The following is a 72089-nucleotide window of genomic DNA, read 5'->3' as shown; positions in this document are numbered from 1 at the left end:
TCTTCAACAGCAGCAATGGAATGGAATCACTGGCACAGGACATTTAAAAATTTCATTGAAGTGACAGAAGCAAATGAATCTGAGAAATTGAAACTTCTAATCAACTACGTGGTGCCTTCAGTATATACTTATATCAGTGAATGTTTGAATTTTAAAGATGCAATTGGTAATCTTCAAAATCTATATTGTAAGCCAGTGAACGAAGTATTTGCTCGCCATAAGTTATCTACTCGTCAGCAACAACCAGGAGAATCAGTTGACCAATATCTAGAAGCTTTAAAGATACTCAGCAAAGAATGCAATTTTAAAGCTACCGTAAGACGGGGTGACTTGATACCACTTTTGAAGTTTACACCATTGTATGTTTGTAACTAAGCACATTAGAACTAATTTAGCAAAGCAATAGAACTTATTTTTATATACTTATTACAGTCTTAGCTTATACTAACTATTTACAAAGTAACATTTTTTTACCATGGTTACAAGTAATAGAAAAAAAATAATAAATATTGCCGGTTCAAGTCACCCCTGCAAGTGGGGTCACTTGATACCAGCCTATATGATTACATGTGATTTCAATGTAATATAATATTAGGCTTAGTTAAGGCGTGATTTGAGTCCATCTTTTTGTTCTGAATCTTTTGATATTTTTTACATATTTTTAGCATAATTATTACTGAAGTTATTAACAAAATTATAAACCAAAGTGTGGAGTTTGTTGGTAAAATTAAAAAATCTGTAAAAAGAAATTTTGGACCAAAAACAGTATAGCTTACCTTAACATAAACTAGAAGAGTGGTGTGTTCAAACAAAACGATAACCAAAATTTTAATTACTTATTATTAATTTTTTTCTTCTTGGTAAAATGTCACAATTTTCATGTTGTCGCAGTTATACTTGAAAAAGTGGTCTAAATTTAAAAAATGTTTATTTTTCAAAAATTATAAGACCCGTCAGCTTAACTAAATTGTTCATTATATACACTATTTACAGGGCTTCTTAAACACTTTATTCGTTAATTTTGTCCTTCAGCCTCCATTTTTTTTTATCTCGGGGACTGTGAACGTTCCCCTCGCGTTAATGGGCAATGGAGGTGTAATTTGTTCTTTGATATCACATTTGTTATACCAGCATACATCTGGATTGGTTGGCCATTTAAAATGGTTTGGGCCACTCATTGACATTGCAGTTATTTTGTAGTCCTCCCCAGAAACTTCTTCTATCTGCCCTGGAAAGTACTCCCCTTCATACTGAAAAATTAAGAACGAACCAACAGTGAACTTTCCGGTATTCTTAATATGCCTTCCACGTACAAGCTGTTTTCCATTTCCAGAACTTTTTGACTTTGCCACTTCTTCAGCTGATTCTTTTTGTTCACAAGAGTTTGTGGTAAGTTCATCATGTTCGATCGTTTTAGGGTCATCAGGATCAGACTCAAGGTCACTGAATGTTTCTCCTTCAAATTCACTATAGAGGGAAATTTCACTCTCACTTTCTTCATCTGAGTCAATTACTTTTTTAGATCTTTTATTTCCTCTTGTACTGCTGCTTTTCTTTACTGGCTTTTCTGTTGTTAAACGTCCACAACTATCTCCTGTTTCTGCTTGCACGAAGTAATCTGCCATTACACTTCTCCCCGGTGCAACATTTACCTTCTTCCTCCTTTTCTTCTCATTGACACCTTCTCCATACCTCTTGCTTTGCAGAAAGTGAAGCACGGAGTCACTTAGTCTGACAGCTACATCATCAACATACTTGGCTCTTTCACTGTGTTCTGTTGGTAATCTTGCTAAAACCTCTTTTCTGTCGAGAGGATATATGCCTGCTTTCCGAAACTCATTCTGAATACATTTCAATGTTGTTTGTTCCAACTGACACATTAGTTTCTTCAACAATTTAGGGAATTCAGTTTTTGGTACGATTAAGCAGTTTGTTTGTAATTTGAACTCTAAAAGAATATCACGCCAACATCCTTTCATAGGTCTAAAGTAAGCAAGGTCAAGTGGCTGAGTGAGGTGGCTGGAGTTAGGGGGAAGACATATAAACTTTATACTATTTGCTTGGCTTTTTTTATGATGTCTTCATTTAAGTGGCTTGATAGATTGTCCCCTATTAAAACCTTAGTACCCTCTAATTTGTTGAGTTTAGGTAATACAGTACCAGAGAATTAAACCAATCATCAAATGAGCTTCCGTCGAACCACCCTGACAGAGTTCTATTGTACCTGCATCCTGGGGGCCCTCCAATAGTCCATGTATTCCATAGCACTTTTGATTTATAGACTACGTAAGGCGGTAGTACGTAGCCAGCAGCACTTACACACATCATAATAGACACAGATGACTTTGAGGAATTTAAAACCCTCTCTGGATACTTTACGCCCCTCTTTGTGATAACTTTCTTCTGGCCATCGGTCAAATTTGTCTCGTCGTAATTACAAATCCTTTCTGGTGGTACATCCTTAACCTCTTCGGCCAACAAATCAAAATACTCATTTATTATTTCTGGAGACACTTTGTTTTTTTTATATTTGAAGCCAAACGCTCTGTTAAGTCTGGGTGTCTAGACATAAAGCCCTTAAACCAATCGGAACCTGGTAGGTTATTTTTAAATTAGGAATCAATCCCATGTCGGTCTAGATGTCCTTTTACAAGAGACCTGATGTCGAAACTGTCTAGGGGAAAACCAAAAGAAGAAGAAGTCTTAACATACTCGGCAAGTACATGTTCTGTCACAGTGTCCAAAATTGGCTGTCCTAACTTTTTGGAATGTAGTCCTTTCAATTTTCGAATTAGAGTTGCACGAGGTATTTTATACTTTTCAGCAGCTTGTCTTTAAGTTATTTTGCCACTCTTAATGTCCTTTAGTGCTATATTTAATGTCTCTTCAGAATAGTCTGCGTAGGAACGAGCACCAGGTGTTCTTGAATACTTCCGTGGCATTTTAACTTAAATTACACAGTCACTAACAACTTTTATGGTAGATATTTCTATGCATCAACAGACCAATGCCTGAAACAAACACAATTAACAGATAAATGCATTAAGGCCTGAGGACACAAAAAAAGATAAAAATTATTGTAAGAAGGGCATCTATCATGTACAGCCACTGTGGTATCAAGTAACCCCAACGACAGGAAAATTATGTTGAGTTTTTATAAGACGAGGTTTATGACAATCCTATCATAGATAAGAGATAAAACTATGCTGATAATCTAATTTAAGAAGTTAAAAAAAAGAGAAAAGAATGCCCCAGGTTTCACAGGGTCATTGTTCTAAAAAAAGTATAATATTATTCAAGTTAAAATTTTTGGGAAAATTTTATACTTTAAAATTTTATTTTTTTTACATTCAATTTTGATTCAATTGAAGATATTATTATACGATATTGATGCTAAGGTATTAGGCTTCAAAAAAAGTTTAAGTGTACAAGTAATTTATTACAGTTAAAAAATTAAAAAAGTTTAAAACTTTTTTTAGCTTTTGGTTTCAAGTCACCCCGTTTTACGGTACTTCTGCAGAAGAAAATAGAGATGACTGCATTAGAGATGCATTTGTAAATGGTCTGATTGCTCCACACATTCGCCAGAGACTGCTAGAGAACTTTAAGCTGCCTCTTCAAGATGCTTGTGAACAGGCCCGTTGTTTGGAAAGTGCACAACAACAAGCCCTCCTATATCAACCCAGCTCAAACCTCAATTCAGTTTTAAAACAAGAAAACTCAATCGTTCAAGACGATGACACAAATAATCCAACCATAGCCGCTACATCTGGGAGTAATAATAGATGTTTCTTCTGTGGATTTAATAGACATCCAAGAAATGACTGTCAGGCAAGAAATTCTTACTGTAAAGGTTGTGGTAAAAAGGGTCACTTTGTTAAGGTATGTAAGTCTTCCTCTCAAATAGATAAATCAAGTTTTGGTCAAAACTCAAAAATTAATCATACAACTTCATTAGTCAAAAGCCACATAAGTTGTTCTTCAAGTTATCCCCTAGGTCTTTCAAAAGCTGTTGTCCCAGTTAATGTAAATGGTAAAGCAGCTCAAGCCCTAATTGACACTGGTAGTACCACTAGTTTCCTGAGTAGTGACTTAGTAAATCAGAGAATAAGAAGAATAAGAATAAGAATCTTTATTACCCTTTAAACATTTTACAGTGCAATAGGGTTCGTCATTTGCTACATAACATTAAAATATAATTAAATATTTCACATGAAATAGTAACAAAGATAATTTTATCAAATAAGTTAAGACAAGCTGGCCTAATTCTAATCTAAAATCTAGTCTACTAATGGCATGGTGAAACACAATGCAAAAAATATGAGCAAAATACAAGTCAAAATAGAACGAGTACATAGAAACAATACTAACATGGCAAGATGATAAAAATTGATTTTGAAACAAATTGTCAAAGGTAAATAAAAATATGACTATATCAAAATGGTTAACATCAGAAACAAGTTACTTAAATAATATGACTAGAATGACACAAAGAATTAAACAAGTTGGGGACATTGCGGTTGCTTTTCAAATATCAATTTTGAAATATCGCTTTTAAAAAACTCATCTAGTTTGTAAAAAGGGTGGCTAGTTAACCATCTGTACAAAGTAGTCTTAAACACATTATAACTAACATGGTGAGAGGTGTAATTTAGTTTGTTGAAAAGTGTTATACCTATGACTTCAAAAGAATTTTTTACCTTACTTAGTCTAGCAAAAGGAACATGAATCAAGTGAGAGCCTCTAGTGTTGTATGAGTGAACATTTTCATTTAAAACTAAACTACTGAATTTCCTTTTAACATGCAACAAACATAGTAAGATATACATATTTAAAACAGTCATTATTTTACTATCAACAAAAAGAGGCCTACAGTGAGCTAGATAGGGTGCATTATTTACAATTCTAACAGCTCTCTTTTGCAAAATCAAAACATCATAGATATTACTGCCATTACCCCAGATAAGAAGGCCATAGGTCATGACACTCTGGAATAGAGCGAAGTATACCATTTTAAGGTAACTAATTTCAACAGAATATTTTAATTTCCTCAAGAGGCAGATGACCCTACTGAGTTTTTTGCAGACATTATTGATTTGGTGGTTCCAAGACAGTCTAGAATCAAGAGTGATACCTAGAAGGCTAACAACCTTATCCTTATTGTTCTCAGAGCTCTTTAAAGAAAATACAATTTTTTGTGTTTTATCTAAATTTAGTAACAATATATTTGATTTGTACCATTCATTAGCTTCATCAATCATGTGACTTAATTTAAAATCAGTTTCATTAGCATTTGAACTTGGACAAAAAAAAGTTACATCGTCTGCAAACATTACAGAACTATAGCTAACATTGTATTCCAGATCATTGATCATAATTAAAAACAAGAGAGGCCCAAGAACCGACCCCTGTGGTACACCGAAGTTAACCTCAGATAGTTGGGAAAATTTACCATTTGCAAAAACTTTTTGTTGCCGATTGCTGAGGTACGATTTAAAAAGAGAATTTTGAACACCAATTATGCCATTAAATTCAAGTTTTTTCAAGAGGATGTCACGATCGACGCAGTCGAAGGCCTTGGACAGATCACACAGAACTGCGCAAGTGTCTGTGCCAGAATCAAAACCAGATAGGACACCTGAAACCAAGCCCCCGACCGCATCAGCCGTAGACATCCCCTTTCTAAAACCAAACTGACTACTAGAAAATAACTTGTTTATTTCAAAGTAAGAATTTACCTGATCTTTCAGCTGAAAATAAAAACCTATCCTTCTAAAATCAGTCAAGTATCAATGGCGGCTTCTGAGTTAACTTCTAAAACTAAAGGTGAATGCAAAGTTAATTTGAAGATTCTTGGTAACTCATACAATAATGTGATTTTGTGCATTTTACCCAACCTCTGTTGTGATTTGATAATAGGTCATGATTTACTCAGTCGTCATTCTAAATTAGAACTCGCATTAGGCAGACCCGAATCTCCTCTTGCTATAGTATCTGTAGCTGCTGCAAATGTACCACAAGCTTCACTATTTGAGCATATTTTTACATGATTGTCACCCTATTTCTCGCCGTCATACAGTAACAGATTATCAGTTTATTTCAGAAGAAATTTGCTCACTATTGCAGAACCAAGTATATCTCCATGGAGAGCTCAAGCTTTTGTTACCAGCTCCGAAAACCATAAGAAACATATGGTAAAAGACTACTCTAACACTATAAACAGAATTACAAGTCTCGATGCTTATCCAATCCCAAATCTTGAAGAAATTGTCAATAAAGTTGCTAACTATGAAGTGTTTGGTGCCATTGATTTAAAAAGCGCTTACCATCAAATACCGATCAAGGCTGAAGATAAGCCTTTTACAGCTTTTGAAGCATGTGGTCAGCTGTATCAATTTACCAGAATTCCTTTTGGGGTGACAAATGGAGTTGCTGCATTCCAGAGAGTTATTGATGGCATAATCAGGACAGAACATCTTAATGACACCTTTGCTTATTTAGATGACATAACAGTAAGTGGTAAAACACAAGAGGAGCATGATAGGAACCTAAACAGGCTGATGAACACTGCTAGCAAGTATAACTTGACTATTAATGAAAATAAATGTTCTTTTTCAATGAAATCTATTAGTCTCCTTGCAATACAATAAGCAACAAAACCATTAAGCCAGATTCTGATCGGCTTTTACGTCCAAAGAACTTCCCCTTGCCCACAAACGCATCATCCCTAAGAAGGGCAGTAGGAATGTTTTCCCATTTCTCAAGATATGTCCCACGATTTTCTGAAAAGATTAAAGTTCTGACAACCAGCTCTTTCCCTTTGTCCGCAACAGCTATAAATGCATTTAATGAAATGAAACAAGAGATTGAAAATGCCTCAATGAGTCCCATAAATCATGATCTACCCTTCACTGTTGAGACTGATGCATCTGACACTGTAATAGCAGCAACACTGACACAGGAAGGAAAACCTGTAGCTTTTTTCTCAAGAGCTCTGACTCATCGTGAACTAAAGCACAGTTCGGTTGAAAAGGAAGCATATGCAATGGAGACACTATTTGCTAGGCAGACATTTCAAACTAATGACAGACCTTTCATGTTCAACTCTTAAGATATCGGGGAAAATTAAGAATGACAAAATCATGAGGTGGAGACTAGATCTATCGAGCTATAGTTATGATATGGTTTATAGACCTGGTAAACTGAATGTTGCTGCTGACTCTCAATCACGAGTGTGCTCGATGAGCGACAAAATGAACAGACTTCATCAATATCATGAAAGAATGTGTCATCCTGGTGAAACTCGTATGTATCATTGGATAAGAAGCAAAAGTTTACCATACTCCCATGATGAGGTAAGAAGAATGACTGCTTCCTATAAGGTATGTTCTGAAGTAAAACCAAGATTCTTCAAACATGATGGAAAATTAATAAAAGCAACATCACCGTTCGAACGTCTTAGCCTGGATTTTAAGGGTCCTCTTCCCTCTTCTACAAGAAATCGGTATATGCTAACAATCATTGATGAGTACTCACGATTTCCATTTGCGTACCCCTGTCCTGATATGTCCTCTTCATATTGAGACTTTGGCAGTCTCTTTGGTGGAGTCATTGCGTACGGTGCTTTTAGTGTTCCATTGTGTGAGTTTTTTACGTTAAACCTTTTATAGATTATAGTGTTTTGTGATTTGTTATTAATTGCATGTTGTATCATGACTTGACTGCTATACAGTGCATACTTTTTGACTACTACCCCTCTGTGGTCTATTCCAACTTAGGTTGGGCGTTTGTGTATTGTTAGTTGTAATGTGTTAGTTAAGTTTTTTTCACCTGAAGACGGGATCAGATTCCAGATCCCGAAACGTTGTGTATTGTTTTTTACATTTGTGATGGAAAATGTCTGCAATAAACCTTTGAACCAATGTATTACTAAAAAGTGATCATTTTATAGATTAGGTGGTTTCCCAAATGTTGTAGGTGCCATCGATTGTACTCATATTAGAATACTGTGCCCTCCAGGAAACAACAATGAACTTTTTAGAAATAGAAAAGGGTTTTTTTCTTTAAATGTTCAAGTAATATGTGATGCTGATATGAAAATAATGAATGTTGTTAGCCGATGGCCAGGTTCAACACATGACGCTAGGATTTGGGATAACAGCACAGTCGCTGCAAGATTTGAAGCTGGCGAGTATGACGGTTTACTTGTTGGTGACAGTGGCTATGCGTTGTCACCTAACCTAATGACTCCAGTGCAGCAACCTACAACCCAAGGGGAAAGACGATACAATTGTGCACATATTGTGACTCGTAATATTGTGGAACGAACTTTTGGAGTACTAAAAAAAAGGTTTCAAATTCTGGAGAAAGGAATGAGATTTGATCCAACCAAGTGTGGAAACGCAATAGTAACTTTGGTATTGAAGTAGGTGATGTTTTTCAAGTGGATGAGGTGGATGTAGAAAATGAACCTTATAACGTGGAAGTAGCTGAAGAACGGGGAAATGCAGTTTGAAGAGCCATAATTCTAAATTACTTTTCACATTAGCATAACTTTTTGTGTGTCTTAATTATAAACTGAAAAGTATACTTCTCATGGTGTAAATCTTACACAGGAACCTGTATAATAAGTTTGTAATAAGTTTTAAAAGGTTTTATTGTTATTATTTCTCAACAGATATAATAATTATTACACAAAGAAATTGTCAAAGCACGTGATAAAGCACATGATTGTAAGTAATGCTGTATTTACATAGGCAATAAGTTATCTTTGCAAATCAATAAATCTCCCATCGATGACAAATTTTGTAAGTAGACATTTCCACCTGTGTTTTCAACCAGTTGCTCATAAATGGGTTCACTTGAAGAACTGGCAGTGGGGACATTATCATGTATCTTGCGCAATATATTCATGCGAAAATTGTGTTCGATTTCAGCGAATTCTCTTTGTTTATCAATCAACATCATTCTAGCATTATGCTCTTCACGAAGTAGCTTTAGTTTCAATGAATGAAAATCTGTAACTTTTTCTACAATTTCACTGCTTGGGCATTGGCGTTTTGGAGGTTTTTTCTGCCATGGATCTGCCTTGCCTAAAATGTACAAGAACCATTAACAACTTGTCTTTGGCAGTAAAGAAAATTTATACTAATGTAATAAATTTTATTCCAAACAAAATTTATTTTATTGAAAAACTGAAAACACCTATACCCCCATAAATTTAATATTTTAATAACAGCTTGGAAAACAGATCTAGAATATAACAAATACGTAGGCTAGTAGCCTACTGATTCATTGTATATAAATTAAACTAGTGGGCCTATTCCTATATTATGCAAAACCCGCCCTTGTCAGTACAATCTAACTCACTTACTTTTGTTTGATGTGTTGCTAATAATCTCTTTTGATGTGGACATCTCTTCTGTAGATCCGCTTTCTTGTGGTGCAGGATCATCTTCCTTCTCCGAATTCTCTTCTTCGTGACTTATCACATCTTGTTCTTCCTTGCCATCTTCTATTTCTGACACACTCTCAAAACATTGGGGAATCATATCAACAATGTATGGGAAGATATGGGGGTTTAGTGAGTGGGAGAAAATTTCGCGCCGTTCCGGCCAAACCTCGCATGCGGGGTTGGTTCGGCAGATTGGCCACAACCTAAACCCCAACTCTCACTTGTTAGCTGCGGAGAGCTACCTTCTGCCACTGGGTGTTGGTCCACCTACAGAACCAAGTGAGGGGGGCCCTAGACTAAGGTGTAATGCGATCCGTGCCAAGAGTCTTGTGGCACTGGGGGCCTAATATTCAGTGTCTTAACGGAGCCTTCTGGGAACCAGGGGTAACCCAGTCGTACACACCCCTTACCTCTCTAATCGGGTCACTGGGGAGGTGGACTTAAATACCTGGTATTCGTGAGAACAATGTAGACAGTCTGACCCAAATGGAGGAGGAAGGTCTACTGAAATCTGACGATGACGACAAGCTCGCAGAAACCGGAAAGGAACGAAAAACGACTTTCCAGGGGCGAGTTGCAAAGATGGAGGATAGCGGATGCTTTAGCCAAAGGCGAAAAGGTGCTATCCAGAAGTGAGAGGAGGCTGGTGTGGGCTGCCAAGCACCCTAACTCTGCTGCCTGCAAAGCCAGTTCCTCCGGGAACTAGGATGCTGGGAAAAAGCAGAGCAAGGGTGGTACCCCCAAAGCTGACTCTAATGAAGCCTCCAGGAAGAAAGGTGGAGGCTGTGCTGACGCAGCCACAAAGGATTGGCTGGTCAAGCAAGTTCAGGAGCTGAGACCTTTCAGGGAAATCTCGCTACGGCTTGCCCCAGCCAGAGACCTTGTGAAAGCTGTGAAGGTATATTTATGTGCCCAGCCCTACAAGGTCTGCGTATGAGATCCCTCGTACGAAAATCGACTTTCCAGGGGTGAGTTGCAAAGACGGAGGATAGCGGATGCTTTAGCCAAAGGCGAAAAGGTGCTATCCAGAAGTGAGAGGAGGCTGGTGTGGGCTGCCAAGCACCCTAACTCTGCTGCCTGTAAAGCCAGTTCCTCCGGGAACTAGGATGCTGGGAAAAAGCAGGTCAAGGGTGGTACCCCCAAAGCTGACTCTAATGAGGCCTCCAGGAAGAAAGGTGGAGGCTGTGCTGACGCAGCCACAAAGGATTGGCTGGTCAAGCAAGTTCAGGAGCTGAGTCCTTTCAGGGAAATCTCGCTACGGCTTGCCCCAGCCAGAGACCTTGTGAAAGCTGTGAAGGTATATTTAGGTGCCCAGCCCTACAAGGTCTGCGTATGAGATCCCTTGGCCTATTGATGGGAGACCAAAGGGAAGAACAGGTCACCATAGTCAAGAGGCTCTCACGGTTCACCAAGGACCTGGGATTTGACGGAGAATGAGGACCTGTGAACGAGGGTGCACAATAAGCTGTTCTAGCTGCGATGCAATCCCATGGTAACTTGTAAGCCTGGCCCTCTATTAAAAAAAAAAAAAAAAAAAATATCAACAATGTTTTTTGTGGTAGAATCCAGTTCATACTCTTTATTTCCACCACCAGTTTTGATTCTTTCCCTGTTGTCCCTAGACATTGTTTTTTTTTGCTTTAGCTTTGCAGTCTTTCCATAATACCTTCAACTGGCTAAGTGTTCTTGGAACTGTAGCCTCAGCATTGAAATCGGCGTGTATATCATCCCAAGCTTTTCTCTTCTTTTGTATAGTAAGGTTGTCATGTTTTTTTGATTCTATTACACTCACATAACCTTTCATCACTTCAATAAACATAGCCTTATCGGCATCTGAGATATGTTTTGCTTTCTTTTTTTTACTTCAAGAGCCATGTTGAAATAAAGTCCGTCTACCACCGTCTAAAGACCGTCTACAAATTAACTATTTGAACACGGAGGTTCTAACAAAACACAGTTTTCAACACAAAACACTGAAGCTTCATACTAATTTGCACAAAACACAAATAAATATTGCAGTATTCCTATATTTTGAGGTTATGTTCTGCACGTGACTGCACAACTAAAAGAGTATTCACAGACTACAGAAGTATCAACTAAAGAAGTATCCTGTACTTGAACTCTCCAAACAAATCTCCAGAAGTAAAATACTTCTGTAGTTGAATACTTCTTGTGTTTTAACACAGAAGTTTCACTTACTAATGAAGTATATTTTACTAAATTTGGTGCTCGTCACCATTGGTCTGCAATTCATTTCCTCAACTCTCATCGTTCTTTCAATCTGGCTGGGGAATCCCAGTTTTCAAAGAATTTTCTCGCTTATAAACAGGCAATTGTTGCTTTCACTTAAGTAGGAAACAAACTATTGAGATATGGCATTATTCTATGGGGTCAAGCTACTGGTATAAAATCTATATTCAGGTTACAAAAACATATTATTCGCATTATCACTAACTCTCATCCTCGCAGTTCTTGGAAGAAAGATTTTCAAAATTTTAAAATTCTGACATTAACGGGGTTGTATATTCTAGAATTATTAAATTACATACATTCAGTTGAAAATGAGCAACCAGATACCACAGATATGAAACTCAAAATTAGAATATATTTAGACTACCCAGACACCGTTTGATCCTATATAAAAAATCTCCATTGTATGCTGGGCTGAGATTGTGCAATGTGCTTCCGCCATGTTATCAAGTCATTAGAAATATGTAAAGAGACAATAGATAATTTACTTATTGACAAGGCTATTAATCAATTAAATTTTTTTACAGAACTTAAATTTTGATTTTTTTTCGTTTTAAGTTTTTAATTTTAAGTTAAATTTAATTGTTAAATATTTTATGTATGGATTTAATTTTGATAATGCACCTATTCTAAATGTGACATATGAAATGTTTTGTTCAAATAAAGTATGTCTATGTCTATGGTAACAAATTTAATTTACTGATTTTATAATTGCATTGTTTAATTTAAGCGTAAAAAAGTTTGAGTTTAAAAATTCCATAAAAAAATAATTCTTTAGTTTTGAAAATGTGTTATGAATTGAGTGTTTATGCCACTAATTTACGTTAAATACCAAATAAAGTAAGACATTTATAAATATATAGGTGTGCTTGAGCAAATATTTACTTACTGAACAGAAGAAGTTTCAAGCGTTGGTGTTGAACTGGGGCAATTTGTGGTGGCTCCATCTGTTCGACGTCCAAGTCAATGTCGGAGTCGTCAGATTGGTCCATGTCGTCTGGGTTGTCGACTTCCACGTCTTCATGTCCACTTCCTTCTGTAGACATAGACACGTCAACGTTTCTCTCTTGGTCCTCTTCACCATCACCATCATGTTGTTCAAGACGTTTCATGAACAAATCAAATAGCTTTTCTAGGTTGACTGTGTCATTTTTGTATCCGTAATGAGCCTTCATAAAACTTTGCAGTTCTTTAATATGATCATTTGGTTTCACCTGCTTCAATTTTGGCGGACAAGTCAACTGCTGGATGATGCAAAGTGTCAAAGGACCATCTGGAACAAAACCAGTGGGACTGTTAACTAGGGCTGTTAGTGGGACTATCTTTATGCAATCGTTGCGAAAACAACTACTATATAATAGGTGTTAGACACCATGAACTAAGGGAGACTGAGCATCAATCTTTGAGACTTTTTGAATTAAACCACAAATACCTGTAAACGTGAATCACCATGAATTGGTCCAGATCAGACGCAGTGAGGATGACGTCATCGTCTCTTTCACAGTTAGCCGACTCCGATGGTTTCATGAGTGTAACTTGAATTCTGTGATGCAGATTTTGACGAAATTTGCATAGCAGATGGTTTTTTTAAAACCACACCTTTGCCTTGCAATGCCGAACTCATTCTCCAAGGCGTCTTGTGTTAAACGATTCTTCAGCAGAAACTTTGTGTCCTCTTCCTTGATATCATTCCAAAGTTGAAGGAATGACAAAACGGTTTGGTACACCCTGACAAACAAGGTGGTCGGCTGGATGATCTGCTTGTCTTTATATCACACTGCCAGGTCTGTATCCATGGTATTGCATTTTTCAAGGATTTTTTTCTACAAGGCTAGTGTCGGTTGAGGAGACTGCGCATTTCAGTGGATTAGGGTCAAACTGCACTTTGCTATTCAAGCAATCAAATATGTCATTAAGTCTACCGATAAAGGTTGCCGTGTTAACTGCATCAGCTGGTAGTTGGCCAGTGCCTACAGCGGTGTGCATGGCGGCAGTGACAGAATGGCTGAGTATCTGTGTTGCCAATTTCACTGTCTGTCAAATGTGTTTGGCTCTATATGTTTTTCTGTGATTTTGCATAAGGATCTGGCTTTATCAGGTTTGTTGTCTATGTTGTTCAATGTAACCAAGTGTTCTCATTTAACCCAAACTCCATCACCATGTTTGATGTTCGTTTTTAGAAGAGCATTTAAGATTGACTTTAAGTGGAGCTTCAAAATTAAAAAAGGGACCAATGTTGCTCAGTGACGTGATACAGTCTTTCAATACAGTGGCAATCATGTCTCCTGACATTGTATGGCTCGTGACGAAATAGGCTACTGGCATCTTCCATTTATACGCCAGGCCTCTGATCAAAAACATTAAATTGTGGTCTCCTACTCTTGGTGTTCTTTCATAAGCGCCAAAGTCTTCAAAACCTTCGATGACATCTCTTTTTTCATTGAACTGTGAACTTTTTTTATAGCCATTTCGTCGAACATCAATGTCACTTGTTTTTCCAGAGGAGACATGTTATTTACATTAATCTTCAATAAGTTAACTACTTCTTCATGGGAGAAATGTGTCAGAATGCTGATACTGTTAATTTACTTTTCAATTAATGGCGTGGGAAGCACGCCGTCGCTCTCTAGATTATTGCTTTTTATTTTCTACGACCATTGACGTTTCCCGTTAGCCGGATACTCATTGCCATCTTATATCTGCAAGCCCTTAGGGTCTTTAAATGTTATTAGTACAAGGGTAAAAAAGGGAAAATATACTTCTAACAATATGCGTAGATTTTCACTGTGATGTACACGAAAAAGGATTTTAAAGAAGATGATCTGGGTTGTCTCTTTTGGTAGCATTGCATCTAGAAAATTCACCCTGGTTTTTTTTGCGAGGGCATTGTATAAAATTTCTTACAGACTGTTATAAAATTTCATTTTTGAAAACAAATAGTACCAAACAGGAAGTCACTAATAACGTGAACTAACTTAAAAGAGCTAATAAATAAATAATATCGTTCACCTATATCACAGTTAACGTATTCACAGAATAAAGACTGTTCTCAATGCCACTTCTCAAAATACTGACTAGTTCGGAGGGAGAACTTAGGGTAATAAAAGATGCACACAGACAACCCATTTTATAACACAAAAACCATCCAAGAGGGGGTGTAAAGTTGTCAAGTAGTGCCACACTGCCTACGACCTGTGACGATTAGGAGAAAGTGTAAATTAAGTATTAAGTATGTATCAAAAATCGTCTAGCAGGTGGCTGTACTGGAGGCTCCTCATCTGAAGGCTGCTGCAGGGTAGGTCGCTGCTGAGCAGGTTGCTGTGGGGCAGGTCGCTGCTGGGCAGGTCGCTGCGGGGCAGGTCGCTGTGAAGCTTTCGGTACAGTTATCTTCCTTCTCCTGGCTTGGGGCAATTCCAGTGTCAGAGGAGTCATTGGCCTAGGGGCCGGGTTGTCCGGGTCATCTGAATCATCTTTCCCTAACTCTTCCCTAGGTCCTGGAAAAATATACGGAGGGATGTCCCCTCGTTCGGTTGTTTCTAGCTCTTCAAGATCAGGAATATAGTCATCTGAGCTGCCGGATGAAAAATCAAACAGCTCTTCTTGGTCATCAACATCTACGTCTGACTACAAGTCAACTGCTGGATGATGCAAAGTGTCAAAGTATCATCTGGAACAAAACCAGTGGGACTGTTAACTACAGGGTGCGGCAAAACAAATTCCGCAGTTTTGAGGATTAATAAATAAAAAACGTGGATACTTAGAAACATAATATTTTAATCTTATAAGTACATAGAACATCCCATTTTTAATTTACTTAGTTTTGAAGATGATGTCGTTAAGGTGGCGGCCATTGGCTTCAATACACATTTGTAGTCGTTCTCTGAATTCCGTGCAGCTCTTGAGCACATTTCACGGGGTACGGCATTCACTTCTTCGATGACCGCTGTTTCAGCTCTTGCAGATTATGAGGCCGACAAGTATTAAGTATGTATCAAAAATCGTCTAGCAGGTGGCTGTACTGGAGGCTCCCCATCTGAAGGCTGCTGCAGGGTAGGTCGCTGCTGAGCAGGTTGCTGTGGGGCAGGTCGCTGCTGGGCAGGTCGCTGCGGGGCAGGTCGCTGTGAAGCTTTCGGGCAGAGTTATCTTCCTTCTCTTGGCTTGGGGCAATTCCAGTGTCAGAAGAGTCATTGGCCTAGGGGCCGGGTTGTCCGGGTCATCTTAATCTTCCCCTAACTCTTCCCGAGGTCCTGGGAAAATATGCGGAGGGATGTCCCCTCGTTCGCTTGTTTCTAGCTCCTTAAGATCAGGAATATAGTCATCTGAGCTGCCGAATGAAAAATCAAACCGCTCTTCTTGGTCATTAACATCTACGTCTGACTTGTTTTCAATTTTACTGTCTAGAATTAGCATTAGCCTATGGCGAGTTTTAAAACGTGTTGGCCTACCGCTGGTCTGGAAAGCCTGGCTGGAGTGTGGCAGGGGGAGTACAATATTGTGCACTAGTACCTGGTTGATCCAGTATCTGAGCAGAAGGGGGGGCTGTCAGCAGGAAAAGGTTGTTCTGGAATGTCCTTATCTTTAACTTCCATGCTAGGCCTAATTTTTGTAGGGCGAGTTGGTGGAGGTGGAGGAGGAACATGTCTAGGCGTTGTATTTGGGTCTTCTTCGGGTACTCCAGGGTCATCCGGGTCCTCTTCATCGCTAAATATAACCGCATCAGGGCATTGCAAAGCGTCCAATATAAACTTTTCTTCCTGAGGATTCATTTATAACTACACTAAAAACACGTTTCTGTTCAATAAACACATCTGTGATAATGCACAAAAAACACATCAAAGTCACGTCACAATCAACGATAAACTAATACTAATAAAATAAACTCAAGAAAAGTTCGACAACTTCCTACGAAACACTACTATGCCTTTTTCAAAAATCGCACTCCTTCACCTTCAAAAAACACCCTAATTTCGAAATTTTGTAAATTTCTTTCAAAATTTTAACGGTTTTTGCTATTTTTTCCAACCTAAGTAAATTAGTTTTGCAGATATTATTAATGCTTTGTATTTTCCTTACTGTACTTAAAATTTAAATAATTTTATGTTTTTTCGTAACTATACTCCTTGACCCCCAAAACTTAGGTTTAATGTCAAAATTTGGAAGTTTTTACGATCCCCATGTTATTCTTATGGAGAATAACATTGAAATTTAATGACTTGGTATGGTCATCAGAATCGTTTAGAAACATGCTATAGACTTGAAATTTGGTAGTATTGTAGTATGGGATCCTTAGTTAATGGGTAAATTTGCAAAAATCCCATTTTCAAATTTTAACCCCCAAAAAATCCAAAATGGCGGAAAACTAAAAACGACAAAACACATTTCTTTTAAACGGCTATAACTCAGCAACGATAAGAGCTAGCAAACCACGATTTGAAAAAAAATTCATGTTCAGGAATTACACTTTCTACAAACCACTCTTAAGTGTTCCGAAAACTTCACCCCTTTACCCCTAAAAACTCCATACTTTACATAATGGGTAAAATTCTTTTAAACTGTTTATGGTTTTTACAACTTTTTCCTACCTTAGCAATTTGTTTTTGAACATTTTAATTATTTTTTGTGTGTTCCTTAGTTTATCTTACATTCTACTCTCTACATGTTTTTTTCGTAACTTTACTCCTTAACTCCTAAAACTTAAATTTAATGTCAAAATTTGAAATATATTACTACTTTTACAAGGTTTTAAAATACTCTTTACATATTCCATAGGTGCAAGGGTATTGAAACTATACATAGTTTACTGTATTAGAACTTACACCGAAATATAAATAAAAAGGAAAATGTAACCCCCCCCCCCCGGAAACGATTTCTCCCCTAATGTCTTTCCTAGAGCCACCACAGGTGCATCGATCTTAATCGTGTTTACCTACTTATAGATTAGCTGGAGATTGAAATTGGACTCGATTGCAGGTCTTGTGCCCTTTTTAAAAAGTAACATCTAACAAAATCAAGTTTATCCATTTCTAGATTAGCTGAAGATCTGAAATTTGGTAGGATTGTTGGTTGCAGATAGTCGCTGCTAATGACGACTAACAGCCAGAGCAGCGAGCCAAAGGCGAGTGAAGACGTATACAGTCACATAAATGAAATTGTTTCAAGTGTTATTGCTGGAGCTGGCCAACTGTGTCATATTTACTATTATGGTAAAGCAACCAAGAACAAACTAGCTTTCAAATGGAGAAAAAACAGACTCCTTGCAACGTGGATGGTCATCATGTTGGGTATGATGCATGGAAGAAATCATAATAACAGTTTTTTTTTGCTTTGGCACATATGACATAAGAGTGAGGTCATCGGTGAATACTTAAATAGATTATGTTACAACCCGCTCAGCATTCGGCTCCAACTCCTCAGAGATTTCCATCTTATTTTTCTTCATCGTCCCTACATAGGTCAAATCTCTCTTCTTCAACTCGTTAGCAAGTTCGATGAAACGTTTCTGCTTGATCCTTAAATAAGTTTCACTAGTCTCAGGACCGACTGTGTTGGGTTGCCAAGTTTTCTATCAGAAACAGATAGTCCTTTGCAATAAAAATTTTTTCCACTGTAGACATAAGCATTGTACAAGAATTGAGTGCGGCCATAATTTTTATGCCATACTGCTGGCTTGTTCAGCATGTACATGCGGAAGCAACATCTACCACGAAAGGCACAATTAGCATTTCATCCACACCTGACATTGGACACTGGAAACCTGACACTGGAAAACCGGAGATCATCTAAGTTTACAACCATACAAAGGGAGGAGTTAATGGCCTGGATTTCAAATGTGCAAATTATTCGCCTAACAGAACGAAGAGATGGCCAAAAGACACTTCACAAGAAAATCACAAGAATGGACTTCATGAAAGAATTGGCAGCATCCTTGGTCCAGCCTCATATGCGCAGGAGACTCCACAAAGGACGTCTAGACAAGGACCTGGTATTCTCCATCAGAAGAATTCTTGGAATTCGTGATGAACTTGAACCTGGACACCATCCCGACGTGCTGGAAAAGAGGAAGACGTGTGCCTTCTGTCCCCCTAAGAAGGAGGGGCAGACAAGATTCCCATGCAAAAAGGGTGGTATGCCCATATGTTTAGAGTGTACAAAAAAAAGTGTGTGCCCGATGTTACACAGGTGATGATGAGTTAGGTCCGGAATACCTCAACCGTAAGTTGTTTTGACATGTGTTTATTTAGGTTTTGCTTCCTATGTATGTTTTTCCTTCCTGAGCTTTTGATGTAGCTTGTGATGTAGGTATAATCTCATTTTATTTTAAATTTTTTATTTAGATGTACAACACTCCCACTCAAAATTTCGGTTATTTTTGTTACCCTAGCTATTTTTTTAGAGCACTGAGTTATCTTCAGGGAAAGGTTCTTTGCCAGCTCATTTAATGAGTTGTGTTGTTTCTTATCAAAGCTTATATATGTATTGTATTCCCTTTATTTTATATCTAGATAGATTATGGCGTGTCCCTACAATAATAAGTCAGGAGTTTATGCTGCAACAATTAAATAATATACAACAAATTTATTAAATATAACATTCAGTCTTATTTCAGTCTTATTCAGTAATTATCACAGTGATATTTCTCACTAACAATTCACAAATATTAACAATTCACAAATATTAACTTGAAATAAAAAAAAATTACTTTATATTATTAACAAAATATTAATGACTCAACAATTCCCTAATTAGCAATAATGTATCACTGAGAAAGAAATGTTGCTAATAAAAAGAACCCTAATCTGTAGTTTAGTTTACAAACTTGCAGCTCTTACCAACTCCAGCACAATTCCGATTGTAGTATATGCCGAATGTAGCTTTGAGGACTCTTCTCTTCTTCGTTATGATATCGAATTCGTGGGTGTACGTATTGTAGGTTATCCCAACTTATTCATTAATAAAATTTTACTTATCATTACCTTGAACTTGCAAAGCATCAAAGTGTTTATCGTAGGCAACTGTACAACAACCTAGGCTATTTGAAATGACGTCTTTTATTGGTTATTGTTCGAGCCTATTAGAAAGTTTGATAGTAATCTATGTTTGGTTGATTGAGTATGCCTATTATATCATTATTACGGCGGTTAGCTTTGGTAACGTTGTAGATGTTGTAATAGTTGTAGATTTGTATAATTTCTAAAATTCTAATGTAATTACACTCTTACAAACACACTGAAGTTCGTGTGTTGTGATTGCCCCTAAATACTCCAAACAATATTTTGTACGATAGATTCATTTGGCATATATCTCCATTTGTTCAAATGTCATACCAACAATCACTAAAAGGCTCATAAGATTACAATTCAATGCACTAAAAACAGAACAATTAGGAAATATCAAACAAAAGTGAATGACGTCTGTCAGACGTCACCATAGTGGATGTGTAAGTTTTTACTTACTATGTACGTTACATGTTATTTGTGCGTTTTAAAAGTAGAAAATGAGGGTAAATAAACTAACTACAAGCAAGTTAATTCACTAACACAAGTTAACACTAATGAAAAAAAGAATAGTACAAGATTTGATCATTTGCAAAAATATTTCTAACTGTCTAACGTTAATAGTAATAATAAGAAGATATAACTAATATGATGTAGTAGATGTTTCATTAAGGGACTAAAGAAACGGTCGAGATAACACCCAGACTCGTGGAACAATAATTATAGGTCGAAACAAAAGTTGAAAAAATAGACGTCTGAAAGTCGTCAGAAACAAATGGTGTAACTTTTTACCACAATAGTAACTAAGGGTTAAGTATAATAGGGCCTATGTTACAGTACTACAGTAGAAACTCGATAACAAGACTCTCATAGGGATTCTTAAATAAATCTTATTATGGAGGTTCTTATTGAGGTTTGCAGTAACGTGTGATTAGGGGTCTAATATTGAATTGAATTGAATTGAATTGAATAAATATTATGAGATTTGAAATCATATATGTCTACCTGTTGTTGAAGATTGTAGTGGAGACGACGTCGTCGATGTGTCTATCGTGTCTTGGTGGACTGATCCTGGCGTCGGTGTGGACGGCGTGTGCTGAGGCATCGCTGTTATCCCTATCGCCACTTAATGTAGGAATCACGTGTTCTCATGTCACTAGTGTACCATGAACGTTCGAAGTGACGATCGCACACTGTTCGGTGTCTTAACAGAGACAAACTCTCATTTCCGCAGTTTAAAATCCATCGAGAGCACACTCCCGGGCTACCTACTGGAGATTTAAATACTCGGTCTGGGTTGTCTCTTTTGGTAGCATTTCATCTAGAAAAATCACCCTGTTTTTTTTTGCGAGGGCATTGTATAAAATTTCTTACAGACTGTTATAAAATTTCATTTTTGAAAACAGATAGTACCAATCAGGAAGACACTAATAACGTGAACTAACTTAAAAGAGCTAATAAATAAATAATATCGTTCACCTATATCACAGTTAACGTATTCACAGAATAAAGACTGTTCTCAATGCCACTTCTCAAAATACTGACTAGTTCGGAGGGAGAACTTAGGGTAATAAAAGATGCACACAGAAAAACCATTTTATAACACAAAACCATCCAAGAGGGGGTGTAAAGTTGTCAAGTGCCACACTACCTACGACCTGTGACGTTTAGGAGAAAGTGTAAATTAGGTATTAAGTATATATAAAAAAGTTGCACGGCAACAAGAAGTAAATTTTTGAAAAATGTCATTGGTCCACATATATCTTACATTAGTAGCTTAAAATACATACATGTGTATGAACAGTATACAGGAAAATTTATGTCATGGATTAAATACACTGTTGGTGTTTTCAATTTAAATGTTTTGAAGTATACTCCTGAAATTCAACATTTTAAAAACATTCTAAAGAGCCATAGTGTTCATTACCTGGTGGATTTTCCCACAAGGTTCACAGCAAATACTTCAACTGCTATTGATTATATTTTGACAAACATAGACAAATCACTTTCTCATTTCTCATGTTTCTGGTATTGTAACAGCCCTCTCAGACCATGATGGTCAGATCTTGGAGTTAACTATTCCCGGAAATAAAGATTTTGTAAATAACTACTTGTACATTGAACAAAGAGATTTTTCTGTAAATAATATGAACGTTTTTAATATCTTATCACAAGAGAATTGGATCTCTGAATACATGGCTAAGTAGAAGATAAGTTCAAATTGTTTAATAGTATTTTCCAATATAACTTTGATTTAGTGTTTCCTAAAAAGAGGGTGAAAAACATATTTGAATAAAAGCAAATTTAATTGGATAAACCAGGATTTATTAACAGAACAAAAAGATATTGTTGAGCTTACAAAACAAGCAAAACTGTCTGGTAATGTAGAAATGGTGAATCATTGTAAACTCTTAAATGTAAATTATAAAAGTAGATTGATCAAGGCAAAGAAAACTTTTTACGATCAGAAAACGTTAGTAAGAAAACATTGGAGATAATTAATTTTGAAACTGGTAATAAATCTAAATGTATTAAGGATTCTCCTCATGAAATTATAATTAACGATAAGGTAATATCAGACCCTCTGAGCATCTCAAACGGTTTTAACAATTACTTTATTGAGGTAATAGAGAATTTGATCAATAGTGCCCCAAGTAATATTCAATCTAAAGATGATCAAAATATAACTAGCCATCATGATCAAATAAATATTGAAATTCCTCTGAGATGTAGGCCAGTAGATGAAGATAGAAAAAATAATTTCAACTTTAAAAAATAAGTCATCTAGTGGTCATGACGAAGTACCCTTAAAACCAATCAAATTCATAGGGAAATCACTGTTAAAACCACTCGTGCATTTAATAAACAGTTCATTAATAACCGGTATTTTCCCTGACTGCTTAAAAATGTCTAGAGTAATACCTATTTCCAAAAAAGGTGAAAGGATCGATTGGTTAATCATTTGCATAATAATAATATCTTTGACAAACAACAGCATGGTTTTCGTAAGGGTAAATCTACTACTACTGCTCTTTTACATTTTTCAGAAACTATTATTGATGCTGTTGACAAAGGAAATGGCGTAGTTGGTATTTTTATGGATTTATCAAATGCATTCGATAGCAAATCTCACTAAGTTCTTTTACATAAATTAAAATCATTAGGTATTTTTAACACTACTTTAAATTGGTTTAGGTCATATCTTTCAGAAAGAATGCAATATGTAGAAATAATTTAAAAAAACAAAATACACTAACCAGGTATAGATCAGAAAATTTAACTATTAAACATGGAGTTCCTCAAGGCTCCATTCTGGGGCCTTTATTATTTTTGTGTTATGTCCAAGGAATGCCTTCAATTTTAAAAAATATTTTAGGAACAGAAAGTGAGTTAGTACTTTGTGCTGATGATGCAAACTTGATAACCACTGCTAAATCTTACCCTGATCTTGAAAAAGCGTGTCAAGAGCAATTAAAAATTATTGAAAATTTTTTTATACGGAATAATTTATTTATTAACAGCAATAAAACTAATCAAATGATTTTTTCTACAAAACAAAATAAAAATGCTCGAGAAATATATATTTTAGTGGGGGGAAGTAAAATAGAATCAATTAAAATTACCAGATTTTTAGGAGTTGGGGAAGTTGACAATAATCTTAGTTGGGACCAACATACACTAAAATTGGCTAACAAAATTGCAACGGGTATATATGTTCTTAGAAAAATGTCTTTTTTATGTAGTCTTGACACTTTAAAAACTATTTATTTTGCACATATCCACTCTCACATATCTTATGGTGTAGTTGTTTATGGTGGTACAAGTAAAGGCAACTTAGATACAATCTTGATATTTCAGAAGGAAGGTTTGAGAATTATATTAAATCTAGAAACGAAGTACTAGTGAAAAATAAATTTTCTGAGCTTAATATTTTGACAGTTTATGACCAATATATCCTTGAATGTATAATGTGTGTTAGAAATAAATATAATGAATTAGATCTGCGCAGTAGTATACATTCTCATAATACTGGACATACGAACAATTTAAACTTAACCCAACATAGGCTTAGATTTTTTTTTTTAAAAAAGCTACTCATTTTGGCTCTAAATGTTTAAATCATTTACCTGAAATTTTAAAAAGCAAAATTAATAACCAAAACTTTAAGTATCTGGTTAAAAATTATTTGTTAAAAAAAGCTGTTATTCAAAGGAAGAATTTTTTGATTCTGGTTGATTATTTGAGATGTTCAGCGGTATATATGTAAATGTATATACTTCATGTAATTTATCTTAGCATATACAAATTTTTAAAGTATTGTTATTTTTTTTCAGTAAGTTAAATCTAGTAAGTTGATTAATGGATTATTTCAATTAATTTTTAAATAGCTTTGAGAGAGCTTTGATGTAGTTTACCATAAGATTATAATTATTTTACTTTACTGTGACACTATTTATTACAAAACAAAGAAAATCATTGTAGGTATATACAAGATAAATAAATAAATTTGACTATGACTATGAATATGACTTTGGTTAGAATTTACTTAACATTTATTAATCAAATGAAAATATTAATCACATTACTAAAAACTCTTATTACTAAAAAATATGTTTACTTCTTCAACTCTTCGATTGTATTATGGAGTTCTTTCCATGTCTGCATTGTGCTCGGCCCATTCGATGTTGTCTCGAGGCTGAGCGCACCAAACACGATCAAATTTGTGTCGAAGCTCTTTTTCCTCCTCTAGCAGTTGAAGTAGTTTTTCCTTTCGTTTTCGCTCCCGCTCTTCTGCCTCGATGCATGCTTGGTGTAGGTCAGAGTCTTCAATATTGCTTGTCCACTGTTGTTGTTGTTGTAGGTTGGCCATCTTGTGCAAAGTAAACGAGAAAGATTGAGTTGACTGGTGAAGAGCTGGATGCGAAGTGACTGTTGCGTGTAAAGAAGTGCAGGTCCCTGACGAAGTAGGCGGAGCTAACGCAGTAGGGGTGGAGGAAAGTAGTAGAGGTGGGGTAGAGCATTATGCGGGTATCATTCCATACGTTTTAAAAGTAGTTTGATTATACGTCTTTTTTCTTGTGAGGGATGTTTCCGTTTTTCTTGATACGAGTAGAGGAGTAAGTAATGATAATCACTCTTATTACTAAAAAAATATATTTACTTCTTCAACTCTTCGATTTAATTATGGAATTCTTTCCATCTTTCTATGTCTGCATTGTGCTCGGCCCATTCGATGTTGTCTCGAGGCTGAGCGCACCAAACACTATCAGATTTGTGACGAAGCTCATTTTCCTCCTCTAGCAGTTGAAGTAGTTTTTCCTTTCGTTTTCGTTCCCGCTCTTCTGCCTCAATGCATGCTTGGTGTAGGTCAGAGTCTTCAATATTGCTTGTCCACTGTTGTTGTTGTTGTAGGTTGGCCATCTTGTGCAAAGTAAACGAGAAAGGTTGAGTTGACTGTCGAAGAGCTGGATGCGAAGTGACTGTTGCGTGTAAAGAAGTGCAGGTCCCTGACGAAGTGGGCGGAGCTAAAGCAGTAGGGTTGGAGGAAAGTAGTAGAGGTGGGGGAGAGCATTATGCGGGTATCATTCCATACGTTTTAAAAGTAGTTTGATTCTACGTCCTTTTTCTTGTGAGGGATGTTTCCGTTTTTCTTGATACGTTTTACAATTACATTGACAATAGGAGAACGATTCACATTTTTTACAAGCCATTCCATCTACTTGACATTCAGGTGTTTTGAAACACTTTAGATTACAACAATAGTATTTTAAATCGCATTCAGATTTGTGATCAAAAGATGAATTGGAATTACACTGTGACATGTTGCTCGACTGAATTTTAAAACAAGAATGAGAAGCAATGTGTTGTGAGCTCTTCGATTGTATTATGGAGTTCTTTCCATCTTTCCATGTCTGCATTGTGCTCGGCCCATTCGATGTTGTCTCGAGGCTGAGCGCACCAAACACGATCAAATTTGTGTCGAAGCTCTTTTTCCTCCTCTAGCAGTTGAAGTAGTTTTTCCTTTCGTTTTTGCTCCCGCTCTTCTACCTCGATGCATGCTTGGTGTAGGTCAGAGTCTTCAATATTGCTTGTCCACTGTTGTTGTTGTTGTAGGTTGGCCATCTTGTGCAAAGTAAACGAGAAAGATTGAGTTGACTGGTGAAGAGCTGGATGCGAAGTGACTGTTGCGTGTAAAGAAGTGCAGGTCCCTGACGAAGTAGGCGGAGCTAACGCAGTAGGGGTGGAGGAAAGTAGTAGAGGTGGGGTAGAGCATTATGCGGGTATCATTCCATACGTTTTAAAAGTAGTTTGATTCTACGTCTTTTTTCTTGTGAGGGATGTTTCCGTTTTTCTTGATACGAGTAGAGGAGTAAGTAATGATAATCACTCTTATTACTAAAAAAATATGTTTACTTCTTCAACTCTTCGATTGTATTATGGAGTTCTTTCCATGTCTGCATTGTGCTCGGCCCATTCGATGTTGTCTCGAGGCTAAGCGCACAAAACACGATCAAATTTGTGTCGAAGCCCTTTTTCCTCCTCTAGCAGTTGAAGTAGTTTTTCCTTTCGTTTTCGCTCTCGCTCTTCTGCCTCAATGCATGCTTGGTGTAGGTCAGAGTCTTCAATATTGCTTGTCCACTGTTGTTGTTGTAGGTTGGCCATCTTGTGCAAAGTAAACGAGAAAGGTTGAGTTGAATGGTGAAGAGCTGGATGCGAAGTGACTGTTGCGTGTAAAGAAGTGCAGGTCCCTGACGAAGTGGGCGGAGCTAAAGCAGTAGGGGTGGAGGAAAGTAGTAGAGGTGGGGGAGAGCATAATGCGGGTATCATTCTATACGTTTTAAAAGTAGTTTTATTCTACGTCTTTTTTCTTGTGAGGGATGTTTCCGTTTTTCTTGATACGTTTTACAATTACATTGACAATAGGAGAACGATTCACATTTGTTACAAGCCATATTTTTACCACAAAGTCTAATCTGTCAAACTATTTAACAAAATATAAACGATATTTAATTTTACTTTATTTTTTACGTCACGGTCTCCAGTAACCCTAATACACCACTACTATTGTTTTTTTTTTTAAGCCATTTAAATATTTACCAACATGGGGAAAATATATCTACTATTTTATTACGTTTTTATCAAAAACAACAGTATAAACATCTATCATAAGATATAACTTATTTTGACCTCAAATTTCACCTCGTTATTTTTTACACTAGTGTCGGCCAAATATACCTACTTATGTTTTTATAAATTTGTTATTGACAAAACAAGATTCCCTAATGTCGGGTAAATGTATCAACTAGTTTATTACGTATTTATCCAAAAACACAGTATAAACATCTACCATAGGATATAACTTACATTATGCCTACCTTATTGGTGGTTACGAGATAAAGCTGCTACATTGAGCTTCAGGAGAGGTGGCGCTAGTCGCCACAGTCAAACAGTCTTGGACTTGGACATAGCCGAACACACGCACGCCGCGCCGCGAACAATTTTGGTTTTAAGCTTGCAACGCTGAACACATTTCACTTCTGACTATCTATAGACGGTACATCGTATCACGGCAAAAGACACAACAACGCGGATCGAGACCGAACAGGTTACCAACGCGATAAAGCCGAACCGTACAAGACAACTGAGAGACTGAGCGTATTGCTGTGGTTTGGGTCAGCTGTTGCCGTTGACCGTCAAATCCACTTTCTCCAACTAGTCCACGGTCAAAAACGACCTGCGCTCACTCGCCTCTCCCATCGGGGTCAGGCGCTGCTAGGAGTCTACAATACTATTGAGTATGAATTCAACTACTACATATATCAATAATTGTGTAAACTGTGTTTTGCTCAATAAACATTAAAAAACATCTTATCTGTATCATGTCAGCTCATATCCGCCATCCCTCATAATTATCTACGTCATTTCCGAATGACCCTTTAAACTGAATAAACAAAAGAAGGTACCTACCCTACACTATAACCGTAAACTAGCTTCCTATTATTATTTTAAACAAAAGAGAGACAAAATCTCAGTATTTTTAAGGTCAATAGAAGCGCATTATAAGAAACCGAGTACTACAGAGTCAATTGAATAATCAATTAGCACATCACTTTGTAACGTAGGATCGGAAAGCACCTGCATATACCATTTCCGGATGATTTAAAGACGCAGCTGTACAAGCAGATGGTTTATGCGAATTAATTATTAACTGTATGGTACGTAAAAAAACTTAATGGATACTACAAGTTTTACACTTTTAAATTGTATCACGTGTACCAAATTTTAGATATAAACGATAAAAAACACCGACGGTGGGTGAATCATTTCTCAGCTTTTTTCCGACATGCTCTAAAACAACGATTTTACCTTGATCCTTCCAAATTTTTTCCGATCTTACACTAGTTTTATATCGAGTCTCTTAATGACTTGACCCATTGTCTTTCCATACATCACATTAGATGTAAATTCTACCCCACATACGTTGTTCAGCTTCACAGCTGGCAAACAGGGAGACCCAATGTTACAGGTCTTGCATATATAGTACAATGTAATACGAGAAACTAATCGAAATCGTATTACCACCCTATATTGCAACAGACAGGTATGTTCAAAGATAATTCACAGTGTTCTGTATCGTATTAGTAAACCAATATAACTTATTGTCATTCCTCATGCATTATACAAATAAACAATAAACAAAATAAGAAAGCTATCCTACACCACAAGTGTAGAATAGCTTCCTTTTTTTAAACAGAAACCTATGACCTTGAAAACCACATGATCACCCTCATACCACTATCAATAAATCTATTCCATATGGTCAAATCAGCTGATAGCGCCAAAGTGATGGTTGACTACTACTATAGTACCAATCAGGAAGTCACTAATGACGTGAACTAACTTAAAAGAGCTAATAAATAAAAAATAGCGTTCACCTATATCACATAGGGAGTGGTTTCGTCCTCTCAAGCCTAACTCTGTTGAGGGAGGTGACCATTTCATTGGTAAATTCAGTTGAAATGTAGGACACAACTCTTTTATTTTTCCACTTACCCACCATGACCCCCTCAGCTTACTGGCAAACTCTTTCATCCTTTTTCAGCTTCTTGTTTTTGACTGCAGTTGGATTATACTTTCTGTCAAGTCTTAGTATACCTGTACAGTACATGCTCTTACGCAACAGCGCAGACGCAAGGGAGAAGCTGTTATAGAAATTGTCCAGGAATAAGCTGTGTCCACAGTTCAGCTTGTTTTGTATCAAATGAAGCACTACATTTGCTGCGTGCCCTTTCCCTCCAAAATCATCCAAACACCACAGTACATAAAGAACTTCACTATCAATCCATGGGGGTCACACAAGGTGTGCAGTTTGATTCCGTACTTAAGCATTTTACCTTTGGTGTACTGCTTAAAGTGTAGGCGCTCACGCCACAAAACCATCGACTCGTTAACACATAGTTTCTTTTGAGGGTAATACACCTGGTTCATTTTGTTGTTGAAGTGGTCCACAAGAAACTGCACTTTGCTGGCACGATTACTTGGATCAGGTCGAACTTCAAAGTTTATGCATCGCATGGTGATTAGAAAACGATCCCTGCTCTCAAGAAGGACGAAAAATAAGATTTGAACAGTTTGTTATTTTTCCAATAGTCCTGGGTTCGGGGCAACTCAATAACTCCCATATGGATAACTAGAGCAATCTTCAGTTCTTCCACAATTAAGTCTTTGAACTTCGTGATTCTTGATCCTGGGAGGGTAGACGGTCCACAAAATAAACCTAATGCATAGGTGTTTGTGGCTTTTACTATGCTCTCCAGAAAAAGGTCGTCCACCAGTAGGTTAAAAAAACTCATGGGTGATTTTTCCTCTGGTAACGGAACCAGAAAACCTTCCTCTTTCGTAAAAGGAATGTCTTTCATCCCAATGACACAATGATTGCTCCAGTTTGGAGGGTTTTCTTCGTAATTAGGGTCCTCGTCTTCAGACACCAAATCAAAAGCCATATCATCTAGATTGTCGTTATCTGGGTCGTCTGGGTTGTCTGGATCCAAATCCAAGTCACTGTCATCATCTAATGCGCGTATTCGAAGTGGAGAAAACTACTCACTGTGACCTGGACGTAGATCCATTTTGTACCAAACAAAGTAAAATCAAATAACACACTCCGAAAGGTAAGTTATAGGTCGCTAGAAAGTTTTAGGTTAGGCAAAAATTACCTTTAAGACTGACATGTTTATGAACTTCGCACGTAGGCCTAGTAATGAAATGAGTTCAAAACATTATGGTGGTTATGAGTATAATCACGAAAACAATCAGTTCAATTAACTTTTCACTAAAACCAAATGAAAACTAACTAACTAACTCACTCACTCAGCTTATGTAAATAAACAACTACTAGGAACAAAATGTAAAGAAACATGAAAAACAATGGTTGCGATCAGCGCGCCCTCTGTTGTCAGCTAATTCAACCACCCGTACCCACAGTTCATCCACTCGTAGCTACGGAGATTTCCGCAGATACTAGATAGCAGCACTAATCAGGTCAAGAATATTCCTAATTTTTTTCTGTAGCGGCAACAGCGAAATATTCGGGGGTGCGATCAGCGCGCCATCTGTTGTGAGCTAATTCTTCAACCACCTGGATGTAGTTACGGAGATTTCCGTAGATAGCAGCACTAATCAGGTCAGGAAGATTACTAATTTTGTTTCTGTAGCGTCAAACAGTGAAATATTGGGGTGTAAATAATTTCTCAAAATAGTAATGTGCGTTACGTAAACTTGTTATTATTTATATGACAAATATAAAAAAATACTATCTAAAAACTGACATTGCGAAAAATGCAGGAAAAGTAGGTCCCCACAGGTGGCAACAACATTGTGAGTGTTCCTGAAATGCTGAGTCGTCCATAGCAACATTAATAGAACATTGTTAGGGAACGTTTCGGAACGTCGCCCGCTCCTGGCGCTCTGTCAAGGTGACGTTCCGGAACGTCGGCCGCAGCAAACGTGAAGGGGACTGTAAACGCCTATATTAATCAATGTTAACTTTATGCAGCATATCTTAAAAACTATACAAGATAGAGACATATATATATTTTTTTTTTCATTAGCCTTTTATTTAGTATGCTACATGAATTACTGAAATGTTTAAATTTAGACTTTTTTTCGATATTTTTTGTAAATAAATATTGTTTTTTAATGAAATTTAAAATTACCATGTAGCATACTAGCTAGTCATATCAGGATACTGTCATAAAAATTTGGTAAGTCTATCTTATATAGAAGCTGAGAAAACTTACATCTAAGCTATAAAATATTCACTTTCGGAAAGAGCAATTTAATAAAAAAACATACCAGTTTTCGTTAACTTGCAGGTTCCTCTTCTGTTCTCCTCTCCTCAGTAGTGTCCAGAGCTGTAGGTTGGATTGTCAGGATCTTCAGCTTCCTCATACATATCTTCCAGCCTCTTCCTCTTCAAATCTCTCAGATTTCTGATTTTTTTTTAAGGTCTTGAGCCCTTTTTTCTGCTTCCTGAAGGCGCGACTTTTCCAGCTTTGCAACAGCCTGCACTAAGTTTTTCCCTGGCCACAGTCCAAATTTTTCCACGATTTCCACTTTGCTTCTGAATCCATCATTAAAAGCACACACTGCTGAATGCACACCATATTTCAAAGTTGGTAGAGTTACAAAAGTACGTTTAGGAATAAATGACCATATCACGTTATTCAAGGACTCGTTCGGGTTTTGAGTCTTTCCCTTCACACACTTTTCAAGGAGTTTAACATCAGAAAGGTCTGTAAAAATAGGTCTGATTGCAGCCATTACATTTTCTGGTACATGAAAATGTTTGCTATGGTCATATTCTTCCTTTGATTTGAGGCATTTCTGAAACTTGCACCAGGTCTCAGCATCGTTGGGGCAAAGGTCATGCATGGGCTTATCATTTGATGATGCTACATGATAATACAAAGCCCAGATAGCTTTATACATAGCATCTACACTGGTTGTATTACGCCTAATAGCTAGTCCATAATAGGTTTGTAATTTTTGAATCACAGCCAGTGTAAGTTTGTTTTTGCCCGACCGTCGCTAAGTTTTTTCCTCATCTTCTTCATATTGCGGAGGCGCGTCCCCATTTGCTTTTGGACGTGTCCAATGCACTCAAGTTTGTTAATGTCTACATCTCCATAAACCTTAGCCTCACTAACTGATAAAAAGGCTTTGGAGTCCCCATCACCGAGACAGTTGACATACCGAGCACCATGTACGGATTGCGATCTACTAAATATATCTATGGCTCCTTTTACTTCCATTCCTGCACTAATACCTTGATAATTTGCCTTGCATGTATCAAGATGATTGGTTTTATCAGGACACAGACAATATTTAGACATTACAGATACATCTAACACCTTTCCTGTATCTACAGAGGTGACGGATAGCACTCCATTGAGCGAAACATGGCCCCGTTTCTGCCATGTTCCGTCGACAGCCACGCACAAATCAGTTCCTTCATTTATAACTATAGCCTCTTTAGCTGCTCTTTTCATACTTTCATTACACAGCTCTTCCATTGCTCTTTGAAGCTTATCCTCATATTTTCTAAACCTGGAAGGGGAGGGGCAAGGTTCATGGATCCACAAAGAATTTTGCCAGCGGTAAAGCCTTTGCCGATGGACCGCAAACCGTTGACTAACCTTAGGTTGAGGTCATATGATATACCACATCTTTATTGTCAACTTTCTCTGTTACCTTAGCACAGTTTTCATATTCACTGTGTGCTTCACAGTTAGGGCAAAGTAAATTTATTTTTACAGCTAACCCCTCGATTGATTGTTTTTGTAGCGATAGGCTGTGTAAACAAATCTTACAGACAGCAACCTCATTCAAGGCTTTATTAAATTGATGCAAGTCAATGATTGTATACTCAAAGTCATTAAATTCATTGTTTTATAGTAAGCTTCATTATTTTTGACTTTCAACTTACGGCTTCTAGATGTTCCTTGAAGTTGAGAATTTTCACTTACAGTAGGCCTAGGAGTGGATAGGCCTATATCAGAACTTGTTGATGGTAAAGATTCAGGTTGTGTTTCACTAACACTTTTACGCACTACACACTTCTTTTTGTAACACTTTGTTCTGGAACCTACCTTTTGTTTATTCCCCATCGTAAAATGTAAACTTACAACAAAACTAATAACCTGGAATATAAAATTGGTAACTATAGGAATAATAACCTCAACAGTCAACAATAACAGCCGAGATCGTTACCGGTACCATAGAAACAGAAGAGAAAATATCAGGTGTTACAGACGAAAATAACAACTGAATCAGGTTAGCCAACAACGAAAATTATTTAACTTACTAATTGAACAGTAGATGTATGACAATGCATACTGCGTGGGGCGTGTCAGAGGCTCGCGAGGCCCTCGAAACGCTTGTTATAGCTTAATAAACTATATTTTTACAGGTGTTCTGATTTTTTCCGGTAAAAACTAATTATACCACAGGAAAGAGGAGATTTCAAAGAATAATAACATATAAAAACAAGAAAATTGATTTTTTGAAAAAAAATTTTAGAGTCACAGTCCCCTTTTTAATAACAGCTTAACCCTTTCGCCTATCATTTCAGAACACCGCCATCGTACCCTAGGTTAAATTTATTATGCAGATCATTAAACCTCCCTGTATTTTAACTTCAAATTATAGCCTACTAATGATAACAGTAAAAAAAGTATTAACATTTTTTGCCGTACTTTGAAACGGTTGCAAAACGGTCAATGTTGGCTCACAGCCAACAGGAGATTTGAAGGGGTTAAGCTTAATTTTATTAGTGGAATATGGATTTAAATAAATCATTGAACTTCTCTTTTGTTCAATAACCTATTTATAATCTAAGCAAAATGTATACAAACCAACAAACAAAATTGCTACTTATAATAAAACAATAAAATAAAATATCCAAATTAAAAAAAAACTAAATTAACTCACCTATAACTAATAATTATATTTAATGCAATGAACTTAACCCTAGTAGTAGCCAACTTAAGCACGGTTTCAATCATAGCCAGTTAGCTAAAAAATCCCACTCCCAAGAGCCATACAACTACCATGTAACGCATGACAAAATTTTTTTTAATAAAATAAAAGTTTTAATCAAGGCAAATAGATAAATAAATTTACTAAAACAACACAACAAACAATGTTTTTGAAGTTTCACGGCTGACGACGGCTGAGATTTCGCTAGTCAAATGAACAACTAACTGAGTAAAAAAACGTGTCAAATAACTAACTGTATTGAGTTAAGTTAAGTCTAAAACATTCACGAAATGTATTGGAATATAGTTTATTAAGAACACACAAAAAATAAATCCGTGGTACAAGAATCAGATTTTTTAATTCTGTAATAAAATAGTATATTTCATTACTAGGACCGAAAGTGGCATTTTCCGTCGCGCGCTCAAGTTTTTGTGTGAGGTGAAGCCGAACACAGGGAACATCAATTTCACGTGCGAGGCGAAGCCGAGTATGTGAGAGCTATTTTCACGAACGAGGCGAAGCCGAGGACGGGAATAATGGAGCAAGTGCCGGATAATAACTTTCGGTACGAGTTATGAACGATACTTTTCTTCACGACGCAAAAATACACAAACACAGAATAGCAGACCTCAGTAATATTACAACTATTTTATTTCTCAATTAATTTGATTGAACATCAATATAGAATAAAATACAATTTTCTAAAAGGAAACCTACTATATTTTTCAACACATTTTGTTTAAATATCAAAATGTATTGAAAAAGTAACTATTTTCGATAACAGCTGATATCAATGAAAGTAGTCGTTTCCCAAGCTCGAATTTAGGGCGAGGGAAAATCGATCAGCTGATTTCCCTCGCTCTAAATTTACTTTCCCTCGCTCTCAATTAGTTCTCCATTTATTCACTACGCGCGCTAGTGTTTTGTTACGGTTTAATTTAATGATGTGAACCAGCTGTGTGTATGGTTGAAAGTTGTTTAATTATTTTATTTTGATGTTTAAACAAAATTTATTGGAAAATACGTAGGCTACTTTTAGAATATTTTCTCCTATTTTTTGTTTTTAAAATTAATAAAAAATAAACCTAGGTTTCCTTTTAAAATATGTTATTTTATTTTGATGGTCAATCTAATTAATTGAGAAATAAAACAGTAGCAATATTACTGAGGTCTGCTATTCTGTGTGTGTATTTTTGCGTCGTGATGAAAAGTATCGTTCATAACATGTACCGAAAGTTATTATCCGGCACTTGCCCCATTATTCCCGTCCTCGGCTTCGCCTCGTACGTGAAAATAGCTCTCACATACTCGGCTTCGCCTCGCACGTGAAATTGGGGTTCCCTTGAAAATCCTTGAGCGCGCGCCGGAAAATGCCACTTTCGGTCCTAGTAATGAAATATACTATTTATAAAATTGCCATAACTTAAAACAAAACAAAAATATTGTGGTTTACTAAAACATTATTTACTTACCGGATTTAACCCACTTTTGATTCTTCTGAATATGTTTTATTTCCTCAATTAACATTTTATTCCTGTTTAATTGCCTTACTCTAATAAAAGTTCTTAGTCTTGCATAGAGACGGACAGCTTCCGGACACACATTTGGAAAGTTTGTCTTAAAAATATTATGGAATTGTTGAATAAACTGCCCTCTTCCTATCCAATGATTCACCGTGAAGTTTCGTGAATTCAGCTTCGAAACACCTTATAGCAGCTCTCCACAAAGAAGGCTCTGTCAGCCCTACAATAAATTTCACTATTATTTACGTTATCTATATTTATAAAATAATCTATTAATTTAATTCTTTTAGCGAATCAGTCCCCACGAAATATCCCAAGCATGGAAATAGGTAGCATGGATGTTGAGGATTCATTTTGAGCTTAAGGTCCAAGGACGGTAGGAAAAGTATCAGAAGTTTCAAACATTATCCCTGCTTTGCCCTACAGGCCTTTTTAAAGATCCAATTATTTTCTAATGGAAGTACTGCTACAGTGTTTCAAATGGAAGCTGTTTTAAATATACCAGCTGATGTATATTTATATGTATATTTTCCATTGTCTTCCCATATGTCGCATTGTACATCAATTCAACCCCACTTACATTGTTCAGCTCCACAGCTGCCTGACAGGTGGGGGAGGCAATCTTACGTCACTCTTGTGACGTAAAACCATTATAACTCTCAATTGAAACCGACAGGTGGTCGAATTTCTCTTTACGGTTAGTACTAAACTGAAAAGGAAGCCATATTTTGAACTTGGAAATTGTTTAAAAGTACCACATTTTAGATAAACAACAAACAGCAACGGTAGGCAAGGTCGGGACTACATCAAATGGACTGAAAACTATCATGATGTGGGTAAATTAGGGCAGAACTTCAATCTGGGGTACATCTTCACCAAAGCATAATCATTTTCCAACTGTACAACGTAATATGACAAACTAAAAGCTTCGTGTTTTGCTGGTACACTCTACTAGGGTAAGCATACATTCAAAGTCTGCAGTTTTGACTTATAATTCCAATCTCAATCTCAAAGTATATGTTACTCGTCTTGCATATTCGTTTTCTACTTGTACGATGTATTACGAGAAACTAATCCAAATCACATCTTTGATACTTTTTCATGTAAGGTTCTGTGTTTTCTATAAATAACAAATAAACAAATTAAGGAAGCTATCCTACACTACAACTGTAGGCTAGCTTCCTTTTTTTAACACAAACAAATAACCTTGAACATCATATGATCACCCTCATTATGACGTCAGCTTAAATCCGCTATAAACTACGGCATTTCCACCCCTACCACCCCTAACGGTAAAATCAGCTGATGGCATGAGACAGCCTATCTCACACTACTTGTTTGGAATGTTAGTATATACTTGTGTCCACAACAAAAAAATAAGAAAAAATAAATATGCATATTTAAGTTTGTTTGACCTTGAAGTCTAGTTAACGCCTCCACGCTACAGGTACTCAAAGATTTTAAAGCATCATAAACCTAAGTTGTAAACATATTGCGCAGGTTTTTATTGTTTTAAATATTAGGTTTTACTTGTGTGTACAGCATATAAAAAAACTAAGAAAAAATAAATGTATATATTTAGGTAATTTTGACTAGGTAACGCCTCCACGTTACAGGTAATTAAAGTTTTTAAAGCATCATACACCGAAGTTGTAACGCCTCCACACTCAAGGTACTCCTAATATATGTGAATGTGAAACAAGGATAACATAACATCTTGTAAACAAATCTGAACATGTACGTAAAGCTACGTTGTATCGATATTCCACTACATTTTGTCATTTTAAATGATACAAGGTGAGGCATGATAACAAGCGATTTTAAAAATACTGTTAAATAAAAACCCTTTGTTAAAAAATTATTTTTATTCCACAATATTAAAAAACATGAAAAAGCATTTTCTGCAACAGCAAAATGTCAGTTATTTCTTGAAAATAACTCCAGTAAGATGGCGTCCGTTTAAACGTACACATTCCTCCAGCCGGACCTTGAAGTGACTCATCACATTTCGTAGCATTGCCAGTGGGATTTGACCAACTTCCTGCCGGATCCGCTCTTTCAGGGCTTCAATTGTTCTAGGAGGATTACCTTGGTAAACCTTACTTTTCAGATAACCCCACAAGAAAAAATCACATGCTGTGAGGTCAGGTGAACGAGAGGGCCATGCAATATCTCCATTTCGGGAGATCACACGATTTGGAAACAACTGATTGACAATATGCATGCTTACTCGAGCAGTGTGGGATGTTACTCCGTCTTGCTGGAAAAACATTTCATCGTTCACTTCGTACTGTCCAAGTTGTGGAGTAAAAAAGTTGTCCAACATCTCTGCGTATCTCTGCGAAGTCACTGTCACCGCATTGCCTTGGCCATCTTCAAAGAAGTATGGCCCTATGATCCCTAATGAAGACATGGCGCACCACACAGTTACTTTTTTGGAATGCAATGGCTGCTGATGCAGTTCTCTAGGGTTAACATCACTCCAAAATCGAAAGTTTTGCTTGTTAACATAACCTGAGAGATGGAAGTGCGCTTCATCACTCATCCACAAACGGTTTACAATGTCCTCGTCTTCATTAATCAAATCCAAAAATTCTAAGCTGAACCGGCTTCTGCTTACAAAATCCGTTTCCTTTAGGGCCTGAACCATTTGGATTTTGTACGGGTGGAAGTGCAAATCTTGGTGTAAAATTCGTCTTACCGTTCGGTTTGAAATCCCAAGTGTAACGCTGTGTCGGCGAGCTGAGCGACGAGGGCTTCTGTCAATGGCGACTCTTACACGTTCAACGTTTTCAGGTGTGCGCACAGTTTTCGGTCTTCCTGTTTTCTTCCTTGTCGTTCACGCAGTCTCTTCAAAGTTCTTAACCCAATTTTTAATCGCACAGGCAGATGGCACCGGCTGATTCCGATTAATGTTGAAATGGTTGCGGAATGCACGACGTGCTAACTGGTATGAACTACCGTTTTGATAAAAGGCTTTGACAGCGTACGCACGATGCTGTGGGGTCCAGCGCTCCATTGTGACTAAATGCTATTTCGCGCCAAACGTAACTGATGCTATCCCCTCAACCTCCCTCCAACGCAGCTTGGTTCGCGTGCTTTTTAAAATCGCTCGTTATTATGCCTCACCTTGTATTATACACTTGATTATTAATTAAAAATAATGTTTAACGATTCGTGTATATACAATTTTGCTACTAATATTATTAAAGGAAAACAATTTACAACACACATAATGTAGATTAACAACACATATAATGTAGTATTAACTTTTATATAAATAAAACTAAATATTTTTTTTTAATGATCGGTATCTTTATTCCGAAGTAGGGGGATACGGGTTTCTATTTTGGTATTCCTCCTCAGAGTCATAAATTCTGTCCCTGCAATCAGAAAAAGTAGGCTAATACTAATGGAAATAAAAATACGATGAACTATGTACTATGAACTATGTATTTGACTTATATACGAATGTTTAAAATGTAGTTTAAATTTTGTTGATCAAATGTACACCTTAAAAGTTTTATCAAATGTACACCTTAAAAGTTTTTGAACAAGTTCCTCGGGTTCTGCCCCAGTGGTTTTTAAAGCTTCCATATTATCCTTATATAGAACAATTATTGTCATAAGATAAGATGTTCCTTAACTCTGATCATGCTGTACAGTATAATGCAATTGTCTTCCACCTCTTCCTCTCTAACCTCCTACCTCTGCCCTTCCCCGGCCACCCCTAACCCCCCTTCTGGGTATTGAGTGCTCCAGTGTTAGGAGTATTCGTATGATTCCGTCGACGTCATTGTTGAAAATGTCTGCAAGCAAAGGACACCCAATTAGTAACCTTAGTTCACATTTATATTTTACACTATATGTTTTACCCCCTCTTGTGTAAATTTCTTGTGTAAACATAACCCCCTTGACGGTTCGTGTTAGTATCGTTGTATCTTAAATTTGTGTTTTTTTTATGTCTTACTTGATACTTGAAGTGTTGCCACTGGAAGCGCTGATGCGCCGTGGACGTCAGTTTTTTACATTTTTATATTTACGGATTTGCCATAAAGTCTTCAATTTTATATAATGGTGATTCCGGTAATAAATTCTTCAATTTTTCTTTGAAGGATTCCACCGAAGGTTCTTCCTCAATCTCATTTGGTAGTCTATTAAAAATGTTTACACACTGATAGTGAGGGCTATTTCTTGCTAAAGTTGAATTAATCTGAGGTACATGTAAATTTTTCTTCTGTCTCGTATTAATGTTATGGACGTTGTAACTTCGAATAAAGCATTGGGGAGATTTCTTAACTGTTACTGCTGCTTCAAATATGTAAAGAGACGGTACGGTTAAAATTTTCAGTGATTAAAAAAAAGGTGCATATGGTGTTAAGTAATGTTGCTTAAAAACTGTTCCAACAATTCTTTTCTGTAGGATAAAAACTCTCTTTGCATCAAGGCTATTTCCCCAAAAGAGTACGCCATAGGCTGTTACACTCTGAAAGCATCCATAGTATATTTTTAGTAATACTTCTTGATCGACTATGTTTTGGAGTCTTCTTACTAAGCAGTATACAACTTTCAAACGTTTTATCATACTATCAATATGTTCAGTCCAGTGCAAATTTTCTGTAATTGTAATTCCAAGATATTTGGTACTAAGGTTGATTTTGAGTGACTCCACTTTTCTGCGACTTGCCAGACGTCCACAATTTTCTAGTAAAAATGTTATCTTACAGAATTATATATATAGATAGATACGCTCGGATGATTGGAGACAGCGTAGTTTAAGTTTCTCTTTAAATTCAGTGCTGTCAAATACCATATCTATATTTTCAATCATGTTATTTTCGCTCAATACTGATATGTAATATATGACGTAAACTCCACAGCTGCTGCTATCACGTTGCTGGGGATGGTTTATGTTAATGAAGCTGAATTCTTGAATATTAATAGATTCCATTGTAGATAAACGGTTTCTGATTTTTAGAAATTCCGTGATTTCTTACATTCCTTTTAATTTATTATTGGATCGTCATTCATTGGGTCAAGATGGGTAAGCAATTTATTCTTCAGATCTACAATATACAAGCAAAAATGATTGCATTCGTTGTAGGGAACAAAAACTAAGCTTGGAACGTACCCAAAAAAACACACTTTGGGTTCTGAGCAAGTTGCCTCATTACAAATCGGGCAAGGATTTTGTTAAACTAGCAACGCTTCAAAATCAGCATAACACACATAGGGTACAATTTGTTTATTTTTAAAGTTGGTGAAACGTAATTTACTTTCTGTTTCGTCTGGCATTCCAACCTTTGAAACTCTATGTGCATTACCACCTTCAACAAATTTTGATAATATTGAATATTTAACCTCTGCAGGGACGTTTTTTAGTGAATGTTTTAAAAACTGATAATAATTTTATTTTTTGGTTGGTTTATGTCTAAAATGATCCTGGCAGTACTTTTTTCAACTTTCTTATTTTTATTTTGTAAATTATTAATAAATTTGTTAATGTACTCAAATGAGTACACAACACATATGTAGGCCTGTTGTATTTTAAGAACATTACCCACTTCTGCTTCATGGTCACAAATGAGTACATTAACTTTTACATTACATCAGACTTTCTATACTATGATATATTCAAACGTACTACAGTAATGTAAAATACTAATATAGTATTTAAGTTTAACAGTAATACAGTTATAAAATACTACTATTTTTAATCAAAAAAATTCAACCAACCTATTTCATAAGCATTTGTAAAGGAGTTATCCAAATAATTCAAGTACAAGTGAATAAAAGTATTTTATTTTATAACAAAATAACTGATTTACTGATGATAAACCCAAAAATACAAATGTGTACAAAGTGAAATATTTGAATGTTCTTATTTGCTATAGGCCTAGTTATTTGAAAAAAAAGCATAAAAACCTAAACGCATAAAACACAAACAGACAATCTAAAAATAACAAGTTAATACATAAACAATTTCAGAAAATTTTAGTGTGTGATAAAATAAAAAATCAACATAAACAATTGTAGTTAGTTACAAAAGTTAAAACATGAATCAGTTTATGTACAGTGTACAGCAGCATAAGTTAACTGTATGCTAAGTCAAAGGCTTCTGTCATGAAAGTTCGCCATACACTCAGGGCACACAGGAACTTCACATTTACTGCACTTGTACCTTGTTCGGCTCTTGCAATTTTTCTCTCGGCATCTCCCTGGAACGCTCTTTGAAGGATAGTGCCCTTCACCATCGAAACGTACATCGCCTATTACACCTGGTCGACATCTTTTTTTTAACGGTGGTGTATTAGTGGGTGGTCGACCAACCCTTTTCTTTTTCAGAGTGGTCTTAATCAAGGCATTCGCTATGGCTGCCTTAAAATCCAAGAATGACATGTTAGATGACGTTTTTAGTTTTAGAACAATCCATGCATTAACTATAGCAACGTTGAGAAAATAAAAGAAAATCCGAAGATAAAATCGTTTGCTTTTCATAGCATGAGGGTAGTGAGCAACCATCCTGTCACTGAGGTCCACTCCTCCCATGAATTGATTGTATATGGCCACACAGTGGGGTCTGTCCACCATGATGTATTTTTTAGCCACTTTGTCCCACCTCTCTGCTTTATCTTTGGGCTCGATACCTGCATACGTTGAACTTACGTAAACCACTCCTGTGTCTTTCCACTGTAATATGGTAATATTGTCTTCAGAAGTAGCAACATTCATCTGTCCTCTTTCTTCTTTTGAAAAATCTTTGGCCCCTGGTAGGACAGAATTGGCTCCATAAAGCCTGTCAGATCTTACTACTCCTACAACATGGATGTCATTTTCCACCAGTCTTTTTAGAAGCTTATAGCTAACAAACAGATTATCAAGAAAAAGTTTGTGGTTTAAGCCACCAATTCCTGAGCACATTCTTAGGACCGTATCACTTATTATACCAAGATCTGTTCCAGCCTCATCTCTTTTTCCTTGGTACAATTCAAATTTGGATACATATCCATTGGACGCAGCCAATACCCAAACCTTAAATCCCCACTTTTTGGGTTTCTTCTTTAGGTATTGTTTCCCTCGTGAACGCCCTTTGAATGGGATAACAGCCTCATCCACTGCCAAATATTCCGGAGGAGTCATTACTTCCTGAAAGGTTCTTGCAAGGATGTCAAGTACCGGTCTCAACTTGACAAAAATGTCTTTGTTATCCTTAGGAATAGTATCGTTGTCTTATCCTTAGGAATAGTATCGTTGTCAACAAAGTGAAGGAACCTTTTGATATTTTCAAAGCGTTTTAGGGGCATAATATTGGCAATCAAGTCCATCCGGAGTGAAGGTAATGATGACCAATACATCCGGTAGTTGGGGTAGTGTATGTATGTCATAATTATATTAATTCCCAAAAACACCCTGATTTCATCACTACTAGTTGTAAATTCTGGATCTCCACATTGTGAGGCATAACGAGTTGTCTCTCTTGCTATGATATCAAAAATTTCTTCTGGGAAAAGGTTCATTAAGAAATGCAATGGGCTTTCAGTAGCATGAGGTTCACTTAAATTAAAAGTCATACGTCCACGAAATTCAGGAACGTTATTAATAAAATCATTATCTTTTAGGGTCCATTTAGGATAGTCAACTTTTTTTTCTTCTGTTGGCCACTACGAAGGTCAGGCCTACTTTTTTTATTTTTAGTAGCAGCTGGCTTAGTTTTGTCTTTGTTTTTCTGCAAGGGAGTTACATTGGTTTTTTTAGATTTTTGCTGAATTTTTTCTTCTTATCATGACTGAAAGAATTATTGTTGGGCCTATCTGAAATGGATCCAGCTTGAGAACTTGAGGGAATTGGTTCAGTGCCTGAAGAGCATTGTGCGATAGCTGGGTCAGATGAGGCTGGAATACTTGTGAGAATTTGGTTTACAGTTTTGCCATAACCTGATGACATTGTGGGTTTATCCCGCAAACTTGACGATGTCACAAGATCATTTGGGATTGTAGTTTTAGAGGGAATTTGGTTAGTAGGCAACTTTGCCTCTAAAATGGACAGTGTATCTAGTACTACTATGTTAGACGTTGCATTGTTTTGATCACCAACCGAGTTGTTTCTTTCATACGTACCTTCTTTAACTGAAACACCTTCATTGTTTATATCACTTCCACCTTCTTGAATTGAAACATCTTCATCGCTTATTTCATATCCACCTTTTTGAACTGAAACACCTTCATCGTTTATTTCACATTCACCTTCTTGAATTGAAACACCTTCATCGTTTATTTCATATCCTCCTTTTGGAACTGAAACACCTTCACCGTTTATTTGATGTCCACCTTCTTGAACTAAAACACTCTTCATAGTTTATTTCATAAGAACCTTCTTGAATTGAAACACCTTCATCGTTGACAATGTCCACAAAATTTAAATTATGGTTTATTACCTCTGTGGTATCGGAAGATGTGATATTTGCATCATCCTCCTCTTGAAAGTTGTTAAGATTGTCTGCTTCAAATGTAGCTCCTGGTATTTGAAAATCATCATCTGGTAAATCATCAAATAACTGTGATTGAAACTCAGGTAGGCTGTCATTCTGATCTTCATTTGAATCTTCTTCTAAACAATCATCAATTTCTAGGTCTGATGAATTTGGGTCATCTAAATTTGTTAAAATGTGTTCTATTATGTTGTGTTCATTTGCTAAGTTCAAATGTCTATCCATGTTTTGAAAACACTGAAAACCACTAGAAATAAAAAAAAATTGTAAAATGCATTTGTATTGTAATCACAATTTATCGGTTACAAACAGTAACATTCGATGTAATTTGTACAAAAGTACAGTAGGCCTATATGTAATAAACTTATATTTATAGTAAACGCAAATAGAACTGGCGGGTGAATAATACCAGCTGGCCTATTTCAAAACACGATATTGACCCGCCAATTCTATTTGCTTTTACTTTAGTAAGACTCATCTGAGCAAATAACGCATATGGGTACATTAAAAAATGCAACTAAACCACATTTGAGCAATGTACGCATATGAGTACAATAAGCATAGTGCCACATTTGAGACTTGTACTCAAATGAGTACGGATATTAAATTAACGATCGTGTTTTTATCTGGTAATATATTGGTGTATATTAGTTATTATTTCAAAATATACGGTATAAGGTATCACAAACAAAAATTATTAGTTGTATACCTACATTACAAATGCATTTTACAAGACTTGAAACTCGCACAACCGACTCACTTCACCAAAACGTAAACAAAGGTTAGAACAACTGAAACACAGCTGAAACTAGCCTTTTGGAAGAAAACCCAATCAATGCTACCAACATTGAAGAAGTTAATGTACTCAAATAATGTCTTTTAGCAGATGTGGATGCCTATGAAATATAAAATAAAATTACTTAAAGTTAATGTACCCATATGCGCCTTGCTCCTTGAAGAGGTTAAAACAGTTGGGGATCATCATTTACGACATTTACAACTGTATGTTTAGAAGCTATATCCGCAGGAAGGGGAATATGTTTCTTACCTTTAAGAGGTGTGTATTTGTCTATTCTGATTTCAATACTAATAATTTTACTAAGACTCCAACCTGATCCTTTACTTAGAAAATCGTTTTCCTCCTTTGATAATTTAACAAAGAACTCGTCACTAAATTGATCAAAATCTCTTGATTCAAACACCGCCTCATTGCGGGTTTTAAAACCTAACTCTTTCCTATCTTTCAGGATACCATCTTTCACATAGAAAGATTTTAAAATAAAATTACATTTCACTGCCTTACATGTAGGCCTAGCAAGCTCGTCCTCTAGTATATCAATGTTAAACTGTTTACAATGATCAAAAAAGCCGATATAGTCTAAAATATCAAGACCATTTTTTTTAGAAAAAATGTCAGTAGTCTGCATTTAGCAGCGCTTTCAGTTTCAACTATTGGGCAAAACCCATATAGCTTAGTAAAATGTTCAAGGCTTTTTAAATGTGCGTCACTTTCGCGGTACCACAAATCACAAACCGTGCAACGTTTGCACTTTATAGTTGAAATGTATGACTGCATTTTGAATTAGTATTTTTTTCTTCTTACCTAACACTTTAAAGTTTAGAAAATACTAGTTTCATTCTTCACAATTAACTTTTATTTATTCCCACTTCAACTACAGTTCACTTCAAAACCTTAAAACTTGGAACTGGCACAAAAACTTAATTGGTTTAATGCTGAAATAGATAACTATGAAAGGAATAACAAACAATACATACAAACAATTTTGTTTGGATACAAACAATGATAAAGTAACATGTGTATTATAGTTTTCAACAAAAAAAAACTTAGATTAGCATAAAGAAAAAATTTTCAATTGTAAATAGTGCTAAAATGGATTTAAGTTACATGAAAATATTGGTTAGGCCTGATCCTATGCCTGTTTTAACAATCGATTTAGTTATAGGCCCATATCAAGGTTCTGCTGCGTAGGCCTTACCAGGACTAAACTACCGGTAGAATAGGCCTACCTACCTAAAATATCTATGGGCCTAGAAGCAATTCAATTGACTAGGTCTAGATGCTAGACCAATGCTTTGTGGTTTCTTTACATAACAATTACTGGACATAAATACACTACTAGAAAAGTAACTGAATTACTATTGTCATGGTCATTATTTCATTGGCTAGTCAACATACACTAGGTTTCTAGGTCATTAAGTTATATAGCAAATCTACTTGACTACACACATATTTACTTGCAGTGCAGATGATTCTTTGTTAATATCGTGGATGTTTAACGTTTTAATAATAATTCTCTTGACTTAAAACACGCATGTTTTCTGTGGTTATATGGACATGAAAGTTGTTTTTAGATGAATAACTAAGCAAGACTAGACAATTTTCTTTGGTGCAAGTTGTACGAGGGTAAAAGTAGTTTAAATTAAATGCACTTACCTTAACACACAGCTCGTTGATGGATTTTCTGATACTGTAAGCAGATCTTCAAATACATAGCCAAATCAAATGCAGATCTTCAAATAGCCACTTCAAATTTTCACTTAGTTTACTTACAAAAACAAATAAGTTAAGTAAAATAAAGCTAAACCTTATTTATTAGCAGAAAGGTAGTATGATTATGATGCAAATTGCAAAATGTCGTCGATCCTGTCAACGAGTACGAATGGGGTTGGATGGAACTTTGATGGTATGCCTACCAGCGCTCCCCGCGCTTAACTATCGAACTACATGTTTGCCAGTGCAAACTTGCTGCAAAGATGCGGCAACTTTTATTACTTTAGGGGCAAGAAAGTTGCCATGGCAACTGAATGAAAAGTTAAGACAAAGTTACAGAAACAACTTTGCCCCGACCAATCAACGGCAACTTTGCCGAAAAAGAGTTTGCTATCTGGGCTGGAAAGACCTTTGCTTTCTTGATATATTTTGCCTAGGGAAATTAAGCATCGGTTGTTTGGGTCCGACAGAAGCACATGCACTAAGATCAAGTGGCCCTCTAATTTAATTACTTTACTCGTCAAAATGGATGTTCATTTCAGGTCACTAATGGGCAGATTAGTGTCATTCTCATCTAATTCTAAAACTGACTTTTCTACATTGGAACTAGTGTTGAAAGACACTGACTCTTCCTCATCACGTGTAGGCCTATTGGACAGTTCATTGTTTGTCTTTGATAAAGCCTTTTTAAATTTCTCTAAACCCTTTTCCGTGGCACAGGACTTTGAGTTTATAACACAAAACACTATTTAATTAAATAACGTAAACGAATGTCTACAAAAAACATATCAGAACCAAGTGCGAAGCGCAGAACAACTTGTGTGTGACGGCAACATATAGGTTAAGTTTGTCCGCTGTCATCGACTGACACTGGCACTGGCGCCCCTGGCGGACAGCGGCTGCGTGTCTCTGTAGGCAGTGTGTTGTGTTGTGTTAAGGCGGGGACACACTTGTCATACACCCTTCCGATCCTACTACGATCCGATTTGTGGGATTCCAGAGGGATCGGGGCGTGATCAGAGGGGGTGAGCTCACATGTCATACACGCTTCCGACCCATCTCCGATTCCTCCACCGGGTCGATCTGGGAAAACGAAGAATTTGGGTCCATTCTGCATGGAAGGAAAGATCCTCAAAAAAATCATGCCTCAACTGTTGAACGACATTTTACCAATATTTTCGAATGTCGGAGTCAACGTTCAACCAGTTGGAGCTCGAACTTAGGGAAAAAATAACCAAGCAAGACACGTACTTAGTTATAGAAGTAAACTAAGAAATCTTACAAAGATTTTATATTAATAAATATCTGTAATATAATATACACGATTTCTGTCTTGTTGTAAAAAGAAAGAGAAACATGAAAAAGAAATTTTTTTGCCTTGAAAGTTACATAATAGATGTAAACTTGCCTTAAAAGTTACATAATAGATGTAAACTTGCCTTAAAAGTTACATAATAGATGTAAACTTGCCTTGAAAGTTTAATAATAGATGTACACTGAAATCTTACAAAGGTTTTTATATTAATAAATGTCTGTAATAGAATATAGAGGATTTAAGTCTTGTTCTTCAGACAACCCTTCCTACATCCGACAAACGAATATGCTGTAGTGTCGGTGCGTGATCGGAGTCAAAATCGGAGTATGACGTGACGCGTGTCGGAGAGGAGTAAACACCCGCGTTCAAAGTTAAGTACCATTCCCCTCTCCGACAATCGTACCACAGTATGATCGGAGTCGGATCGGAAGGGTGTATGACAATAGTGTCCCCGCCTTAGTGCGAGAGCGGGAGCAGTCTGGCGTCAGACTTACACACCATCGACAGCGAGTACAGTACGACGAACGAGCGTCGAACAGTCTTAATTTTCCTGTCAGGAGATAAGCAAGATTGCTCAAGCTCAACAAATGCAAGCAATGTAACCTGTGTTGCCAATGATCATATTAAACTAACGCGGTTTCAAATTTTAACTAAATCACTCGTAGCTATTATAACTCACTTGTTAATATTGCAAGTATCTTTCTTTCCTTATTAATTACACTTCTTTATTTCGGCCTGTTTATAATTTTATACTATTAACCAAGTGTATCGTGGTTACATTTGAATGTTAAAAGACTTCCATGATTAATACAATTAAAACAACTTATAGATATAATTGTGATAAGTGGTTTTTGTTACTTTCTATTCATGGGTTCCAAGCAAAGATTGGAGCTGCCCTCCCGGCAGTAGTGTGATGATAGTTTTGGCAATGAATTTATGAAAGCCTCTAAGACCCATCTGCCTTCTACATGTCTGATTTTCCAGTTATACCACTATCTCGTTTTTGTTGAGCCACAACTTTGCGACTCGGTGTTATTCCATTTCCTGTATTGCTCCTATTTGCCCAACTTCAAACTGTCAATTCTACGAATCCATATGTGATCAAAAACTGTTCCTTGCAAACTTCCACTGATTTGCTATCTTGAAGTTTTAGGGTGCACTTTATTGTTTCTTGTCTCCTCGAATTCTCTCCTTTCTTTGTAACTGTTTTTTTTTTTTCAACACGTTTGGCAAAAGTTATTGAACAATTCTTTTCCGTAACCCTCCTGTATACGGTGGCATCCTCTCATTTTAGATCTTATGCATGAATTGCTTTGATATGAATGACCCATTTTTCTTACTTCTTTTTTTATAACATGTTAATTTAAATATTGGACAGATGATACGCAAAAGAAATTATAATATGGATTTAATATTTAAAAAATAACATGTATTGTTTAGATTTAGGAGCACCTGGAAGTACTAAGTACAAATAGACTGTTTCTATTATTCGCTCAGTAACCATGCTTCTAACTCAACAGACAACTGCTCTACTCTGAGAATATGCGTACAGCTGAAATACCACGCAGCAAAAATAGTGCATGCAGCGTTTTGCATTTCGAGGGTAAATTTTACTCCGCCGGTGGCGGTATACTATACCTTCGCCTGTTTGAATAAAGCATTGGGGAGATTTCTTAACTGTTACTGCTGCTTCAAATATGTAAAGAGACGGTACGGTTAAAATTTTCAGTGATTAAAAAAAAGGTGCATATGGTGTTAAGTAATGTTGCTTAAAAACTGTTCCAACAATTCTTTTCTGTAGGATAAAAACTCTCTTTGCATCAAGGCTATTTCCCCAAAAGAGTACGCCATAGGCTGTTACACTCTGAAAGCTTCCATAGTATATTTTTGTAATACTTCTTGATCGACTATGTTTTGGAGTCTTCTTACTAAGCAGTATACAACTTTCAAACGTGTTATCATACTATCAATATGTTCAGTCCAGTGCACATTTTCTGTAATTGTAATTCCAAGATATCTGGTACTATGGTTGATTTTGAGCGACTCCACTTTTCTGCGACTTGCCAGACGTCCACAATTTTCTAGTAAAAATGTTATCTTACAGAATTATATATATATATATAGATAGATACGCTCGGATGATTGGAGACAGCGTAGTTTAAGTTTCTCTTTAAATTCAGTGCTGTCAAATACCATATCTATATTTTCAATCATGTTCTTTTCGCTCAATACTGATATGTAATATATGACGTAAACTCCACAGCTGCTGCTATCACGTTGCTGGGGATGGTTTATGTTAATGAAGCTGAATTCGTGAATATTAATAGATTCCATTGTAGATAAACGGTTTCTGATTTTTAGAAATTCCGTGATTTCTTAGATTCCTTTTAATTTATTATTGGATCGTCATTCATTGGGTCAAGATGGGTAAGCAATTTATTCTTCAGATCTACAATATACAAGCAAAAATGATTGCATTCGTTGTAGGGAACAAAAACTAAGCTTGGAACGTACCTAAAAAAACACACTTTGGGTTCTGAGCAAGTTGCCTCATTACAAATCGGGCAAGGATTTTGTTAAACGCTTCAAAATCAGCATAACACACATAGGGTACAATTTGTATATTTTTAAAGTTGGTGAAACGTAATTTACTTTCTGTTTCGTCTGGCATTTCAACCTTTACTGGCGTATTTGAATTACGCATTATTTTATGCTTTTCAAAACCCGTTTTTGTTGTGAAATGAATAAAGCAACTCTTACACACTTAAATTCTTCCATGATGATTTGTAATTTGGTGACATACTAGTTTCTCAAAATTACTTATATACGCAAAGTGTGTTGTTGTATCATTTTTTAACAGTAACAAATCCCTATGGTCTGATTTTTCAGTTTTACAAATTTTGATTGGAAATACGTAATGTTTCTTAGTTTTCAAATCTTTTTCCAACCCGAACACATTCAAACTAATGTTATTAGCTTTTTCAAACTTAGGTATATCTTTTACAGAAACATGAAATTGTACAGTATGACATCCCAATTACATTCATTTTCTAGTTCTGGATTGTTTACATATTTTGAAACTCTATGTGCATTACCACCTTCAACAAATTTTGATAATATTGCATATTTAAAACAGTTGGGGTCATCATTTACGACATTTACAACTGCATGTTTAGAAGCTATATCCGCAGGAAGGGGAAATGCTTCTTACCTTTAAGAGGTGTGTATTTGTTTATTCTGATTTCAATACCAATAATTTTACTAAGACTCCAACCTGATCCTTTACTTAGAAAATCGTTTTCCTCCTTTGATAATTTAACAAATAACTTGTCACAAAATTGATCCAAATCTGTTGATTCAAACACCGCCTCATTGCGGGTTTTAAAAGCTAACTCTTTCCTAACTTTCAGGATACCATCTTTCACATAGACAGATTTTAAAATAAAATTACATTTCACTGCCTTACATGTAGCAATCTTTTCCTCTAGTTCATCAATAATAAACGGTTTACAATGATATCAAGTCCATTTTTTAGAAAAAATGTCTGTAGTCTGCATTTAGCAGCGCTTTCAGTTTCAACTATTGGGCAAAACCCATATAGCTTAGTAAAATGTTCAAGGCTTTTTAAATGTGCGTCACTTTCGCGGTACCACAAATCACAAACCGTGGGCATTTAAATCTTGTGGGCATTAGATTTTTCGTGTTCGTCTGCCATTTTCCTTATATTTCCAATCATTATATCCGGCTGAAGTGTGAACTTCATTTCTGAGAACAGAAAAGTGCCGGTAAAATACTGCATCATTTTCACTTGAGTAGTCTATCCAGGAATATTGAGAATATGAAAAGCGCTGGAAAGACCTTTGCTTTCTTGATATATTTTGCCTAGGAAAATTAAGCATCGGTTGTTTGGGTTCGACAGAAGCACATGCACTAAGATCAAGTGGCCCTCTAATTTGGTTACTTTACTCATCAAAATGGATGTTCATTTCAGGTCACTAATAGGCAGATTAGTGTCATTCTCATCTAATTCTAAAACTGACTTTTCAACATTGAAACTAGTGTTGAAAGACTATGACTCACCTTCATCACGTGTAGGCCTAATTGACTGTTCATTGTTGCAAGTATTTTTCTTTCCTTATTAATTACACTTCTTTATTTCGGCCTGTTTATAATTTTATACTATTAACCAAGTGTATCGTGGTTACATTTGAATGTTAAAAGACTTCCATGATGAATACAATTAAAACAACTTATGGATATAATTGTGATAAGTGGTTTTTGTTACTTTCTATTCATGGGTTCCAATCAAAGATTGGAGCTGCCCTCCCGGCAGTAGTGTGATGATAGTTTTGGCAATGAATTTATGAAAGCCTCTAAGACCCATCTGCCTTCTACATGTCTGATTTTCCAGTTATACCACTATCTCGTTTTTGTTGAGCCACAACTTTGCGACTCGGTGTTATTCCATTTCCTGTATTGCTCCTATTTGCCCAACTTCAAACTGTCAATTCTACGAATCCATATGTGATCAAAAACTGTTCCTTGCAAACTTCCACTGATTTGCTATCTTGAAGTTTTAGGGTGCACTTTATTGTTTCTTGTCTCCTCAAATTCTCTTCTTTCTTTGTAACTGTTCTTTTTTTCAACACGTTTGACAAAAATTATTGAACGATTCTTTTCCGTAACCCTCCTGTATACGGTGGCATTCTCTCATTTTAGATCTTATGCATGAATTGCTTTGATATGAATGAACCATTTTTCTTACTTCTTTTTTATAACAAGTTAATTTAAATATAGGACAGATGATACGCAAAATGAAATTATAATATGGATTTAATATTTAAAAAATAACCGCAGACTGAACTACAACTGTGTTTCATCAGTAATAGCAACACGGTATTTTATTTGTGTAAATCCTTTCTCTAGATATTTTTGCGTTAGCCTAAAGCCGGGTTTACACTATGTAGCAAAAACTGCTATATAACTTTTGCTAGATGTAGCATTTGCTATATGTAGCAAATGTTATATAACATTTTTATTCGGAACTTTTTACTCCTGCTAGATGTTACATGTAGCAAATGCTAGATGTTACATATAGCAAATGTTATATAACATTTCAAATCACAGATTTTTTAATGCTACATGCTACATGTAGCAAAACCTTTCTCCATTGTCAAAAATGTCGCGGAGACATGATGTTGCGCTCGCTGCTGCGATAACTGTGATATTGGCCTGTCAGAGGAGAGAAAGGAGGTTTTGGGTCAGACCGTCACTTGCTGCGAGGGTGAGGTATAGTGGAACTGACCTGTTAAAAGATCTTGATGCAGATGATGCTACGAATCATCCTTCATTGAGGTGTGAAATTCGGTGTGACGGTAGTTTTAAAAACTTCTTAAGGATGACAAGTGAAGATTTTGAGTTTATTATTTTTATGATTGGACACAAAATTGGAAAGAAAGACACTAAATTCAGGGATGCCATACCAGTACGCGAGAAGTTAGCAGTGACTTTAAGGTTTTTAGCAAGTGGGGATTCTTACCAGAGTTTGAGTTATCTTTTTAAAATATCCAAGTCCGCCATCTCACTCTTGATTCCTGAAGTGTGTGAAGCTTTGATTGATTTGTTCAAGGACTGCATCAAAGTAAGTAATGACTCACCGTTGTATTTAAATTGTAATTTATTAATCAAACAACGTGTTACATATTTAGTTGATACAACGTTACATTTATACTGCTAAAAAATATAGTTTTAACAAGTAGTCTACGTAAAAAAAATATTTTAATTAATGGTGCATATAAAACTCGCAATTACCTTACATATAAAAATAACCTAAAAAAATAATGATAAAGGCTACCCCAAAGTTCATAACTTGTGTGTAACGTTACAGTTAACAAGTTAACAAAATATGTGTACATAAAAATATGCTTTTTTTATTGTTGCAAATAGATTTTGGAACCACCTTATACAAATTTAAACAAATTTCAAAGTTATCCTGGAAGTTCATTACTTGTGTTGTATATTACAGTTAACGAGTTAACAAGTATGTACCCATAAATATGTTATTTATTACTGCAATTATAAATTGCAATTACCTTGCAAAAAAAATAACCTAAAAAAAGTACCTGAAGGTTCATTCATTACTTACTTATAACGTTACAGATAACGAGTTAACAAGTATGTATCCATAAATATGTTATCTATTGTTGCTTTTAGGAATTGCAATCACTTAACATATAAAAATAACCATATGGCTCTCTTAGTAAATTATTTAACATTATTTAGAACACTGTTAATGAACGCATCTGTTGGATCGACGGAATCGTTTGGCTCTGACTCGTTTGGGGGCAGCTGAGAGTCATTATGGTTTTGAGAAGTTGGTTCAGGAAAAGGAGAGTTTGATGCACTAGCATTTAGAGATGTTGAAGAACTGTGATGGAATTGCTCCATTTCCAAATCATATAAAACCTGAGATATTCTTTGTTTAGCCACAATCTGGTAAAGTTTTGTATTTAAGTTTCTAAGTTGACAAGCTACATGCGCCCCAAAAACATCAAATTCATCCTTGATATGATCCTCATTATCCTTTTCCTTAACTAATTTTTGCATTACACCGTTCTTCGGCGAGTTCTCTTGACGACTTTTTCTTAAGCGGTCTTGATGGTGGCTGAAGGGCACGTTTACCAGTCTGCTGTTGTTTGCTTGGCCCAGCGGCAGTGTAGTCCTCTTGTTGCGATTTTACACCAGCGTCCATATCCAGAATTGAAGATTCTTCTTCATTAAAGTCCTCCTACAATAGGGGAAAAATGCTATATAATTTCATAATTGATAACTAAATATATATATTAAATATATATTGTTTACCCTCCATTAGACATTATAATTAGTGATCATTTAGCCTACTTTTGAATAAGTTAAATCAGAATAATTTAAGATATTCAAAAGCTTGTCTCTTTTAATTTATTTATAAATTGCCTTGAGGCTCAATTAATGAATTTAATTATTAATTTTGATTATATTTGAATTTTTAAAGAGGGATAAAATGTGTGAGTTAGGTACTGTAGAGCCAACCACCCCCCCCCTCCCCAAAATAACGCAACATAACGCTGCGCTGTTGTTTTAGGTACCGACTTCAGAACATGAATGGCTCGCAGTTGCTCAGCAGTATAACAGCAAGTGGAACTTCCCCCATTGTCTGGGAAGCATGGATGGAAAGCATGTTACATTGCAAGCGCCTGTTCATAGTGGTAGTGATTTTTTTAATTACAAAGGATCATTTAGTATCGTACTTTTCGCGATTGTTGATGCCGACTACTGTTTCTTATACGTAACCGTTGGATGCCAAGGACGACTATCAGATGGCGGTGTATTCGAGCATACGCAGTTCAAAGAGATGATGACAAACTGTCAGCTGAACACTCCTAAGGCAAAATGTTTGCCCGGAAGTACGTACCCTTTTCCACACGTGCTTCTAGCAGATGACGCTTTCCCCCTTAAATCTTGGATAATGAAGCCTTTTCCAGGGACTCACCCAAAGGGCAGTGCTGAAAGGATTTTTAATTACCGCCTTTCGCGTGGTAGAAGAGTGGTAGAAAACGCTTTCGGTATATTATCGGTGGTGTTCCGGGTTTTGAGAAAGCCCATGTTGTTGGAGCCGAAAAAGGCTGAACAAGTGGTTCTCGCGTGTACATATCTCCACAATTTTCTAAGAAGAAGTAAAACCTCCAGTACAACATACACACCACCTGGTACCTTTGACTTGGAAAATGAGAAAACGTATGAACTGATACCGGGTCAGTGGAGGGTAGAGGGTTCACCGTCTGGTACATTGTTCAAGTTACGCCGTCTGCCAAGGAAACCCTCAGACTTAGCGAAACAGGTCCGTGTGAAGTTGAGTGAATACTTTCTAACCAACGAAGGATCAGTTCCATGGCAAAACAATGTGTGAATGAAGGCTAGGATCAAATTGTTAATAGTCATAATGAATAAACTCTATATTAAATAAGTCCAATAAACTTATTTGTAGTTATGGTAAATTATTGTTCCAACCTAATATATTTTTTATTTGGTTTTAACTGTATCATAATTACTCATTGCGAGGGAGCGAGCGAAATGGAGAGAGAAAGAGAGAGAGAGAGAGAGAGAAATTAACTTCAGTAAATTTACTAAGAAATTAAGTTTAATTAGTTAATTAGTATGGACTATCCAGATTGCCATAGTTGATCTAACGTACACAAAATTAGATAAAGGTAACTTGATTAAATGGACAATGAATAACACTAGATAATTATGGCGCTCAAAATTTGAGCACTTGGAATCTTTAGTATGGCCAGACTTTTTAAACAGCTGTTGAAATATAATCATACTGTGAATACATTAGTTTAATTCAGTTTGGTCCAATGTCGATGGATAGAGCTACTGTTGTAAAACTACAATTGTTGATATTGTATTTAAGTTATGCCCTATCTTGCAATTATGAGACGTACTACATAAAAACTCCTTTAATTTGACACCTCAAACATTAAAATCCGTGCAGCCATTATCGAGTTATGACTGTGAAAAGAAATCCCCTCGAGTATTAATATATTTTTTTTTTTTTTTTTTTTTTTTTTTTTTTTTTTATTTATTTGGAAAATCTCAAAAATATTACAACATTTCATAAACAAAGCTTGCTGCAAAAGCCAGGAAAAATTGGCTTGTCTGCAGCTCATAGAGATAAACTTGTTCTAGATAACAATGTACTTTGTCCCTTGGTCAGTCTTCTCCATATTACACTCTGGTTTTCCTTGTTTCTTGTCAAGATCTGCTATTTGTTGTTTTGACTTATTCTCTACCTTTCTATATAAGACTAGCTTGCTTTAAAAACAACTTGAAACAATTATCTTAAATAAATAAAATATATAACAATAAATAACATGCATTAAATACTTCTCAACTTTAACAATAATATAATGAAATAATTTTTTAACAATACAACAATACATAACTAAATAAATAATTAAATAATTTATAATAACAACAATATTAAACCAGTTTTAATGGATTCCTTGAGATGACAATACTAAAATAAATAACGTGCATTAAATGATTTTAACTTTAACAATAATATAAAAAGAAAGTAATGTAATAAACAATGTTTAAATGAATTTATTGAGATAACAATGCTTAAGCCTAGATTTCAAGACTCTAAAACTAGTTATATTTTCTATTTCAGTTGGCAATCTATTAAAAAACGTTGGAACTAGAAATTTTCTAACTCTTTTTGAAAATTTGTTTGTGGTCTTAGGAACAATATAAAACTGTTTGCGTGAATTGTATCTATGGTCATTTTTTACTTTAAATTCATTTGAGAAATAGTAATCAAGTAAAATTATATACTCAAATAATACATCCACTGGTAATACCTCAACCATCCTATATCCGAGCAGAGGGTTTTCTGACAAAACAGTAGAGTCAAGCTTTGTCATAGTTTTTATGATTCTATTTTGCACAGTTTTTATTTGATTTATGGCTGTGGGTGATGCTGATCCCCATGATCTTAAGCCATATCTAATCACTGACTCACATATGCCTGAATATATGATTTTCATTGTTGTAAAAGGTAAAAAATCTTTTAAATAGAAAAATTTTGCTGCACAAACTCGTAGCCTGTTTGTTACTGTCTTAATTTGTAAATCCCATTTCATATTGTGGTCAATTGTTATACCTAAATATTTGTAATTCACTACATTCTGTAATGGTAGGCACCCACATGCAGCATTTTCAAATTGTTTATTGTGTAAGCAGTCATGACAATGGAATTTCACATTTATTTCTGAGCATTTGTATGACGGTGAATGTATGTGCATCAACTTTGATTTATCTCCATTTATAGCTAGACCATTGTCGTGGCACCACATGGTTAAACTTAAGAAATCTATTTGCATTTTTTCGGTAGCTTCCTGAATGTTTTTGTGGGATAATACAAGCGCAGTGTCATCTGCATACATATATATTCTACTAAATTGTAATATTTCAGGAAGTGAATTAACATACAACAAGTATATCAATGGCCCTAATATACTACCTTGGGGTACCCCATACCTTAAGATTTTTTCCTCTCCATATGTACTCTTAATTCTAACCTTACATTTTCTATCCATTAAATAACTTAAAAACCAGTCTTTAATTTGCCCTCTTACTCCTGCTGTGTCCAGAGCCATTGCAATTGTCTCATGCTTTAAAGTATCAAATGCCTTACTAAAGTCTATAAATATTACTAAAACCTGTTTTCCTTCACTAAGCTGTTCATTTATATAATCTGTAAAATCTAAAAGTAGCTCGTTTGTTCCTTTCTTCCTCTGATATGCATATTGCTGTTTGCTAATAATACTATTCCTTTCTAAATGGTCAATCAAATTATTTGCAATATATCGCTCCATTAACTTACTAATAGCTGGTAAAATAGATATTGGACGATAATTCAAATAGCTCTCATGACTTCCTGCTTTATAAATTGGTCTAATTACTGCAGTTTTTAACAGTTCTGGAACGCAAGATTTTTTAATTGAAGTATTTATCAGTCTTATTATGGGTTCAGACAGTAAATCAGAATTGTTTTTTATGTCCTGCATGCGTATATTATCTAAACCAGGTCCCTTTTTCTTCATAGATTGTACTAATATATTAAAATTTTCCTTATCCAGGTCTGGTATGGTTAGAGTCTCCTTACATTTCTTTTGCTCCTTATATTGTGACACAATTATCTGACAGTCATGTAAAGATGCATATACACATTCTGTGAATTGTTCTCCAAAGGAATTGCACACTGTTTCTATTTTGTTGTTCTTATCCAATAAATATTTCTCTACGACCTCATCTATATTTTTTGTTTTATTTTTTCCCAAAATTGTATTTATATTATTCCAAGTCACTTTCATATCGTTTCTACTTCTTTGGAACAAACAATAGTAATAATTTCTTTTAGCTTTATTAATTTCTGCAACTACCTGGTTTCTAGCAATTTTATAATCAACTCTATGTTTGGTTATATTTGGGTAGGCTTTATGTGTTCTGAAAAGTTTGTCTCTTTTTTTAATCATGTTAACTATTTTTAAACTCATCCATGGCTTCTTTGTTTGCTTTTGTCTTTTTATTTTACAAACTGAACTAATTTCATAGGCTTCTTTGAAATTTAATAATATACGGTTGTAAATATAATTTGGATTATTTAAAGTATTAATTGACTGCCATTCCATTTGTCCTAGTGCCTGTTTTAGTACAGCTATATCAATATTTGCTGATTTATTTTTCCTCTGAGTGGATGGACAGCAATGGTCAGTCTGAACGTTGATCACACAGGTGTAGTGGTCTGATATCTTTACCTGTACGATATCTGAGCTGACCTTTGCTCTCTTAGCTCTAAGGAACGCATGGTCTATACATGTCTGAGTCAATTTATTTGCTCTTACTTCCTCTCTGGTAAAATCATTAATATAAGAAATCAGCCCATGTCCTGCCATAATTGATTTATAATCCTCAACACTTTTTTTATAATAATCCTTTAAGTCCAAGTTCATATCTCCAATCACCAATAGATCGCCTTTAATATCTGTTATTATTTTTTCCATTTCAGCTATAAATCTATATTCATCACCTGATGGCTGTCTGTATGTGGCTACAATATTTATCACATAGTTATTTTTTGTGACCTTAATGACTTTGCTTTCAAAACTACTACTGTTTACATCCAACCCCTGTACTAAAATGTTTTCTTTAATAAAAATTACAATACCTCCACCTTTTTTTTCTTGTCTTAAATTGTGCACTATGTTATATCCCTTAATATTAAAAAAATTCAAAATTTCAGACAGAGTTTCTTTTACATTAACTTCAGTAAATATAATTATGTCCACAAAAGTAAAACATTCATAAAAATAAACCAAAAACTGATCCCAATTTTTTCTTATTGACCTAATGTTAAGATGCAAAATTGTTATACCTGACTCATACTGTCCTTCAAAACATGAGTTTTTAAATTCTTGTGTATTCAAAAAAACTTGTGCCCTATATTGATCACTATCAAAAATTTCCATATTGTTTATCAATCAGGTCTAAGAACTAATAATGTGTCAGGTACAACAAATTTTACTTTATTTTACTTAATTGAGACATATCTTCTATAACTAAAACTTTACTTTTTTCACTCTTTCTCACTCTAACTGCTCCATATTTATACCAGATAAAACTTGTATCCTAGTTCTTTTCCCTTCTTCTTTGCTTCCCGTAGTAAGTTTCTGTAGTAAGGTGATAGATTTTCACTTACGTATATCCTGCCGCCATCGAGCCCCGTCACCTGGTTGTTGGTCACCACCTTATCCCTCTCTGCCAGGATCTCTTCCCTCTTTTTCCTCCTCACCATCTGTACAATTATGGTTGCTGGTCGGTCGTCCCGGCGAGTCTTTGGTAGTCGGTGAGCCATCTCTATGTCGTCTTTCGTCATCACTACACCCATCTTGTTTACTACATCCACCACAATTTGTTCAACATCTTCCAATTCTTGCTCAGCAACTTCATTGATTTCAATGTTTCTATTTCTTCCATATTGTTCCAGCTGGTTAAGTCTTGATTCCAATGCACATATCTGGTCATCTTTCTTCTGTATGGTAGCTTTTAACTGCTGAATCTCCCTCTCTAGGACTGGTAGAGTCTCTAATTTTCTGCAAATGTCGTCATATTGATTTCCTATGTACTCCTGACTTTGAACCATTTCATCGTTTTTATTTTTTATTTGTTTGATATCTTCTTTAATTTCGCTCAAGCACTCTAACTTCATAGAAACTTCTTCTAAAAAAGACTTAATGCGTTCCGTCTCCTCCTCATTTTCCTCTGTTCTTCGTCCGCTTTTTTTAACTGATTTACATTTTCCACAGACCCATTCTGCCTTGTGTGTTTTCGTAAGTTTTTTAAACATTGCATGACTAAAGCCAGCACATCTGTAATGATACTCTAACTTACAATTATCGTTTGAACAAACAATTAATTCAGACTTCTCTAAAATAACCTCCTTACAATGATCACAACTCATCTTGCATTAACTTGACAAATCAGCAAACAAGGAAAACTGGACACAAAACTCACAGAGACAAGGAAAACACAACCTTCCTCTATCACTACCACTGACTGACTGATATAGATAACAATTTTATAATTTTAGCCTACTTAATAGCCTACTAATAAACTGCAATATGTATTTCAATAGTGAGTAGGCTATAGAGTTAATTTAGTCAGAATAAATTAAATACTAAGAAACCTAGCGTAAAGAAAGATGGACAGAGAGACAGACTGATAGAAATACAGATAGACAGACAGAGGTTCCTAGTAGTAAGGGCGTGAGAACCAGTCAGTGTTGATGTTTCCGCGGGTAGTGACTGTATATTTCCGGTGAGTGTTGCTGAACGTAATAATTTTTTTTAGAGTTGGGTAAATGTCACGAAATAAATCTCGTTACAATGGTAGGTTATAACGTTCTTATTAATTAATATAGTTCATAACGTTCTTTAATTAAATATAGTTCATAACGTTCTTTAATTAAATATAGTGGTTAAATTCTTACCTGAGTGTCCTCAGTCTCGTGCGCAGGTCCATCAATTCCTCCTGCCGACCGAAACTCCCGAGGTTGAGTTTTGTCTTTTAAAAACATTAAACTGTTGAAAGCAAACCATTTTACAGGCACTTCCGAAGCTGCGGAACCACTTTTCCTCTTAAAAGATCTTTGAAACTGCCCAATTAGGCATCGCATTTTCCTTTCTACCTCGGCTCTTTCTAATTTCATCTCTAACGCGATGCTTCCCCAGGCATCGTGTTTTTTATTTCTTATTTTATAATCCGGGTTTGTGGGATCCCACAATGACGGCTGTTTGCGGAAAAGTTCAATTAAATTAATAATTTTGTCCCTATCCCAAACACCGTCGCAACCTTCCATCACAAAACAATTAAAATCAAACCAATACAAAAAAAATAACACTAATGTCCTCCGCACTACACCACCACACCACGTGCCTTCCAATCAACTGACGAACTGACAGAAGATGCTACATGTAGCAGATGCTAGACGAAAAATTTTCGTCTAACATTGCTAGATATAGCAAAAGCTATATGTAGCACGGATTTCTTTGATCTTTACCGACTCCGAATGGATAGCACGAGTTTTGCTAAATGTAGCAGAAACTGCTAGATGTAGCAATGTTATATGTAGCAGTTTAAAAAGTGAAATTTCCTACTTATAGCAAATGTTATATAACTTTTGCTAAATGTTAGATGTAGCAGATTCTGCTACAAGTATTTTTCGTAGTTTTCGAAAATGTTATATAACTTTTGCTAAATGTAACATATAGCACATTTTGCTACATAGTGTAAACCCGCCTTAAGTAATATATGCTTAGGGGTGATTATCAAATTGAGGGACAAAATCAAAACAAATAATTTTTTTTCATAAACAAATTTACTTTGGTATGGTTCTTTGTATACAAGTAGTATATGTCATATAAAACATAGTAATTAGTTCAGCAGAGCTTAATTCTAATAATTTCTATTTTTTACAGGTTTTTTTGTGAGCAGAGTACAAAAAAAACGTCAGTTTCGTTACGTTTTAAAATTCCTTAAAAAACATATTTAATTTAAAAAAAGTTTTGTTAATAGTTTTAATAAATTATATTAAGGGTCTAAAAACAAGAATCTGAGAAGAAACTAAAATTAAAGTATATTTTAAGATAAATAATTGTGAAAAACCTCTCCTTGATTGAAAATATGCTTAGGATGCAAGGCAAAGTTTGTTGTTTCAGTCTGAAAAAAATTTGTCAGGCACTTGTTTCTGTGTTAAAGTATGTAATTATATTGTATTATTACAAATAAATATTAGTTGGTCAAATCAAGTACGAAAATATCCATGAAAAAGTACATTTCTTGGGAGTTACGAAACTGATTATGTGATACGAAACTGACCGCACGTGACGAAAATGGTGATATCACGTAACGAAACTGACACTACATATAGGTTTCTGGCCAAAGAAATGTGAAAAACGTAATAAAAATTAACAAAAACATTATTTTGTTGTTTATTTATGTTTATTTTACCCCCCATGTAATCCTTATTTTTAACATAAATACTGAATAAGCTGATTTTCGTCGAAACAAAACTGACTACAAGACTGACTTAGTCGTAGGATTATTTTTCGTAGGAACGTGTTACCAACTTATTATAGAAATAAAATAAATACACTGGAAATTAACACGTTCGCGGCGGCACGTCAAATGGCGGGCGTAACCCAGGTGCGGCGCAGCCCTCAGCATCGAACAAACCCGATTGCCGCGTGTGATTGGCTTTCCAATTTCGGTCTGATAAATAGCAAATAACGTGCGAGTATGTCCTGCTTTACAACGAGAGTCGACGAAGTTCGCTAAACACCAACAGATAGCAGCACTGCTTGTAACGTAGCCGGTCCCATTGGAATTGTATTGCCAAATGGAGTGAAAAAGACGGGACAAAAGTAGAATTTTGAGATTGCCAGACGGGGATTTTACGGGGAAATTTACTACCAACCTACACCACAACAAAATACAGTATACAATTGAGCAGTGCTGTGCGAGGTTTCAAGTTTCTAGCTCTAATCCTGTCTTAAAAATAAATCATTTCGTACTGCATTTCAGCTTGGGAGCGATCGCACCCACCAGGATGGCATTAGGGTTCCGTATGGGAGCGATCGCTCCCATGCCGCCGCGAACGTGTTAATACAAAATGTAAGGTAAGTAAAAAGGCTGAACGTGACCTTCCCTACTATTTTTGTAAGGCAATAAAAAACGCTGAACGTCACTTTCACAACTATTGGTGTACGTCAATGTCACAGTCGAATTCATAAAAAAAACCTATCCCCTTCATGATCATTTCAGGAGGAGGAAGGATCTTAACAATATCGGTGAAATGAACAAACGAGTTGTCACTGTCCACAACTTTGAAAGTCGTGTTATTCTCTCCAACGCGCTTAGCAAATGTCACCTCCACTTCACCATTGTCTTCAAGGGCTGAAATGCACACAGCCAAATAGCGATAAGGTATGTCCTTTTCATTTTTCACATTTACTATCAAAAATATCCCGGCTTGAATATGATCTGGATCTGAAATAAAAACAATTTTCATTACACTTATTATTTCAATTAAGACGTACGTTTTTTTAATTTAATAGAATGTTTGAAAACAAAACATTTCCTTTAATTTAATTAATTTAAATTTATTAAATTAATTGATTTAAATTTATTTTAAGTAGTCATTTAATTAAATGTAATTTAATTTAATGTAACTTTTAATTTATTAGCAAAAACGGTTTTAATGGCTCATGAACGTTATTTTATTATTTATTGAAATGAAGCTGATAATGATTTTTTTTTACTCCTTACCAATAGATTTAGTGGATGAGTCTTCCAGATTAGTGCTTGCTGACCCTTCCTCTTCAAGTGGAAAGTCACTTTCGTCACTTGATGTAAAAACATCGCTAACTTTGAGTACCTTTTTCTTGTGACTTTGATTCCGAGTCTTTTGTTTGGAGGATTTTTTTATTTCCAGCTTCCTCGGTGATATTTATTTGTATTACACCGAAATGTGGGCATACCTTGTTGACTGGACAATCAAAGCAGGAGAGTTTTCGGCCGAACATACTTCCAACAGTACTAAACGTTATTTGCCTCAAACTCATGATCCCCTTTATTTCTGGGATAGATTTAGGGAGGGCCTTTTTTGCAGATTCAATAGAAGTGTAAGGAATCTCAAGAAGCCGAGTCTTGGTCTTATCATTTAATGCTGATACAATGTCAGCAGCACACGTGATATCTTTGCCGTGTTTGACTTCTGAGTCCGCGCTTCTTTTTATGTGGCCACCTACGCCATCCATGGCCCCCTTCCCATGACCAGGTTCACTGAAGTTCCAAGTCACACGTTTGACTTTTTTGAAAATGTTCGGTAGGATTGTCTTCATTAAGTAAACGTTTGTCCGGTTCCTATACTGGGAAGACGGACTATCCGAAAACACATGCACTGTATGAGTATCCGGGAATCTTTCATTAGTTTCTTCGAGAATAGGTGCCATATGCGCCCAAACACCATGCGCATGATGGTCTAAATTATCAGAGAGGGTGCAAAAAGTTTCAGCCTTTGTTGTCTCGCCAATATGATAATATAATAGCCCTGTATGCAATGAAATCTGGCGTTTGGATGCTCCAAAATGTGTGGCTTGGATTTCATTTGCATACTTAGCAACATAGTTCTGAGAAAAGTCGATGTGAAAAATAAGTTCACCATCCTTTAGATTGCTCTTCAGCTGTTTAAATGCCTTAGATTGATGTTTCAGATTGGCAACTTGTTTGTTAAACACTTCCAGAGACTTATAGAAACGTTTCTTTACTTTTGCTATTGGCTCAGACACTTCAGACTTAACAGTCTTTCTGATTTTCCTACAAACTCCTTTAATGTCTTTCATTTCAAACTGCGTTTTCCACTGATGGAATTTAAGTTCATCAACTATGTCACCATGAAACTCCACTTCTCGTGTAACAAAAAGGGACATATTGCAAGTGCATGTAGGTCTAGTAACTCTAGGCATAGGCCTACAAATAAAATATTCTTGTGCGAGTCGGATGACTCTGATAATGATGTTAGTGGACACGATGATGATAGGGGTGGAGATAGGCCTAGTTCCAAGTCCCACACGAGCGTGCAAGAGGAGTTTGAGCTTTTTACTGTAGCCTATGCTAGTAATAATTCTAAGCCTAATCATTTTATTGTGAAGATGCTAGTAAATGAAGTGCCTTTAGATATGACCATTGACACTGGAGCTGCGGTGACAATTATGCCAGATAAGACATATTTTGAAAAGTTTCATAATCGTTCCAATTTGTTGCAGCCAAGTAACATAAGGTTAAAAACATACACAGGAGAGAGAATTGGGGTTCTCGGAGAGTTCCATGCCACAGTAAACTCGCCCGATGGTTTGACGCAACTTCCTGTAGTTGTGATTGAGAGTTCCGGAACTGGTCAACCTACTCTATTAGGACGCAACTGGTTGGAGAAGATACCCCTGGACTGGAAACTACTGAAACGGAGGTGTAGCGACAAGACAGATAAGTTGGAGAAATAGACGTTCGGATCCCAGCTGGTGAGTCCGTTCCAGATATTGCTAAGATTATGGATGATCTTAAGGAAGCTTATGCACCTGTATTTGATAAGACACCTGGGGAAATTAAAAGTAAAGTTGCAAATATTGTTTTAAAAGAAAATTCTAAGCCAGTTTTCTGTAAGGCCCGTAGTGTGCCGTTTGCTTTGCGCCAAGCTGTAGAAAAAGAACTCGATAACCTTCAAAGAAATGGGATTATTTATCCTGTAACTAAATCTGAATGGGCAACGCCTATAGTTGTTGTTCCCAAACCCAATAATGAAGTGAGAATCTGTGGTGATTTCAAGGTAACGATTAATCCGTGCCTGCGAACAGATTATTATCCTTTACCCAATCCAGAGGACATCCTCACAAAAATTTCAGGTGCAAAGTTTTACTCAAAAATAGACTTATCAACTGCTTATGCCCAATTAAGGGTACATCCTTCCTCACAAGAATTGTTAACGATTAACACACATTTAGGTATTTTTCGATATGCAAGACTAGCCTATGGCATTACAAGTGCTGGTGCACTCTTCCAAGCAACCATGGATCAAATACTGTCTGGTCTATTTGTTACATAGATGACATCTTGGTTTATGCTAAAGATTTTACGGATAATGAAACAGTCAGTTAATGCTGTTTTAAAAAGGTTAATGGAACATGGAATCACCATCAACACGTCTAAGAGCGAGTTCTTTAAAGAAAGTTTAGTTTTTGTAGGATATCGGTTGGACAAGAACGGTATTCATCAGAGTGGGGAGTTAAGAAAGGCAATTTTGGATGCTCCAAAACCAGAAAATGTTGTACAACTCAGGTCATTTTTAGGTCTAGTTAATTTTTATGGTAAATTTATTCCAAACTTAGCCTCCCTGCTCCATCCGTTGTACCACCTGCTTGGTAAGGAGGTTGATTGGGCTTGGACTACTGATTGTAACCTCGCATTTGAACAATGCAAGAAACAGCTTGTTATGGACAATGTTTTGATTCCCTTTAACCCAAGCCTAGATGTGATTGTAACCTGTGATAGCTCAAGCTATGGAGTTGGGTGTCTGATCGCCCATAAAATGGCAGACGGTTCAGAGAGGCCTATAGCATTTGCCTCACGAACACTTACCAAAAGCGAGGCTAAATACGGCCAAATCGAAAAGGAGGCCTGTCATTGGTCGTGGCCGTCAAAAAGTTTCATAAATTCCAATATGGTCGCAAATTTATTTTAGTGACTGACCATCGCCCCTTAACATTTTTGTTACATCCTACCAAAGGTGTACCCACTCTAGCCGCAGCAAGAATCCAACGCTGGGCCTTGATCTTGTCAGCATACCAATACGATATCTGTAAAAAGGGAACAGACATTTATAATGCAGATGCGCTGTCGCGCCTACCTCTTGAAAATAACGTTAATGAAGACGACATATAGTTTTTTACTTCAACCTACCATTTGCCCATCACATTTAAAGAAATAGCTGCAGCCACCAAATTTGACCCTACCTTATCTAAGGTAATGGACTACACGATACATGGATGGCCAAATACAATTGACGACCCAGGCCTAAAAAACTACCAAAACAAAACTTCGGAGTTATCCGTAGATCGCGGATGTCTACTTTGGGGAACCAGAGTCCTTATACCCCCGACTCATCGAAAGGAAATTCTTCTTATGTTACACACTGACCATCCGGGTGAGTCAAAAATGAAAGCCCTCGCCAGGAGCTATGTGTGGTGGCCTAACTTAGATCAAGACATCGATTCCCAATTTCGATCAGACGAATTCAAACCATTTTTAGAGGCTAATGGAGTTCATCATACCATAACCCCGGCATATCATCCTGCTTCCAACGGGCTGGCAGAGCGAACTGTCTAAACAGTGAAACACGCTTTCTTAAAAAAAAAATGCTCCACGATGAACAACAACATACACAGAGGTCCCTGCAACACAGGATAGATTCCTTCTTGTTTGTGTACCGGAATAACCCCCATACTACAACTGGATCGACACCATCTGAATTATTCTTGAAATGCAAACCTAAAACTCACCTATCACTTCTAAAACCTCATTTGGCTCAAGAAATGCAAACTAAACAGGATAATCTGAAAGATTCTATCAATGTACACCGGGGAAAACCGAGATCATTCATATTACATAGGTGTTTGTCAAAACTGTGCGACAAGAGAAAATTAGTTGGCAACCTGGGGTAGTAACAAAAATTGTACTAAAAAGTAACTGGTACTAAAAAAGTAACTAGTGACCTCAGCCTCAGGATACCAGTACATTAGATGTTGCGAGCTAAAAGGGAAGCTCACATATAGCAGTTGTCCAGAAAAAGGGAATGTTCAAAATGGTGTTTGTGTTGGATTAGATGTTTTACAAACTTCTCTGCATGACTCTCCTACCCTCACCTGAATAGTTTGTAAACCGAAAACTCGTGTAATTTCTTTCACAAAGTGAGTTAATCTTGATGCCATATGTATAGTGTTTTCCTTTGATGAGTCGGCCTCTCCACAAAACTCTACCTTCATCCAAGGACAGTTCTTTGCACGAATAGTACACAATTTCCATGATCTGTTGAAATGGTCGATGAGCAGTCTGGCTTAATGAAGATGATCATTATCTCCCCTACTCTTTCATTGGTATTAAAGTGCAGGCATCTCAGGATCAACAAAAACTGATCGCGGCTCATTTGTTCTCGATCAAAATATCAAGGTGTTCCAATAATTGTTGAAGTGATTGATTCTTACAGTGCTTATGTGAATAATGATGGCTATTAGAGGTTTTCAGTGCTGCCACTGTCAATTCTCTACTAATTGATCCTTGATTTAGGCATTGGATTTGGCTTAGCATACACTTCCCATGCATACCAACATGTAGCTTTCACTTTATTTTCCTTGGAAAAGGAAAGTGACGAAGGCCTACTATGGTAGGTGCCCAATGTGGGTTGTAATCTAACTCTCCCTCTAAATCGGTATCATCTGCATCAAAGGGGTCATCTTCAGCATCCAGTTCCGCTGGGTCAAGGTCGTTGTCAAGGCTAATTGCCATCACAGCTCTCAAACCCTGCATACTCCCCCACATCCTGGGTTCGGTTATCCACAGCATGCTCTTCTGCTTTGAGGTCATCGAATAAACTGAACACATCGTCCCTAGAAGTTCCAGGCAAGGCCGTACCCAGGAAATAATTTTCTATACCTACATATGTTATGACATTTATAGTATTTATTTCATTATTATTAATGGTTATACTTATGGTAGGTTTTTCTTTGCTCTGTGCCGTTGAAAAAAAACACATTTTATTAGTTTTCTCCGTGTTCAAAAATAAATAATTTCTGATGAAATAAGATTTTATATTTTTTATCTGTTCCTTACATGATATTTAAAAACCTATAACCATATGTTTTAGATGTTGTTATTAGATTTGAATCATCAGCATAGAGAACCAAATTTTCTTTGTGTGTTATTAGTATTATTTATAATAGAGGGGATTCCCTGAACGTATCACAGAAAGAATAATGGCCCAAGAATTGATCCCTGAGGGACGCCATGTTTAGTTTCCATTATATTAGAATCGTGATTTATGGTTGTCTTTGATTGATGTGAAAATGAAAAATGAAAATGAAAATGAAAAACGTTTATTTATCCCAAGAATATAAACTAAAACAGAGAGTAGCTATACAACTAACAGTACAATATTTCTAAAATAAAATAAAATTGCCTTACTTATGGGATAGGCCTACATGGGCAGGTGCCTGTGCGTAGGCCTGGCTGTTATTTAATTTCCACATACTGTTTTCTGTTTAATAAATGTTCCTCCTGTACTTTCTGACAGTTTGGTGTAGAGCAAAATTCGCTTAGATGTTCCCATGAATTCCTTGCACGTTAGGTTATTGTTGTTCCCACTTCTAGATCGGATATAGTCTTTCTATGTGGTCTTGACTAACCTTATAAAGGGGTAGGTATTTCAAAGGAAAATCAACCGATCCATCGCCTACAAACTGATTATAAAGATTTATGGCACTATCTATGCATATTAAAAATCCTAAAAACCTTGTTTTCTCTTACTTAAGGTGTACTCTTGGACTTAAGTATTGGTTTTACAAAGTTATCCTTTAGAATTTCAATGTATTCTTTACACTGCTATAGTTTTGTTTGTTGTTCAGCAAGGCTCTCTTATCATAACTTTCTCTCATACTTTTAGAAATGAGAATATCAAACAGACTGTTAAATATTTTAACAAACTCAATTGTAGGGCCACAATTATTAAAAATTTCTGTTTTATTACATAAAAATTGAAGTGGTTCAGAATCGGGAGCACTCAAAACCTGAGTGGCTAGTCGCACTTTCATTTTTTTTCTGCTGTAATTAATATGGTCATTAGTCAGCCTGTTACCTAGATGCAATCCTTCAGTTTTGTATGGTATGTAAAACTTTTCAATGTATCTCCACTCTACAACTTCGCCTCTGGAATCCATTAAACTTTTGTAATCTCCTAATGTATTTCTGACTAACTTTATCATGTGAGCACCCCGCTCACATGATCCTGCATTGCCATTTATCAATTCCATTTATTTGTATAAATGAATTAGTTTATTGGTGATCGGGTGAGGGAAATTCGTAACCAAGTTTGGGGCTCCCAAGGAACATCATAATTTGATAGCCATAGACAAATTACAAGCTGTTCCATCACAAGTCAATGATGCCACTTCAACTCCTGAATCGTGTAGAAGTGAAATACATTGTTTAACAAATGTGCTTTGTTGGTCACCACTAATGACAGTGACAAAAAATAGCCGACTGGGATTTTCCAACAATAATTAATGAATACTAAATAAAATACTAAAGCTTCTAAAGCTAAAGCAGTTGAGTCGTCATCAAGCGCGCAACCTATATTAACCGTTCCATAAAATTGTTTTCCATCCCAAGATTATTTTTTTTGCCACGCAATCCATCATTAATGAGGAAATTGGTGGATGCTTAGAATTATTTGAATATTCTTTAAGTGCTCTTAACACTTCTTGGAAAAATCCTGGTTCGCCTTTAACTATATCATTCCAACTTCTGAGAGTCTAGGATGTGACAATGCTGTATCAAACGTTTTCCTAAAGAACCAATATGCTTTAGGCGACAGGAAATGTAGCGTTATAGCGAATGCCTTAAGTCTATCATCACAGTTTTTTTTAGACTTGGATTGACGACTTTTAGCCGGGCTCGATTCATTAAACATTCTGAAGTAGACGATATAGAATGTAATAAAGCAACTGACACCTCCTGAACATGCTTTGCCCTTAACACGTTTAAAATCTGTTACAAATTGGCAACTTTTTTAGTTAATCGTCTTTTGGCTTGAGTAAGGATGTTGATTTTTGTAGATGAACAAACCCTTCAGGGTTTAATGAAACAAGGATAATTGTCTATTTTTTTTTCATTCAGTCGCTTCATCATATAAAATGTACTATTCCATATCGCAGGTTCATCCTGTATCAGTTTGTGTTCTGGAAGAGCCAATTGTTTTTGGTGTTGTTTTAAGGTTTTGGTGTTTTTAGCCGAGTGTTTGAAACTGCCCACTAGTTTCTTGGCTTTCCCTACGACATTATTTAGTTTTGCATTTGTAAGGAAGCCATCTTTGATAACAATCTGCAATGTGTGAGCAAGACATGGTATAGCATTGAATTCTCAACTGTCAAGTGCACATGTAATGTCTCTACCGTTGCCTCTGACAACAGCGACGACTTTATTCTTGATATCCCAATCCTCCAAAACTTTGATAAGAAACCTCAACATGTTATTTGCCGTATGGCTTATTTCAGGAAATGGAATTACTTCAAGGCTTTTGTTATTTGTTGATGCTGAAAAAATGGGCTGTCACAGCCATGAAGTCTACTTGTGAAATGTTTGTCCACATATCAGTTGTTATTGCAATATGTTCGGCATCCATCAACAAAGTTTTGACTTTATCGGTGACTTCGTTGAACATTTCAACTAGGATTTTTTTGTAAAAGTTTGTCTACAAGGTATAGTATACCTGGGTTCAAGGTGGATTAAGTAGTCGACGAAAACCCTTGTTTTCGACCATTGGCATAGGTTGTTGGTCAAAGCACATCATTTCGGCAATTAGATGGTGTAATTGTTTGGACCTAGCATCATTTGGCTTAAATTTTGTCATGCGATCATAAATACTCGGTAGAGTTAACTGTCGGCTTTAAGTCAATTTGATCCTTTTGGGGTAAAAAGACCCACTCGGGGACAGTGCCCAAGTATTCTCGATGACGTGGAACATACATTTTTCCACTGCCAGCGCTGGGAAAGGCCCCGCCTGGAGGCTCAACAGTTTGTAGGACTGCT

At 36.1% G+C, this 72089-nt stretch overlaps 2 protein-coding genes across 2 annotated transcripts; one reads left to right on the top strand and one right to left on the bottom strand.

The window, feature by feature from the left end:
• Nucleotides 1–41369: 41369 nt before the first annotated feature.
• Nucleotides 41370–42401, bottom strand: LOC129005805 (piggyBac transposable element-derived protein 3-like). Its single transcript, XM_054434813.1, has one exon. It carries the CDS (start codon nt 42399–42401, stop codon nt 41370–41372), a length of 1032 nt encoding a protein of 343 aa, XP_054290788.1.
• Nucleotides 42402–52726: 10325 nt separating this feature from the next.
• Nucleotides 52727–55599, top strand: LOC129005820 (uncharacterized). The gene is made up of 2 exons (XM_054434831.1): nt 52727–53217; nt 54697–55599. The coding sequence occupies exons 1-2, from the start codon at nt 52756–52758 to the stop codon at nt 55519–55521; spliced, it is 1287 nt and encodes a 428-aa protein (XP_054290806.1). The 5' UTR covers nt 52727–52755; the 3' UTR covers nt 55522–55599.
• The last annotated feature ends 16490 nt before the right edge of the window (nt 55600–72089 follow it).

The sequence above is a fragment of the Macrosteles quadrilineatus genome, unplaced genomic scaffold, assembly GCF_028750875.1.
Source record: "Macrosteles quadrilineatus isolate MER2022 unplaced genomic scaffold, UCM_ALF_1.0 Scaffold_35__1_contigs__length_1230758, whole genome shotgun sequence".
In the NCBI taxonomy this organism is placed as follows: domain Eukaryota; kingdom Metazoa; phylum Arthropoda; class Insecta; order Hemiptera; family Cicadellidae; genus Macrosteles; species Macrosteles quadrilineatus.
The sequence above is the reverse complement of the archived record's forward strand: the minus strand, read 5'-3'. Positions and strand labels throughout refer to the sequence as shown.

What these genes read in the sequence shown, in the direction of transcription:
- LOC129005820 (XM_054434831.1), top strand. Translation starts at nt 52,756, where the DNA reads ATGTCGCGGAGACATGATGTTGCGCTCGCTGCTGCGATAACTGTGATA. An exon ending in TGTTCAAGGACTGCATCAAA is followed by an intron (nt 53,218 to 54,696) that starts GTAAGTAATGAC and finishes CTGTTGTTTTAG; the next exon opens with GTACCGACTTCAGAACATGA.
- LOC129005805 (XM_054434813.1), bottom strand. Translation starts at nt 42,401, where the DNA reads ATGACTCCTCCGGAATATTTGGCAGTGGATGAGGCTGTTATCCCATTC.